This window comes from Helianthus annuus, chromosome 16 (assembly GCF_002127325.2).
Source record: "Helianthus annuus cultivar XRQ/B chromosome 16, HanXRQr2.0-SUNRISE, whole genome shotgun sequence".
Lineage (NCBI taxonomy): Eukaryota > Viridiplantae > Streptophyta > Magnoliopsida > Asterales > Asteraceae > Helianthus > Helianthus annuus.
This window is the reverse complement of record NC_035448.2, coordinates 125,240,803-125,312,891: the sequence shown is the minus strand read 5'-3', so window position 1 is coordinate 125,312,891 and position 72,089 is coordinate 125,240,803.

Genomic DNA, 72,089 nt, shown 5'->3' with positions numbered 1-72,089 from the left:
GTTAGTATGAGGATCCTTAGGATGATCCGTGATCCTGATCCTGAAGCTCCTCTGAGGATCACTATCTGTCAAGGAAACAAGGATCACTTGTTAGGATAACATGTAAGGATCATAGGTCATAAAAATCCAGCCCTAACACCTATGATGGTCCGTGATCCTGATCCTGGAACTCTGCTGAGGATCACTATCTGCCAAAGAAACAAGGATCACTGGTTAGGATCACACGTGAGGATCATGTATTGTAAAAATCCAGCCCTAACAATTGCCCCCAAAATATAAGGAGTGATTTTGTAAATAAATGAGTTATATTTTGCTTTGATCTTATCTGCAACGAACACTTCGGATAACTAGCCGTTAATCTCGAACTAGCCGTTGCAACCTTTACGTCATTGAGGTGACATCCCTGCAAATCATGATTATAAATAGGAGATAGGGTTAGGATCAATCTTCATTTAAATTCAAGATATTCTCCCTTTATAATCTCTACCGAAGATCAATTAGGTATTCTCTTCTCTTTCTTCCCTCTCTTGCTCTGTTTTTCTGCTTTTATCCTGCCAAGAGTATGTTGCTCCGAAATTCCCCTCACAAGGATCACAAGAAGATCAGTCCCTTGAAAAGCCAAGGGATCGTCAAAGACTCTCTTACGGAGAGGTGCTGCTTTACTGATGCTCATGTTGATAGGATCCGTCACTGTTTTCCGGCGGATACCGTCTTCAAGTCTTTTACTCCCACCGCTCTGAGTGATTTCGTTTCCGACGCCTGGGTGGCCATTCCTGCAACTCCGTTTACCATAGGATATTCATATCCTTTTCCAGCCTTCACCCAATCCTTCTTTTCTCTGACCGGTATGTCCTATATCCAGGCCATGCCGATGATCTGAAGGGTTCTGTGAACCCTTGAGAGGATCATCGAGCAGGAGGGGATTGACTTAGGGATGCCGGAGCTGGCCGAGTTATATGATCTTACCACATTCGGTTCCTGTCGATACTTGTTGAAACGGAAAGCTGGAGAGGATCACCCTGTTTTTAAGGTCACAAAAAATGATACCAACTGGAAGCGACGATTCTTCTTTGTTAGGAGAGATACCATCCCTAACGGGGAGGATCTGCCCAAGGAGTGGGCTACTCATGGTAGGATAGAGGATCCTGGAAGGATCACCATCAGACTCGTCTCTTATGATGAGGATCACTAATGTCTTTTTTGTCTTTTGTGTTTTTTCAGCTATATCCGTTACTCATCTCGAGTTAACTCCTGCTGCAAGAGAGAGAGTTTTAGCTTTCAAGAAGCTTGATCCTGAGACCAGAAGTTTTCAAGTCACCATCCAAGATTCACAAGAAGTATCCTCCGCATCTGCCACAATGTCAAGTAAGTATCCTTACCAAAAAGTAAGTTCTATGCAAAAATATTAAATTAGTTAGGAGACTTATCTTGTTTTGATCGTGTAGGTGCTGGGAAATCTGCCAAGTCCGCCAAGTCTGCCTCCTTGTTTGGGATTGATGATCTTGCCAACGTCAAGTCTTCGAGGAAGAAGACTCCTGCTGCCAGTCCCTCTGCTTCAGCCCCTAAATTACCCATTAGGGGTAAGGGAAAGAAGAGGAAGGCTCCGGAGGATCTTCAAGGATTTCCTCTGCTCCGCCAGCAGTTTCTCGATTATGTCAATGAGGTAAGGATCATTGCCCCTGTTGGTTATCCTGATGGTTTTGAGGATCACCTGTGTCTGACGTCATATCCTGTTTTTCTTGCAGAGATTTACCGAAATAGAGACTTATGTTAATCACATTGAAGATCAAGACCGCCAGATTGCCGACCTTCAACAGATGGGTGTGCTGAAGGATCTCAAGATAGCTGATCTTGAGAAGGAGCTCCGGGCTACCAAGGATAAAGTTGTCAAAGCACTGATCAGCTTTGACTACGAGAAACGTGACATCACCCAGGATGCTAAGGTCTCTGCTGCGATAACCATGTACAAGATCCAGCTGCAGATGGCTGCGGAGGCTCAGGATCCTTCCTTTGACAAAGGCACATGGGATGTGGAAGGCTGGAAGGCAAGGCTGGCGGAATTGGAGGACGATGATGAAGCTGAGGATATCCCTATGCTTGAAGGTGGTGATGCTGGCATGGATCAGGGTGGAGAAGCTGGTGGTGATGGAGCAGCAAAGGTGTGAGCTGCTGGATTGGGCGATGATGGATATTTCGAGACTAGGCCGGAGCCCAATTTTTTAAGTTTGGTAGTGGTTTTTGTGGTTGTTGGTGTTTTCAAACAATGATGGTCTGTACTTAAACAATAGTTTTTAGGGTTAAGGATCCTGGATCCTTTGGACAATAGGTAGGATCGCAAACGGTGGAGGGATCCTCTGTTTGGGGGATGAAGCCTTTGTGATCCTGCCGCCTTTAATTTCCTGCACCTGCTAAGACCGCATAGACAATGGACACCCTTTGCCAACCCATGTGGACGGGCCACGTTTTGCTGGTAGAAATGTGGGTTGGAAATTTTGACAACTTTTTGAAAGGGTTTAAGATCCTTTTGTTAATAATATAACTTTAATCTTTCTGGCTTATCTCGTGTTGTTATCCTTTATTTATCTTCTTATTTTCCAGTTTGTTTTAGAAACATATTTGTTAGAGTAACAAGAGTTGAGCAAACCATGTTTAATAAATTTAGGATATGATCCTAGATCAAATATCCTGACACTGAAAATTCTTGAAGCAATCAATTTGAAGGATCATAGGTTTAGTTGTCAAAGTGTAAGGGTTGTTTAGTATAGTCAAAATAGTCAAGGATCATACCTGAAGATCCAAGTTAGGATCCTAACCTTTAATCAAGATAACCATAAGTGAAATTTTAACGGATAATAAGGATTAAGGATCCTTATTTGTTTAACTTCGAGAACCTGAAAAATGGAACATAACTTGGGACTAAGCCAATGTAAAAGATAAATTAGTAGCTGGGGACATGCCCAAAGGATAACTGGGGATGATCCCAAAGGATCACTGGGGACAAGCCCAAAAGATAACTGGGGACAAGCCCAAAGGATAACTGGGGACAAGCCCAAAGGATCGTATGTAAACTGGAGTATGGCCCTTGCTGGCGACTATCCAAACTTAGTGACATGAAAATGTCAAAACCTTAGCTAACGTGAAAACGTTAGAAACCTTATGAACGAATGTATGGTACGTCTACCATTATACGTAGGATCCTGGGTATAGCCAGTACGATGAGGTTGTCAGCCCCGGAAGTGGGTACTGGTCCCAAAGACGTGAACTATATCAGGATCATCGTGCGCTGCTGGCGGAAACTGGGGATAATCCCAAGGATAACTGGGGTTGGACCCTAGGATCTGCGTTGCTTTTGAAGATCTTTGACGATATGTTGTAGATACCTGAACTATCATAACTCAAATGGTTCGTGAGAAGATGATGAAGGATACAGGATCCTTATCCTTTGGTAAAAAGTAAGGAAATGTAATAGTTTTAAGATAAGGACATTACCAGAGTAAGGATCACTGACATCACCGGGATCCTTCGAGGATACTTCAATGTAAGGATCACATGCTTGAAGGATCATATTCACATAAAGTATTTCTTTAAGTGAACAGCATTCCAGGCTCTTGGTAACAAGTTTCCTTCCATGGTTAGCAATCTGTATGCCCCCTTTCCTGCTTCAGCTTCAATCAAGTAAGGGCCTTCCCACTTTGGTGCTAACTTCCCGTCAGCAGGATTAATAGTGTTTTGGAATGTTTTTCTCAACACCATATCTCCGACTTGGAACTTCCTTATCCTAACATTTTTGTTGTAAGCACCAGCCATTCTTTGTTGGTAGCTTGCCATCCTTATCCTAGCCAGATCCCTGATTTCCTCAATAGTATCCAAATCCTGAGCCAGGATTGTAGCATTCTCTTCAGGATCACGAGCACTTGTTCTAGCAGTTGGGATCACCATCTCTGTTGGGATCACTGCTTCTGCCCCAAATACTAAAGAAAAAGGTGTTTGACCAGTGGCATTCTTGGGAGTTGTTCTATCAGCCCATAGCACATAAGGTAACTCCTCTGCCCATTTTCCCTTCTTGGATCCTAGCTTCTTCTTCAGATTGTTGATGATGATCTTGTTGGATGATTCTGTTTGGCCATTGGCTTGTGGATGAACTGGTGTTGATGTTATCATCTTAATTCCCCAACTGTCACAAAAGTTAGTGGTTCTACTTCCAATGAATTGGGAACCATTATCACATACAATTTCAGAGGGGAATGCCAAATCTAGTTATAATGTTTCTTTTGATAAAGGATATAACTTCTTTTTCTCTGACTTGAGCAAAAGCTTCAGCTTCTATCCACTTAGAGAAGTAGTCAGTCATGGCAAGCATAAATACTTTTCCACCAGGTGCTTTAGGGAGCTTGCCAACTATATCCATCCCCCATCTCATGAATGGCCAAGAGGATGGTATGGGGTGTAGCAATTCAGCTGGTTGATGAAGGATATTGCTGTGTCTTTGACAAGGATCACATTTCCTAGCATATTCTACAGCATCCCTTTTCATGGTTGGCCAGTAGTATCCTGTTCTAAGGATCCTTGAGAACAATGCCCTGCCCCCAGTGTGGTTTCCACAATCTCCTTCATGGAAGTCTCTCAACACTTCTTCAATTTCAGGATCCTCGATACATCTTAAATATGGTCCTGCAAGAGATCGTTTATATAGCACATTATTTAAGATTGTAAATTGAGATACCTTAATCCTGAAAGCTCTAGGATTTTCTCCCATCGGAATCTCCCCGTATTGCAAGTATCTCAAGATTGGTGAGATCCATGATCCTGCATAAGATTGAGCTTCTTCACTAGGGATTACTGCAGTATCCTCTTCTATTTCCATGACCACCTGATTTTCAATAGCAGGAGCCAGGATATGGATGATAGGGATACTTATATCTTCTGGAATCTTTAAGGATGATCCTAAGTTGGCCAATGCATCAGCTTCCGTGTTATCCTCCCTTGGTACCTGTGTTAAGCTGAAAGAGACAAAAGAGAGTGCCAATTCCTTGACTATCTCTAAATATTTGGTTAGTTTTTCACCTTTAACAGCATAGGATCCATTAAAGTGATTGGTGATCAATAATGAGTCTACATATACTTTAAGATATTTCACCCCCATATCCTTAGCAATTTGCAAGCCAGCAATTAAGGCCTCATATTCAGCCTCATTGTTAGTTGCTTGGAACTCACAGGCTATGGAGTGGGGTATTATGTCCCCCTGTGGCGATTTTAGTAGTATCCCGAGCCCTGTGCCCTTGACATTTGAGGATCCATCAGTGTGTAGTATCCAAGGATCCTTGGTCTCATCCAGCTGCTGGACCTCCAATTCTGCTTCTTTTTGTAGATCACTACTGAAATCAGCCACAAAGTCAGCTAGTGCTTGGGATTTAATGGCTGTTCTTGGCTCATATCTTATATCATGGGCACTAAGCTTTACTGCCCACTTAGCTATTCTTCCTGACATCTCTGGTTTCCTGAGGACATTCTTGATTGGAAAATTAGTTCTAACAACAATAGTATGAGTTTCAAAATAATGCCTTAACTTAGTTGATGCCATAATTAATGCAAGAATAAGTTTTTCGAGGTGTGAGTACCTGGATTCGGCATCAAGTAAACTCTTACTTACATAGTAGATAGGATATTGTGTACCTTCATGATCCTTAACAAGGACAACACTTACAGCGGTTGAGGATACCGCCAAATATAAGGATAACACATCTCCTTTTTCGGGCTTTGTTAATGCTGGTGCTGAGGACATATATTCTTTAAGGGCTTGTAAAGCATTCTCGTGTTTCTCAGTCCATTCGAATTTCTTGTTCTTCCTTAAGATATCGTAAAATTCTTTACATTTTTCTGAGGATTTTGATATGAACCTGTTCAGAGCTGCTATCCTGCCTGTTAGCCTTTGCACATCCTTAGCATTGGCAGGGGACTTGATGTTCACTAGTGCTTTAATTTGCTCCGGACTTGCTTCAATGCCTCTCTGAGTTACCATATATCCTAGGAACTTTCCTGCCTTAACACCAAAGTGGCATTTTGAAGGATTAAGCTTCATGTTATATTTATCAAGGATATCAAATGCTTCTTCCAAATCCCTTAGGTGATCCTCAGCTTTCTTTGATTTGACTACCATATCATCTATGTATACTTCCATAGTTTGTCCAATTTGATCTTTGAACATCATATTCACCAGCCTTTGATATGTTGCACCTGCATTTCTTAATCCAAAGGGCATGGCAATATAACAATACAAACCTGTTGGGGTCATAAAGGCTGTATCCTCTTGGTCAGATGGTTCCATTTGAATTTGTTGGAATCCAGATGATGCATCCATAAAGGTCAACAGTTCATGCCCCGCTGTTGCATCCACCATGGAGTCAATGTGGGGTAGTGGGAAAGGATCCTTGGGACATGCCTTATTCAGATCAGTGAAATCGACACATACCCTCCACTTTCCGTTTTTCTTTTGGACAACGACCACATTGGCTAACCATTTTGGATATTTTACCTCTCTGATCATACCTGCTCGAAGTAGTCTCTCTACTTCTTCTTGGATAATGGCATTCCTTTCTGGTGCAAACTTCCTCCTTTTTTGATGGATTGGTTTGATAGACCTGTCAATGCCAAGTTTATGAGTTATGATATCCTTAGATATACCTGTCATATCTTCGTGCTTCCATGCAAAGGTAGACTTTCTTCTTTTGAGGAAGGATATCATGTCTTCTTTCATCTTGCCAAGGATCCCTGATCCGATATAAATTTTTGATTCAGGATCACTAGGATCCAAGAGGATTTCATCCACATCTTGTTCCCTCGCCTCCAGGACATTCCTCGGAGGATACTGTAATTGCTATTGCTCCCTTGGCTTCGAGGTTGGCTTCATGGATGATGTATAACAATCCTTAGCCTCCTGCTGATCACTGTCGATCTTGATTATCCCCCATGGGCTAGGGAGTTTCACACATTGATGATAGGTGGATGGGACTGCTTTCATATCATGTATCCAGGGCCTGCCAAGGATAACATTGCAACAAGATAAACAGTCAATAACACAAAAATTTTGATAATTATGTAATCCTTCCACGTAGATTGGGAGTTTGATGTCCCCCAGAGTTTTCTTCGTTTCTCCACTGAATCCTACAAGCACGGAGGATCTTGGTGTGATGTCTGATTCTAGAATACCCATTTTCTTCAGAACATCAAGCTGGATAATGTTCACTGAGCTTCCTCCATCGATAAGGATCCTGCGAACAAAATGGTTAGAGATAAAGAGAGTAATAACTAAACTGTCATGATGAGGATCCTGAATGTTAATGCGATCATCCTCATCAAACGTTATCATCTTCCCTTCTGAGACACTTGATGTTCTAATAGGTCTTTCTCCATTATCCATTTTTGACTCCTTTGCATGCCTTTTGGCCGCCGAGAAGGATGTACCACAGATGTCTGATCCTCCAGAAATAAAGTTGATCACTTGTGCATTTTCCGGAGGTGCTGGAGCCTTTTCAGGGATCCTTTCAGGATCCTGAGTCTTTTGCTTTTTTCTTCCCAACAATTCTTTTAGGTGCCCCTTGCTTAACAGATATCCAATCTCTTTTCTTAAAGCTATGCATTCTTCAGTTAGATGCCCGAAATCCTCATGGTATGCACACCATTTTGACTTATCTTTAGTCCCGGATGGTTTATCATTCTTCCTGGGCCACCTAGCTTTTTCTCCTAGATTCTGCATTGCAAGGATTAGCTCATGATTATCAACGGAGAAACAATATTCTGAGATTGGAGGATAATCTTCATCATCCTCTTCTTGGTCAACAGCATGCACATTCTGGTTGTCGTTTCTATGTTTTGAGGATCCTACTTGTCTCTCCTGGATCCTTTTGTCATCCTCTAGCCGGATGAACCTGAGCGCCCGAGTTCTTACTTCATCTAGATTCCTGCATGGTGTCATAACAAGATCATCATAGAACAATGAATCCTTAAGCAGTCCCATTTTGAAGGCTTCAACAGCCGTAGCCATATCCAAGTTGGGAATGTCCAAGGATTCTTTACTAAATTTAGTTATATAATCCCTTAATGATTCATTATGATTTTGAGTTATCCTGTACAAATCACTAGTTAATCTTTCAAATTTTCTACTACAAGAGAATTGGTTATTGAACAAATTAACTAAATTAGCAAATGAGGTAATAGAGTAAGGGGGAAGACTTAGCAGCCATTTAAGAGCTGATCCAGTAAGAGTGGATCCAAATCCTTTACATAGGCATGCTTCCTTTAGCATTTCCGGGATTGGATTGATCTCCATCCTTTCCCTGTATTGTGCTATGTGCTCCTCAGGATCCGTTGTACCATCATACAGCTTCATAGTAGGGATATGGAACCTTTTGGGTACCTCTGCATCACAAATTGGTGGTGCAAAGCGAGATACCTTATGGCTTCCATCTGCAATCTCTGGGATAGGCTTGACTACCCCTGGAACACTTGAGATCATATCTTTTAGCTTCTGCAACTCCCTGGCCATAGCATGATTGATACCTGTATCCTGCATGAATCCATGGTTAGTGGTAAGATAATTATTTAAAGTGTTACCTCCCATTGGGTTCAAGTTAGTGAATCCATATTGCTGGGATTCTGGAATAACGGAGGGACCAGTGGAAGCAATGGTCTGCATTGGAATGAAGTCCCCTTGATGGACATCTAGACTTCTTGTTTGCAAACTTTTTAGGGATCCCGGCATCTGGGAGGATCCTGGTATCTGGAAGGATCCTGGTATCTGGGATGATCCTGGAACGAAGGAGGATCCTTGAACCTGGGATGATCCTGGAACAAAGTAGGATCCTTGAAACTGCTGCGCTCCCGGATAGGCTCCTGATTTCATGAAGGATCCCATATGCTGGGGATAGGATCCTGCCGGCTGAAAGTGTGAGCCTGATGTCTGAGTCATTGCTGTTGATCTGAGGTGCAATCCTCTTGATTCTCCCATAATTTGCACGTCTGGAATTTCCGATGGCTGAGAATGATCCTCTGCCGTTCTCCTTTGTCTTTTGAGATCTCCAATTTCCCTGAGGATCCTTTCATTAGTTTCATCCTGCCGCTGCATACGATCCTTCATCTGCAAAATCAAAGTAAATACATCACTAGTACTGGGAATATAAGAATTCATAGCAGAAGAAGATGGAGGTTTAGAGTTAGTAGGAGTTTATCTCTTCTCAGCATTCTTCTGGGATCCTGCCGGTGGAGGAGGCAGAGTGTTCTGAGACGAGGTGACTGCAGACATCGTCGTGGACATGTTTTTCAATGATGAAGCCATGTAATTCTTTGAAATGATTTCGAACAGAAAGATTTCTTATGAATGAAGCACCAATTGCCCCACGGTGGGCGCCAAACTGTTTTGGTCAAAAATCACACAAGGATAATGCAACCAAACTCTAAGTAAATGGGGAATGATGCTTGGTTTATTGAAAAAGTAAAGGATCACTTCAGTATGAAATATGCAAAGACACAATGATTTATACGAGGAAAAAGCCCTTGATCAATGTATGATCTCCGGCATAAAAAACCTCGGGTGATGGCAACTACCAATCACCAAACTTCAATATATCAAAATATGGTTACAACTTTGGATGATAATGAGCTGAGTACAAGGATCACTATAGTTTCGAGTGTCTAAGCGTGTGAGAATTGTGTTGTGTGTTCTTCCGAATGAGGAAGAGTGTTATATATACAAGTGTAGGTGACCTATTTTAGGTAAAAAGACTAATAATCAGCTCATTACCCCTTTAGAAATAAAAGTAAATCTAGTCTAAATTATCGCCCTTAATTCATGCCAAGTTTCCATATCCTTCACAACGTCCATCTCCGATTAAGCACATGCTATAGTTGTAAAGACGTGTCCTTTAATTGTGATGCTTAAGAGCGGATCCTGCTAGATGTCCTGCAAAACAACATTAATTCAACGAAAGCAACTGTTAGCATGAGGATCCTATGATGGTCCGTGATCCTGATCCTGGAACTCTGCTGAGGATCACTATCTGCCAAAGAAACAAGGATCACTGGTTAGGATCACACGTGAGGATCATGTATTGTAAAAATCCAGCCCTAACAGGTAGACTTTCTTATTTTGAGGAAGGATACAAGGTCCTTTTTCATCTTGCCAAGTATCCCTGATCCGATACAGATTTTGGATTCAGGATCATCAGGATCCATGAGGATTTCGACCACATCCTGCTCTCTTGCCTCCAAGACGTTCCTTGGAGGATACTTTAATTGCTATTGCTCCCTTGATTTCGAGGCTGGTTTCATTGATGAGGTGTAACAATCCTTAGCCTCATGCTGATCACTATCGATCTTGACTATTCCCCAAGGGCTAGGGAGCTTCACACATTGATGGTAGGTGGACGGGACTGCCTTCATATCGTGTATCCAGGGCCTGCCAAGGATAACATTACAACAAGATAAACAGTCAATAACACAAAATTTTTGATAATTATGTAATCCTTCCACATAAATTGGTAGTTTGATGTCCCCCAGGGTTCTCTTAGTTTCGCCACTAAATCCCACAAGCACGGAGGATCTTGGTGTGATATCTGATTCAGGGATACCCATTTTCTTCAGAACATCTAGCTGGATAATGTTTACTGAGCTCCCTCCGTCAATAAGGATCCTGCGGACAAAATGGTTAGAAATAAAAAGAGTAAAAACTAAACTATCATGATGAGGATCCTGGATGTCAACACGATCATTCTCATCAAAGGTTATGACTTTTCCTTCCGAAACACTCGATGTTCGAATAGGTCTTTCTCCATTATCCATTTTAGCCTCCTTGGCATGCCTTTTAGCTGCTGAGAAGGATGTACCACAGATGTCTGATCCTCCAGAAATAAAGTTTATCACTTGTGCATCTGCCGGAGGGGCTGGAGCTTTTTCAGGGATCCTTTCAGGATCCTGAGTCCTTGGCTTTTTTCTTCCCAGCAACTCCTTTAAGTGCCCCTTGCTCAGAAGATATCCAATTTCCTTTCTCAATGCGTTGCATTCCTCTGTTAAATGCCCAAAATCCTCATGGTATGCACACCACTTTGATTTGTCTTTTGTTGCGGCCGGTTTGTCATTTTCTCTGGGCCATCTGGCTTTTTCTCCTAGATTCTGCATCGCAAGGATTAGTTCATGGTTATCAACAGAAAAACAATATTCAGAAATTGGAGGATAATCCTCATCATCATCTTCTTGGTCAACAGCATGCACGTTCTGGTTGTCAGTTCTTGTTAGGGCTGGATTTTTATGACCTATGATCCTTACATGTGATCCTTATATGTGATCCTAACCAGTGATCCTTGTTTCTCTGGCAGATAGTGATCCTCAGAAGAATTCCAGGATCAGGATCACGGAGTATCCTAGGGATCCTCATACTAACGATTGTTCTCTTTGGATTTAATGTTGTCTTACAGGAATTTTGAGTAGGATCCGCTCTTAGCAACGTAAACAAGGAACTCGTCTTGACAACTTTGGCATAAGCACAATCAAAGATGGACGTTGTGGACGATATGGAAACTCAGCATAATTTAAGGGCGATAATTTAGGCTAGATTTACTTCTATTCCTAAAGGGGTAACAAGCTAATAGTTAGGTTATTTACCTAAAATACGACCACTCACACTTGTATAAATAGCACTCTTCCACATTCGGAAGACACAACACATTTCTCACACGCTTTGACACACGATACTATAGTGATCCTTGTACTTAGCTCGTTACCATCCGAAGTTGTAACCTTTATTTGTGATATTGAAGTTTGGTGATCGGTAGTTTCCATCACCCGAGGTTTTTTATGCCGGAGATCATTCATTGAGCAAGGGCTTTTTCCTCGTATAAATCCTTGTGTCACTTGTGCATTTTACGTTTAAGTGATCCTTCACTTTGTTCATCATACCAAGCATCATTCCCCGTTTACATAAAGTTTGGTTGCATTATCTTTAAGTGATTTTTGACCAAAACAGTTTGGCGCCCACCGTGGGGCAATTGGTGCTTCATTCATAAAAAAGTTTTTCTGTTGGTGATCATTCCGGAGTGTTGCATGGCTTCGTCGTTGAAGAATACCTCCACAGCGATGTCGGCAGTCAATTCGTCTACTGGCATTCCACCTTTGCCTCCACCACTAGCTGGATCTCAGAAAAATGCTGAGAAGAGACCAACTTATATCTCCTCTAAACCATCATCTTCTGCTCTAACTTCTTCTGTTCCCAGTACTAGTGATATATTTACTTTGATTTTGCAGATGAGGGATCGTATGCAGCAGCAGGATGAAACTAATGACAGGATCCTCAGAGAAATCGGAGATCTCAAAAGGCAAAAGAAAACGGCAGAGGATCATTCCCCACTGATGCCCAAATCTTTGAATTTTGATACTCCAATGATTACTTCTCAGCCATCAGAGGTCCCAGACATTCAAAATATGGGTGGATCAAGAGGAGTGCATTTCGGCCCAGCAACAATGACTCAGGCATCGGGATCATATTTCCAACCGGCGGGATCCTACACCCATCATTTGGGATCCTTCATGAGCTTAGGATCCTCCTTTGTTCCAGGATCATCCCAGGTTCAAGGATCCTCCTTCGTTCCAGGATCATCCCAGGTTCAAGGATCCTCCTTTGTTCCAGGATCATCCCAGGTTCAAGGATCCCCCTTCGTTCCAGGATCATCCCAGGTTCAAGGATCCCTACAGATACCAGGATCCTTGAAGAATTTGCAAACAGGAAGTTTAGATGTCCATCAAGGAGATTTTATTCCAATGCAGACCATTGCTTCCACTGGTCCATCCATTATCCCAGAATCCCAGCAATATGGATTCACACCCAATGTTCCTAACTTGAACCCGATGGGAGGTAACACTTTTAATAATTCTCTTACCACTAACCATGGATTCATACAGGATACAGGTATCAATCATGCTATGGCCAGAGAACTACAAAACCTATCCCGGAGATTGCAGATGGGAGCCATAAGGTATCTCGTTTTGCACCACCAATTTGTGATGCTGAGATACCTAAAAGGTTCCATATCCCTACTATGAAGCTGTATGATGGTACAACGGATCCTGAGGAACACATAGCTCAATACAGGGAGAGGATGGAGATCAATCCAATTCCAGAAAAGTTAAAGGAAGCATGCTTATGCAAAGGATTTGGATCCACTCTTACTGGATCAGCTCTTAAATGGCTGCTAAGTCTTCCCCCTTACTCTATTACTTCATTTGCTAATTTAGTTAATTTATTCAATAATCAATTCTCTTGTAGTAGAAAATTTGAAAGATTGACTAGTGATTTATATAGGGTAACTCAGGGTCATAATGAATCATTAAGGGATTACATAACCAAGTTTAGTAAAGAATCCTTGGACATTCCTAACTTGGATATGGCCACAGCTGTTGAGGCCTTCAAGATGGGATTGCTTAAGGATTCATTGTTCTATGATGATCTTGTTATGACACCATGCAGGAACCTAGATGAAGTAAGAACTCGAGCACTCAGGTTCATCCGGCTAGAGGATGACAAGAGGATCCAGGAGAGACAAGCAGGATCCTCAAAACAAGAAAAGCAAGGATCCTCTTTCAAAAGCAACAGATTCAAATCCTACAATAGGAATGACAACCAGAACGTGCATGCCGTTGACCAAGAAGAGGATGATGAGGATTATCCTTCGATTTCTGAATATTGTTTTTCCGTTGATAATCATGAACTAATCCTTGCAATATAGAATCTAGGAGAAAAAGCCAGATGGCCCAGAAAAAACGACAAACCAACTGGAACTAAAGACAAATCGAAGTGGTGTGCATACCACGAGGATTTTGGGCACTTAACCGAAGAATGCATCACGTTAAGAAAGGAAATTGGATATCTGCTAAGCAAGGGGCATCTAAAAGAATTGTTGGGAAGAAAAAAGCAAAGGACTCAGGATCCTGAGAGGATCCCTGAGAAAGCTCCAGCTCCTCCGGCAGATGCACAAGTAATCAACTTTATTTCTGGAGGATCAGACATATGTGGTACATCCTTCTCGGCAGCTAAAAGGCATGCAAAGGAAGCTAAAATGGATAACGGAGAAAGACCTATTCGAACATCAAGTGTCTCGGAAGGAAAAGTTATAACCTTCGATGAGGATGATAGAATTCACATCCAGGTTCCTCATCATGATAGTCTAGTCATCACTCTCTTTATCTCTAACCATTTTGTCCGCAGGATCCTTATTGATGGAGGAAGCTCAGTAAATATTATCCAGCTTGATGTTCTGAAGAAGATGGGTATCCCTGAATCAGATATCACACCAAGATCCTCCGTACTTGTGGGATTCAGTGGCGAAACTAAGAAAACCCTGGGGGACATCAAACTCCCAATTTATGTGGAAGGATTACATAATTATCAAAAATTTTGTGTTATTGACTGTTTGTCTTGTTGTAATGTTATCCTTGGCAGACCCTGGATACATGATATGAAGGCAGTCCCATCCACCTACCATCAATGTGTGAAGCTCCCTAGCCCATGGGGAATAATCAAGATCGACAGTGATCAGCAGGAGGCTAAGGATTGTTACACCTTGTCAATGAAACCAGCCTCGAAGCCAAGGGAGCAATAGCAATTACAGTATCCTCCAAGGAATGTCTTGGAGGCGAGAGAACAGGATGTGGACGAAATCCTTTTGGATCCTAATGATCCTGAATCAAAAATCTATATAGGATCAGGGATCCTTGGCAAGATGAAAGAAGACCTAGTATCCTTCCTCAAAAGAAGAAAGTCTACCTTTGCATGGAAACATGAGGATATGACAGGTATATCTAAGGATATTATAACTCATAAACTTGGCATTGACAGGTCAATCAAACCAATCCATCAAAAAAGGAGGAAGTTTGCACCGGAAAGAAATGCCATTATCCAGGAAGAAGTAGAAAGATTAATTCGAGCAGGTATGATTAGAGAGGTAAAGTATCCAAAATGGCTAGCCAATGTGGTCGTTGTTCAAAAGAAAAACGGAAAGTGGAGGGTATGTGTCGATTTCACTGATTTGAATAAGGCATGTCCCAAGGATCCTTTCCCATTACCCCACATTGAATCCATGGTGGATGCAACGGCGAGGCATGAACTGTTAACCTTTATGGATGCATCATCTGGATTCCAACAAATTCAGATGGAGCCATCTGACCAAGAGGATACGGCTTTTATGACCCCAACCGGTTTATATTGTTATATTGCTATGCCTTTTGGATTAAGAAATGCAGGTGCAACATATCAAAGGCTGGTGAATATGATGTTCAAAGATCAAATTGGACAAACTATGGAAGTATACATAGACGATATGGTCGTAAAATCAAAGAAAGCTAAGGATCACCTAAGGGACTTGGAGGAAGCATTCGATATCCTTGATAATTATAACATGAAGCTTAATCCTTCAAAATGTCACTTTGGTGTTAAAGCAGGCAAATTTTTAGGATATATGGTAACCCAGAGGGGCATTGAAGCAAGCCCGGAACAAGTCAAAGCATTGGTGAATATCAAATCTACCACCAACGCTAAGGATGTGCAAAGGCTAACAGGCAGGATAGCTGCTCTAAACAGATTCATATCCAAATCCTCAGAAAGATGTAAGGAATTCTATGATATCCTAAGAAAGAATAAAAAATTCGAGTGGACTGAAAAGCATGAGAATGCTTTACAAGCCCTAAAAGAATAGATGTCCTCGGCACCAGCATTGATGAAACCAGAAAAAGGAGATGTGTTATCCTTATACCTTGCGGTATCCTCAAAAGCAGTAAGTGCAGTCCTTGTTAAGGATCATGAAGGTACACAATATCCTGTCTATTATGTAAGTAAGAGTTTACTTGATGCTGAATCCAGGTATTCACACCTTGAAAAACTTATTCTTGCACTAATTATGGCATCTACTAAACTAAGACATTATTTTGAAACACATGTTATTGTTGTTAGAACTAATTTCCCAATTAAGAATGTCCTCAGGAAACCAGAGATGTCCGGAAGAATGGCTAAGTGGGCAGTAAAGCTTAGTGCCCATGATATAAGATATGAGCCCAGAACAGCCATCAAATCCCAAGCATTAGCAGACTTTGTGGCTGATTTCAGTAGTGATCTACAAGAGGAAGCCGAATTGGAGGTCCAGCAGCTGGATGAGACCAAGGATCCTTGGGTACTACATACTGATGGATCCTCAAATGTCAAAGGCACAGGGCTTGGTATACTACTAAAATCGCCACAGGGGGACATAATACCACATTCCATAGCTTGTGAATTCCAAGCCACTAATAATGAGGCTGAATATGAAGCCTTAATCGCTGGCTTACAAATTGCTAAGCATATGCGGATCAGGTATCTTGAGGTATACGTGGATTCATTGTTAATCACTAATCACTTTAATGGATCCTATGCTGTGAAAGGTGAAAAACTAACCAAATATCTAGAGATAGTCAAAGAATTGGCACTCTCCTTTGTTTCTTTCAGTTTGTCACAGGTACCAAGGGAGGAAAATACAGAAGCTGATGCATTGGCCAATCTAGGATCATCTTTTAAGATCCCAGAGGATATAAGTATCCCCATCATCCATATCCTGGCTCCTGCTATTGAAAAACAGGTGGCCATGGAAATAGAAGAGGATACTGCAATGATCCCTAGCGAGGATACTCAATCTTATTCAGGATCATGGATCTCACCAATCATGAGATACTTACAACACGGGGAGATTCCTATGGGAGAAAATCCTAGGGCTTTCAGGATTAAGGTATCTCAATTCACAATCTTAAATAATGTGCTATATAAGCGATCTCTTGCAGGACCATATTTAAGATGTATTGAGGATCCTGAAATTCAAGAAGTGTTAAAAGACTTCCATGAAGGAGATTGTGGAAACCACACTGGGGGCAGGGCATTGTTCTCAAGGATCCTTAGGACAGGATACTACTGGCCAACTATGAAGAGGGATGATGTGGAGTATGCTAAGAAGTGTGATCCTTGTCAAAGACACAGCAATATCCTTCATCAGCCGGCTGAATTTCTACATCCTATACCATCCTCTTGGCCATTCATGAGATGGGGGATGGATATAGTTGGCAAGCTCCCTAAGGCACCTGGTGGAAAAGTATTCATGCTTGCCATGACTGACTACTTCTCTAAGTGGATAGAGGCCGAAGCCTTTGCCCAAGTCAGAGAAAAGGAAGTGATATCCTTTATTAAAAGACACATTATAACTAGATTTGGCATTCCTTCTGAAATTGTATGTGATAATGGTTCCCAATTTATTGGGAGCAGGACTACTAACTTTTGTGACAGTTGGGGGATTAAGATGATAACATCAACACCAGTCCACCCACAAGCCAATGGCCAAGCAGAATCATCCAACAAGATCATCATCAACAATCTGAAGAAGAAACTTGGATCCAAGAAGGGGAAATGGGCAGAGGAATTGCCTTATGTGCTTTGGGCTGACAGGACAACTCCCAAGAATGCTACTGGTCAAACACCCTTCTCTTTGGTGTTTGGGGCAGAAGCAGTGATCCCAACAGAAATGGTGGTTCCAACTGCTAGAACAAGTACTCGTGATCCTGAAGAGAATGCTGCAAACTTGGCTCAGGATTTGGATACTATTGAAGAAATCAGGGATCTGGCTAGGATAAGGATGGCTAGCTACCAACAAAGAATGGCTGGTGCTTACAACAAAAATGTCAGAATAAGGAAATTCCAAGTGGGGGATATGGTATTGAGAAAAGCATTCCAAAATACCATCAATCCTGCTGACGGGAAATTAGCACCAAAGTGGGAAGGCCCTTACTTGATTGAAGCTGAAACAGGAAAGGGGGCATATAGATTGCTAACCATGGAAGGAAATTTGTTACCTAGAGCCTGGAATGCTGTTCACTTAAAGAAATATTTCATGTGAACAGGATCCTCCTGGCACATATGATCCTTACATTGAAAGCATCCTCGAAGGACCCCGATGATGTCAATGATCCTTACTCTGGTAATATCCTAATCCTAAACTATTCCATTTTCTTATTTTTACCAAAGGATAAGGATCATGTATCCTTCATCCTCCTCTCACGAGAGTTTGAGTTCTGATAGTCCAGGTATCCTCAGCATATTATTGATAGTCTTCAAAAGCATCTCAGATCCTTGGGTTCAACCCCAGTTATCCTTGGGCTTGTCCCCAGTTTTCGCCTGTAGCGCACGATGATCCTGGTATAGTTCATGTCTTTGGGACCAGTACCCACTCCAGGGGCTGATAACCTCATCGTACTGGCTATGCCTAGGATCCTACGTATAATGGTAGACGTACCATACATCCGTTCCTAAGGTTCCTAACGTTTTCACGTTAGCTAAGGTTTTGGCATTTTCATGTCACTAAGTATGGATAGTCGCCAGTAAGGGCCATACTCCAGTTTACATACGATCCTTGGGCTTGTCCCCAGTTATCCTTCGGGCTTCCCCAGTTATCCTTGGGCTTGTCCCCAGTTATCCTTTGGGCTTGTCCCCAGTTACTAACTTATCTTTTATATCGGCTTAGTCCCAAGTTATATTCCATTTTTTCAGGTTCTCGAAGTTAAACAATTAAGGATCCTTAATCCTTATTATCCATTAAAGTTTTACTTATGGTTATCCTGATTAAAGGTTAGGATCCTAATTTGGATCCTCAGGTATGATCCTTAACTATTTTTAATTTCATTCATTATTCATTTGAATAACCCTTAAACGTTGACAACTGAACCTATGATCCTTAAAATCAACTACTTTGAAAATTTTCGATTATAGGATATTTGATCCAGGATCATATCCTAAATTTCTTAAACATAATTTGCTTAACTTTTCTTACTCAAACAAACATGTATCAAAACAATTGGAAATAAAAAGGATAATAACACAAGATAAGCGACAAAAGTTTAAGAATTTATTTATTAACAAAAGGATTAACCCTTCAAAGGTTGTCAAAATTACCTACCCCAAGCATCTACCAGCAATACGTGGCCCGTCCGCTGGGGTAGGTAAAGGGTGTCCATGATAATAGGTTCAAAAGTAATGCAGGGATATACAGGCGGCAGGATCACAATGGCTTCATCCCCCAAACAGAGGATCCCTCCACCATTTGCAATCCTACCTATTGTCTAAAGGATCCTGGATCCTTAATCCTAAAACTATTGTTCAAAGTTACAGACCGTCATCGTTTAAAAACATCACAACCACCAAACAAAAAAAATTGGGCTCCGGCTATGTCTAGAAGTTTCCTTCATCGCCCAATCCTGCAGCTTAATCCTTGGCTGCACCATCACCACCAGCTCCACTAGCCTCCCCAGCATGATCCTTGCCTTCAAGCATCGGTATCTCCCCAGCCTCCTCATCATCCTCCAACTCTGCCAGCCTCGCCTTCCAGCCCTCCACGTCCCATGTGCTCTTGTCGAAGGAAGGATCCTGAGCCTCCGCAGCCATCTGCAGCTGGATCTTATACATGGTTATCGCAGCAGAGACCTTGGCATCCTGGGTGATATCATGCTTCTCATAATCAAAGTTGATCAACATTTTGGCAGCTTCATCCTTGGTAGCCCGAAGCTCCTTCTCAAGATCAGCAATCTTGAGATCCTTCAGCACACCCATCTGTTGGAGGTCAGCAATTTGGCGATCTTGATCCTCGACGTGGCCAACATAAGTCTCTATTTCAGCAAATTTCTGCAAGGAAAGCAAGGCATAACGTCAGAAACAAGTGATCCTCAAAACTGTCAGGATAACAAACAGGGGCAGTGATCCTTCCTCGTTGAAGTAGTCCAGAAACTGTTGGCGGAGCAGGGGCAGGCCTTGTAGATCCTCAGATACCTTTCTCTTCTTTCCTTTACCCCTAATAGGTGCTTTAGGGGCTGAAGCAGTTGGGCTGACAGCAGGAGTCTTCTTCCTTGCAGATTTGACATTAGCAAGATCATCAATGCCAAACTTTGAGGCAGACTTAGAAGATTTTCCAGCACCTACACAACCGAAATAAGATAAGTTTTCTAATTAAACTTGAAAATCCTACATAGAATTACTTTCTAAATAAGGATACTTACTTGACATTGTGACAGAGGCAGAGGATACTTCTTGGGAATCCTGGGTAGCAACCTGGAAAGTTCTTGTCTCCGGATCAAGCTTCTTGAAGGCCAAAAGTCTCTCCTTTGCAGCAGGTGTCAACCTCAGACGAGAGATGGAGATAGCTGCACAATAAACAAGAAAATATTAGTGATCCTCATCCTAAGGAACAAATCTTATGGTGATCCTTCCAGGATCCTCTATCCTACCATGAGTAGCCCACTCTTTGGGCAAATCCTTCCCATCAGGGATGGTATCTCTCCTAACAAAAAAGAACCGACGCTTCCAGTTTGTGTCGTTCTTGGTGACCTTGAAGACAGGATGATCCTCTCCAGCTTTTCGCTTAAACAGATAACGATGGGGTCCGAAAGTGGTAAGATCATACATCTCAGCCAGCTCCGCCATACCGAGGTCAATCCCTTCTTGTTCAATGATCCTCTCAAGGGTATACAACACCCTCCAGACCATGGGCATAGCCTGGATATAGCAGATGCCGGTGAGAGAGAAGAAGGATTGAGTGAACTATGGAAAAGGATACGAATATCCTATCAAGAACGGAGTAACAGGAAAGGCTACCCAAGAATCAGAGATAAAATCACTCAAAGCGGTAGAAGTAAAAGACTTGAAGATGGTGTTCGCCGGAAAACAATGACGGATTTTGTCGACCTGAGGATCGGTAAAACAGCACCTCTTGGCGGGAGAATCTTTGATGATCCATTGACCCTTCAAGGGACTGTTCTTCTCAGGATCCTTATGCGGGGAGTTCCGGAGCAACATCTTTGCAAAATGATGGAAAGAGAATAGAAAAACAGAGTAAGAGAAGGAAGAAAGAGGAAAAGAGATACCTGATTGATCTTCGGACGAGAATATAAAGGGAGTCTCTCTTGAATTTAAATGCAAATTGATCCTATCTCTAACTCCTATTTATAATGATGATTTGCAGGGCTGTCACTTTTGTGACGTAAGGGTCTGCAACGGCTAGTCCGTCTCTAACGGCTAGTTATCCGTTAACTTGTTGCGGATAAGATCAAACAAAATACAACTCGTTTATTTACAAATATTACTCCTTATATTTTGGGGGCAATTGTTAGGGCTGGATTTTTATGACCTATGATCCTTACATGTGATCCTTATATGTGATCCTAACCAGTGATCCTTGTTTCTCTGGCAGATAGTGATCCTTAGAAGAATTCCAGGATCAGGATCACGGAGTATCCTAGGGATCCTCATACTAACGATTGTTCTCTTTGGATTTAATGTTGTCTTGCAGGAATTTTGAGTAGGATCCGCTCTTAGCAACGTAAACAAGGAACTCGTCTTTACAACTTTGGCATAAGCACAATCAAAGATGGACGTTGTGGACGATATGGAAACTCAGCATAATTTAAGGGCGGTAATTTAGGCTAGATTTACTTCTATTCCTAAAGGGGTAACGAGCTAATAGTTAGGTTATTTACCTAAAATACGACCACTCACACTTGTATAAATAGCACTCTTCCACATTCGGAAGACACAACACATTTCTCACACGCTTTGACACACGATACTATAGTGATCCTTGTACTTAGCTCGTTACCATCCGAAGTTGTAACCTTTATTTGTGATATTGAAGTTTGGTGATCGGTAGTTTCCATCACCCGAGGTTTTTTATGCCAGAGATCATTCATTGATCAAGGGCTTTTTCCTCGTATAAATCCTTGTGTCACTTGTGCATTTTACGTTTAAGTGATCCTTCACTTTGTTCATCTACCAAGCATCATTCCCCGTTTACATAAAGTTTGGTTGCATTATCTTTAAGTGATTTTTGACCAAAACAGTTCTGTTATAGGATTTGAATTTGTTGTTCTTGAACGAGGATCCTTGCTTTTCTTGTTTTGAGGATCCTATTAGTCTTTCCTGCATGGTGTCATAACAAGATCATCATAGAATAATGAATCCTTAAGCAATCCCATCTTGAAGGCCTCAACAGCCGTGGCTATATCCAAGTTGGGAATGTCAAAGGATTCTTTACTAAATTTGGTTATATAATCCCTTAATGATTCATTATGACCTTGTGTTATCCTATATAAATCACTAGTTAATTGTTCAAATTTTCTACTACAAGAAAATTGATTATTGAATAAGTTAACTAGATTGGCAAATGAAGTAATAGAGTAAGGGGGAAGACTTAGCAGCCATTTGAGAGCTGATCCAGTAAGAGTGGATCCAAATCCCTTGCATAGGCAAGCTTCCTTTAACCTTTCTGGAATCGGATTTATCCCCATCCTCTCCCTGTATTGTGCTATGTGTTCCTCAGGATCCGTTGAACCATCATACAGCTTCATAGTTGGAATATGGAATCTTTTGGGTATCTCAGCATCACAAATTGGTGGTGCAAAACGAGATATCTTATGGCTTCCATCTGCAATCTCCGGGATAGGTTTGACCACCCCTGGAACACTTGATATCATATCCTTTAGTTTTTGCAGCTCTTTGGCCATAGCATGGTTGATACCTGCATCCTGCATGAATCCATGGTTAGTGGTAAGAGAATTATTCAAAGTGTTACCTCCCATTGGGTTCAAGTTAGGAACACTGAATGTGAATCCATATTGCTGGGACTCTGGGATGATGGAGGGACCAGTGGAAGCAATGGTCTGCATTGGAATAAAATCTCCCTGATGGACATCTGAACTTCCTGTTTGCAAACTCTTCAAGGATCCTGGCATCTGGAAGGATCCTTGAAACTGGGATGACCCTGGAGCAAAGGAGGATCCTTGAACCTGGGATGATCCTGGAACAAAGGAGGATCCTTGAACCTGGGATGATCCTGGAACAAAGGAGGATCCTTGAACCTGCTGTGCTCCTGAGTAGGCTCCTGAATTCATGGAGGATCCTATATGCTGAGGGTAGGATCCTGCTGGCTGGAAGTATAAACCTGATGCCTGAGTCACTATTGCTGAACTGAAGTGCACTCCTCTTGGTCCACCCATATGTTGAGTATCTGGAACCTCTGATAGCTGAGAAGTAACCACCGGAGTATCAAAATTCAAAGATTTGGGCACCAGTGGAGAACGATCCTCTGCCGCTTTCTTTTGTTTCTTGAGATCTCCGATTTCTTTGAGAATCCTGTCATTGGTCTTGTCCTGTTGCTGTATATGATCTCTCATCTGCAAAATCAAAGTAAATATGTCACTAGTAGTGGGAGTATAGGAAGTAGAAGAAGTTGGAGGTTTAGAGAAAATAGGAGTTGGTTTCTTCTCAGCATTTTTCTGAGATCCAGCTGGTGGTGGAGGCAAAGGTGGAATGCCCTGAGATGAATTAACCGCAGACATCGCAGTAGAGGTATTCTTCACTGATGAAGCCATGTATTCGTATGCAACGATCCGGAATGATCACCAACAGAAAACTTTCTTATGAATGAAGCACCAATTGCCCCACGGTGGGTGCCAAACTGTTTTGGTCAAAAATCACACAAGGATAATGCAACCAAACTCTCTGTAATGGGGAATGATGCTTGAAATGATGAATAAAGATAAGGATCACTCAAATGTAAATTGCACAAGTGACACAAAGATTTATACGAGGAAAAAGCCCTTGATCAATGAATGATCTCCGACATAAAAAACCTCGGGTGATGGAAACTACCGATCACCAAGTTCCAATATAACAAATAATGTTTACAATTTCAGATAGTAACGAGCTAGGTACAAGGATCACTATGGTGTAGTATGCTAGAGCGTGTAAGAAATGTGTCCTCCTCTCCAAATGCTTGAGAGTGCCGTTTATATAAGTGTGTGTGGTTGAATTTAGGCAAGTCACCTAACTACTAGCTCGTTACCCCTTTTAGAAATAGAAGTAAATTTAGCCTAACAAATTATCCGTAATTTGTGCTAAGTTTCCATATTCTCCACAACGTCTATTTCTGGTTATGCATGTGCGAAATTAGCGTGGAAGATTCCTTAATAACGTTTGCCAAGACCAGGTCCAACTCGTAATTCCTGCAAAACAACATGAAATTCAAAGAGAACAATCGTTAATATGAGGATCCAAGATGATCCATGATCCTGATCCTGAAGCTCTTCTGAGGATCACTATCTGCCACGGAAACAAGGATCACTGTTAGGATATCATGTAAGGATCATAGGTCATTAAAAATCCTGCCCTAACACACGTTCTGGTTATCGGATTTGTTATAGGATTTGAATTTGTTGTTCTTGAACGAGGATCCTTGCTTCTCTTGCTTCGAGGATCCTGCTAATCTCTCCTGGATCCTCTTGTCATCCTCTAGCCGGATAAACCTGAGTGCCCGGGTTCTTACCTCATCTAAGTTCCTGCATGGAGTCATAACAAGATCATCATAGAACAATGAATCCCTAAGCAATCCCATTTTGAAGGCCTCAACAGCCGTGGTTATATCCAAATTGGGAATGTCTAAGGATTCTTTACTAAATTTGGTAATGTAATCCCTTAATGATTCATTATGACCCTGGGTTATCCTATATAGATCACTAGTTAATCGTTCAAATTTTCTACTACAAGAAAACTAATTATTAAATAGGTTAACTAGATTAGTAAATGAGATAATAGAGTAGGGAGGAAGACTTAGCAGCCATTTAAGAGCAGATCCTGTGAGAGTGGATCCGAATCCTTTGCATAGGCATGCTACCTTTAACCTTTCTGGGATTGGATTGATCTCCATCCTCTCCCTGTATTGTGCTATGTGTTCTTCAGGATCCGTCGAACCATCATACAGCTTCATGGTTGGCACATGGAACCTTTTGGGTATCTCAGCATCATAGATCGGTGGTGCAAAACGAGATATCTTATGGCTTCCATCTGCAATCTCTGGGATAGGTTTGACCACTCCTGGAACACTTGATATCATATCCTTCAACTTTTGCAATTCCCTGGCCATGGCGTGATTGATACCTGTATCCTGCATGAATCCATGGTTAGTGGTAAGAGAATTATTAAAAGTGTTACCTCCCATCGGGTTCGAATTAGGAACACTAAATGTGAACCCATATTGTTGAGGCTCTGGAATGACCGAAGGGCCAATAGAAGCAATGGTCTGCATCGGAATAACATCTCCCTGATGGACATCTGTTTGCAAACTCCTCAAGGATCCTGGCATCTGGAAGGATCCCTGGAACTGGGACGATCCTGGAACAAAGGAGGATCCTTGAACCTGGGATGATCCTGGAACAAAGGAGGATCCTTGAACCTGGGATGATCCTGGAACAAAGGAGGATCCTTGAACCTGGGATGATCATGGAACGAAGGAGGATCCTTGAACCTGGGATGATCCTGGAACAAAGGAGGATCCTTGAACCTGGGATGATCCTGGAACAAAGGAGGATCCTTGAACCAGGGATGATCCTGGAACAAAGGAGGATCCTTGAACCTGGGATGATCCTGGAACAAAGGAGGATCCTTGAATCTGCTGCACTCCTGAGTATCCTCCCGAATTCATGAAGGATCCCATATGCTGAGGGTAGGATCCTGCTGGCTGGAAATATGAGCCTGATGGCTGAGTCACCATTGTTGATCCACAGTGCACTCCTTTTGATCTACCCACATATTGAACATCTGGAACCACCGATGGCTGAGAAGTAATCACCGGAGTATCAAAATTCAAAGATCTGGGCACAAGTGGGGAATGATCCTCTGCCGCTTTCTTTTGTTTCTTGAGATCTCCAATTTCTTTGAGAATACTTTCATTGGTCTTATCCTGTTGCTGTATATGATCCTTCATCTGCAAAATCAAAGTAAACATGTCACTAGTAGTGGGAGTGTAAGAAGCAGAAGAAGTTGGAGGTTTGGAGAAAATGGGAGTTGGTTTCTTCTCAGCATTTTTCTGAGATCCAGCAGGTGGTGGAGGCAAAGGTGGAATGCCCTGAGACGAATTGACCACAGACATTGCAGTAGAGGTATTCTTCAATGATGAAGCTATGTACTTGTATGCAACGAACCAGAATGATCACCAACAGAAACACTTCTTAGGAATGAAGCACCAATTGCCCCACGATGGGCGCCAAACTGTTTTAGTCAAAAATCTAATGAGGATAATGCAACCAAACTCATAGTTATGGGGAATGATGCTTGAAATGAAGAACAATAATAAGGATCACTTCGATGTAAATTGCACAAACAACACAAGGATTTATACGAGGAAAAAGCCCTTGATCAATGAATGATCTCTGGCATAAAAAACCTCGGGTGATGGAAACTACCGATCACCAAGCTCAAATAAATCAATAATTGTTTACAACTTCGGATAGTGACGAGCTAGGTACAAGGATCACTATGGTTAACTGTGTAAAAGTGTGTGAAAACTGTTAAGTGTTTGCTGAAAGCTTCGAGAGTGTAGTAGTATGAGAGTGTATGTAGCTGAAAATGGCTAAGTGTTCTAAAAATAGCTCGTCACCCCTTTAAAAAAAAGCTAACTAAGCTAACAAACTATCCGACTTTTGTGCCATGCTCCCACGTTCTCCACAACGTCCATTTCCATTCAAACGTGTGCGAAATACCCGTGGAATATTCCATAGTAACGTTGCCAAGACCAAGTCAAGCCTATTACTCCTGCACAACAATACGAAACATGAACAAACAATCGTTAGTATGAGGATCCTTAGGGTGATCCATGATCCTGATCCTGAAGGTCTTCTGAGGATCACTATCTGTCACAGAAGTAAGGATCACTATTAGGATAACAAGTAAGGATCACTGATTGTTAGAAAATCCTCCCCTAACAACGATTATTGTTTAATTTGAGTTGGTGATTGGTAGTTTCCATCACCCGAGGTTTTTTATGCCGGAGATCATTCATTGATCAAGGGCTTTTTCCTCGTATAAATCTTTGTGTCACTTGTGCAATTCATTTCTGAGTGATCCTCATTGTTGTTTATCAATTCAAGCATCATTCCTCACAACAGAAAGTTTGGTTACATTGTCTTAGCTTGATTTTTTACCAAAACAGTAGGAAAGTTGCCAAAAGCTCCAGGAGGAAAAGTTTTTATGCTGGCAATGACCGACTATTTTTCTAAATGGGTTGAAGCTGAAGCATTTGTCCAAGTTAGAGACCAAGAAGTAGTATCTTTCATAAAGAGAAATATCCTGACCAGGTTTGGAGTACCAGCCGAGATAATCTGTGACAATGGTTCTCAGTTCATAAGCAAGAGGACTACTAACTTTTGCAAGAGTTGGGGAATCAAAATGATCACATCTACTCCGGTACATCCTCAAGCAAATGGGCAAGTAGAATCCTCAAACAAGATAATAGTCAACAACCTGAAAAAGAGACTAGGAGCTAAAAGAGGAAGATGGGCAGAAGAACTACCCTTTGTTTTGTGGGCTGTAGAACAACAATAAAGAGTGGAACTGGCCAAACCACTTTCTCCTTAGTATTTGGAGCAGAAGCGGTGATCCCAACAGAAATGGTGATACCTACGGCAAGATCCAATCTCCGGGATCCTGAGCAGAATCCTGAAGCTATGTGCCAGGAATTAGATACTGTGGATGAAACAAGAGACGCAGCAAAGCTAAGGATGGCAGCATATCAATAGAGGATATCCAGAGCAAACAACAAGAATATAAGGACTAGGAGGTTTCAATTCGGGGATTGGGTGTTAAGAAAAGCTTTTCAGAATACTACTAATCCTGCCGATGGAAAATTAGCTCCAAAGTGGGAAGGACCCTATGAGATCGAATCAGAGGCAGGAAAAGGAGCATATCGACTCAAGAATATGGAAGGGGATGTGCTACCAAGATCCTGGAATGCTATACATCTAAAGCTTTATTTAAAGTGCCTTTAGAATTTAATTTCTAACTCATAATGGTATGAATTCTATCTCTTTTCAATATATTTGAGTTTATATATTCTTTCGCACCCAATACTGACTTAAGCATCGGAGGGGTGTTAGCCAAGCTAACACCCACCTTAGTTTAAGGATGTTTTGCAGAATATGCTCCAGGATATACGCTCAGAATAACTCGAAAGATTAGAGGATTGGCCCCCTCTATCACGTTTAAGGGATCCTGATCCCTTCACAGGTTTATAGGTATTCACCTTTCTCTCGAATTGGGTTTAAACGCCCCGCCTGGAGTGCAAGTTATCTAGGGATAGTTCAAGGTAGCGGGACCAGTTAATGTAAAAGTGGCTGACAATTTCGTTACTATTGGCTATATCCTGGATCCTAAAGGTATATGAGGATTGATCACCCTCTCTCACGAAAGGGTATTTTCATACTCTCTAAGGTTTAAAGGTTTTCGCCTTTCTAAGTCTTGGAGTTTGTACACTCTCGCCTGTAGCGCATAAAAATTAGGGTTTATCCCCAGTATATTAAGGGTTTATCCCAGGATATTCAGGATTTATTTTGTAAAGCTAAAAGTACGACTGTGTTTGCGTTCCTAAGTCTTCAAATCTATTGAACACAGGGGACATATGTTATACAACTTAAAGGATGGATTCAAACATAAAAGTCTGCACTGGGGACATTCCTATAATTAAAGATTGGAAGTGACTCTTTAGGAATCTCTGGTATGATCTCTTCTTTTTATTTGGATAACTTGGGTTTAATAAGTTATGCGTCAGTATCCTGAGCAGGATATCTCTCAGGATACCCTTACAATGTGCTCCCAAGAATGTTCAAATAAAAACTGTTTTCATAAATAAAATTCATGCAGTAAAGGTATAACAACAGGGATAAAGCCAAAAGAAAGTTATATTATTAACATACAAAAAGTTGTGCTTTCGGTTTCACCTCTAACCAAGGTCCATCCACCAAAAGCACGGTTAATTCCTTACCATATTTACTTAACAGTTGAAGGTTTTGTCTCAAACCGAGACCCATCCACCTCAAACTGTTATATTGTCTAAAAGTAAAGCATACTAATGTTGATGACCAAGGGCTTCGTCCTGAAACTCAGGATCCCTCCACCTTTGGCCATCATATTGTTCAAGTGCAGGAAAAGTAAAGTACAAAAAAAGTAAATTGTTTTGGGGTTACAAACCAACATTCAAATTTAAAAAAAGTGGGCTCCGGCCTAGGCATCAATATCCATCATTGCCCACTTGAATGCCCTCACACAGCGGCATCTTCTCCAGCTTTCTCCGTCTTCTCAGCCCCAGCATCCTGACCAGCATCCGTCCCAGCATCCTGTTCCTCTCCAGCCTTGTCCACCACCTCTGCTGACTTAGAAGATTCACCAGCTTCAGCAGGATATGGCACAGCCTTGCCTCCAAGCTCCTTTAGCTTTGCCACCCAGGATTCAACCGGCCAGGCTGGGCACTCAAGCCCTGTCTCCTTGGCCTCATAAGCCATCTTGATGCGAGCTTGTAGCAGAGAGACAATGGCAGAAGCTTTGATCCCTTCCCAGAAAGAAACCATGGCCTGTTCATGCTCCATTTGGACAGTAGCCAGCTTGACCTCAACATCCTGGGTGACTTTCTTCAGTTTGTCCTCATAATGCCGAGTCTTCGCTTTGGTAATAACACCTTGGTCAGCAATGGTAGTCTCAAGCTGTTTGATCCTGGCCTCGTCGAGTGCAGCAGTACCACAGGCATCGCTGTAAAGGTGGAGCAGATGCTGGAGGCCGTGTAAGTCAAAATTCAGGTATAAGTCAATATTTACTAACGTGGATATCCTGTCAGGATATTCTATTAGGATATTGTGTAGGATATAGTACCTGGATATTACCTTGTTAAGGAAGGATGTCATCAGTTCCAAGGAATCGGTGAAGCTGAGCTCATCATAAGAGAACCCTTCGGGGCCTGGGGTACTAACTTCAGAGCCCTTCCTCTTCTTTGCGGTGGAAGCACGAGCCCTTGTAGTGGGCTTGGGGGCCAGAAGCGGTTTTGAGCTGGTAGTAGCAGGGGCCTCTTTCTTGACAACGGGTGGAGTAGGATAACTGTCAAGCTCGTCAAGATCGAGGAAAACTGGAACTTTGCTGGAATCTGCATACAGGGAGTAAAACTCTTTCCTAAACACTTCAAATAAAAACATGTATGCAGGATATCGTGCAGGATCCTTACCAGACATGTTTGCACTAGAGAGTGGACTTGGAGATGCTGGAGACGGGTTGAAACTTCTTTCAACCTCTAGGAGGAGTCTGATGACGTCGATTCTTTTCTGTGAGTCAGCTAGGGGAGGTGCGAGTTTCCTGAAATCAGCTGTGTACAATGTTTTGGTCAAAAATCACACAAGGATAATGCAACCAAACTCTTATGTAAACGGGGAATGATGCTTGGTATGTTGAACAAAGTAAAGGATCACTTTGATGTAAAATACGCAAATGACACAAGGATTTATACGAGGAAAAAGCCCTTGATCAATGAATGATCTCCGGCATAAAAAACCTCGGGTGATGGAAACTACCAATCACCAAACTTCAATATAACAAACAATATTTTTACAACTTCGGATGGCAACGAGCTAAGTACAAGGATCACTATAGTATCGTGTGTCAAAGCGTGTGAGAAATGTGTTGTGTCTTTCGAATGTTGAAGAGAGCTACTTATACAAGTGTGTGTGGTCGTATTTTAGGTAAATAACCTAACTATTAGCTCGTTACCCCTTCAAGAATAGAAGTAAATTTAGCCTAAATTATCGCCCTTTAATTGTGCTGAGTTTCCATATTGTCCATAACGTCCATCTTTGATTATGCATATGCCAAAGTAGCGTGACAGGTTCCTTGTTTATGTTGCTAAGAGCAGATCCTACTCGAAATTCCTGCAAGATAACATTAAATCCAAAGAGAACAATCGTTAGTATGAGGATCCCTAGGATGGTCCGTGATCCTGTCCCTGGATCTCTTCTGAGGATCACTATCTGCCAAAGAAACAAGGATCACTGATTAGGATCACATGTAAGGATCACAAGTTATAAAAATCCAGCCCTAACAATTGCCCCCAAAATATAAGGAGTATTTATGTAATATAAACGAGTTATATTTTGCCGAATCTTATCTATAACTAACTCAACGGATATATAGCCGTTAAGAAGGAACTATCCGTTGCGATCTGACGTCATGGACATGACAGCCCTGCACAAATCATCATTATAAATAGAAATAGGGATAGGATCGTTTGCATTTAAATTCGAGAACTCTTCCCTTTATAACCGCGATCAGAGAATTGAACAGGTATTCCCCTTCTCCTTCTACCTTGCTTGCTCTGCTTTTCTTTTTCTTTCTATCGTCTTGAAAAGATGTTGCTCCGGAATTCCCCGCACAAGGATCCTAAGAAGAACAGTCCCTTGAAGGGTCAAGGGATCATCAAGGATTCTTCCACTGAGAGGTGTTGTTTTACCGATTCTCAGATCGACAAAATCCGTCATTGCTTTCCGGCGAACACTCTTTTCAAATCTTTTAGCCCTACTGCCTTGAGTGATTTTATTTCTGATACTTGGGTAGCTTTCCCGGTTACTCCGTTCTTGATAGGATATTCGTATCCTTTCCCACAGTTCACTCAATCCTTTTTCTCTCTTACCGGCATCTGCTATATCCAGGCTATGCCCATGATCTGGAGGGTGTTATACACCCTTGAGAGGATCATTGATCAAGAGGGGATTGACCTTGGTATGGCGGAGCTGGCTGAGATGTATGATCTTACCACTTTCGGATCCCATCGCTATTTGTTTAAGCGAAAAGCTGGGGAGGATCACCCTATCTTCAAAGTTACCAAGAACGACACGAACTGGAAGCGACGGTTCTTTTTTGTTAGGAGAGACACCATCCCTGATGGGAAGGATCTGCCCAAAGAGTGGACTACTCATGGTAGGATAGAGGATCCTGGAAGGATCACCATAAAACCTGTTCCTTAGGATGAGGATCACTGATATTTTCTTGTTTATTGTGCAGCTATATCCATTTCTCGTCTTAGGTTGACCCCTGCTGCAAAAGAGAGACTTTTGGCTTTTAAGAAGCTTGATCCGGAGACAAGAACTTTCCAGGTTGCTACCCAAGATTCCCAAGAAGTATCCTCTGCCTCTGTCATAATGTCAAGTAAGTATCCTTATTTAAAAAGTAATTCTAGGTAGGATTTTCAAGTCTAATTAGAATACTTATCTTATTTTGGTTGTGTAGGTGCTGGAAAATCTTCTAAGTCTGCCTCAAAGTTTGGCATCGATGATCTGACCAACGTGAAATCCTCAAGGAAGAAGAATCCTGCTAGCCCAAGCGCTTCAGCCCCTAAAGCACCTATTAGGGGTAAAGGAAAGAAGAGAAAGGCCTCTGAGGATTTACAAGGTCTGCCCCTGCTCCGCCAACAATTTCTGGACTACTTCAACGAGGTAAGGATCACTGCCCCTGTTTGTTATCCTGACAGTTTTGAGGATCACTTGTTTCTGACGTTATGCCTTGTTTTCCTTGTAGAAATTTGCTGAAATAGAGACTTATGTTGGCCACGTCGAGGATCAAGATCGCCAAATTGCTGACCTCCAACAGATGGGTGTGCTGAAGGATCTCAAGATTGCTGATCTTGAGAAGGAGCTCCGGGCTACCAAGGATGAAGCTGCCAAAATGCTGATCAACTTTAATTATGAGAAGCATGATATCACCCAGGACGCCAAGGTCTCTGCTGCGATAGCCATGTATAAGATCCAGCTGCAGATGGCTGCGGAAGCTCAGGATCCTGCCTTCGACAAAAGCACATGGGACGTGGAGGGCTGGAAGGCGAGGCTGGCAGAGTTGGAGGATGATGAGGAGGCTGAGGAGATCCTGATGCTTGAAGGTGGTGATGCTGGCAAGGATCAGGGTGGAGAGGCAAGTGGAGCTGGTGGTGATGGTGCAGCGAAGGCTTGAGCTGCAGGATTGGGCAATGATGGAAACTTCGAGACTTAGCCGGAGCCCAATTTTCCTTGTGGTTGTTGATGTTTTTTAGAAACAATTATGGTCTGTAACTTTGAACAATAGTTTTAGGATTGAGGATCTAGGATCCTGTGAACAATAGGTAGGATTACATATGGTGGAGGGATCCTCTGTTTGGGGGATGAAGCCATTGTGATCCTGCCGCCTTTTATTTACCTGCATGCTATGACCGCACAAACAATGGACACCCTTTGCCAACCCATGTGGACGGGCCACGTTTTGCTGGTAGAAACGTGGGTTGGCAATTTTGACAACTTTGAAGGGTTTTATACCTTTGTTAATAAAATAACTCTAATCTTTTTGGCTTATCTCGTATTGTTATCCTTTTAATTTCCAATTGTTTTGATACATGTTTGTTTGAGTAAGAAAAGTTAAGCAAACTATGTTTAAGAAATTTAGGATATGATCCTGGATCAAATATCCTATAATCGAAAATTTTCAAAGTAGTTTATTTTAAGGATCATAGGTTCAGTTGTCAAGGTCTAAGGGTTATTCAAATGAATAATGAATGAAATTAAAAATAGTTAAGGATCATACCTGAGGGTCCAGGTTAGGATCCTAACCTTTAATCAGGATAACCATAAGTAAAACTTTAATGGATAATAAAGATTAAGGATCCTTAACTGTTTAACTTCAAAAACCTGAAAAATGGAATATAACTTGGGACTAAGCCAATATAGAAGATAAGTTAGTAACTAGGGACAAGCCCAAAGGATAACTGGGGACAAGCCCAAAGGATCACTGGGGACAAGCCCAAAGGATAACTGGGGACAAGCCCAAAGGATAACTGGGGACAAGCCCAAGGATCGTATGTAAACTGGAGTATGGCCCTCACTGGCGACTATCCAAACTTAGTGACATGAAAATGCCAAAACCTTAGCTAACGTGAAAACGTTAGAAACCTTAGGAACGGATGTATGGTACGTCTACCATTATACGTAGGATCCTAGGTATAGCCAGTACGATGAGGTTATCAGCCCCTAAAGCGAGTACTGGTCCCAAAGACGTGAACTATACCAGGATCATCGTGCGCTACAGGCGAAAACTGGGGACAAGCCCAAGGATAACTGGGGTTGAACCCAAGGATCTGAGATGCTTTTGAAGACTATCAATAACATGCTGAGGATACCTGGACTATCATAACTCAAATTCTCGTGAGAGGAGGATGTAGGATACATGATCCTTATCCTTAGGTAAAAATAAGAAAATGGAATAGCTTAGGATTAGGACTTTACCAGAGTAAGGATCATTGACATCACTGGGATCCTTCGAGGATGCTTTTAATGTAAGGATCATATGTGCCAGGAGGATCCTGTTCACATGAAATATTTCTTTAAGTGAACAGCATTCCAGGCTCTTGGTAACAAGTTTCCTTCCATGGTTAGCAATCTGTATGCTCCCTTTCCTGCTTCGGCTTCAATCAAGTAAGGGCCTTCCCACTTTGGTGCCAATTTTCCATCAGCAGGATTGATGGTATTCTGGAATGCTTTCCTCAACACCATATCCCCAACTTGGAATTTCCTTATTCTGACATTTTTGTTGTAAGCACCAGCCATTCTTTGTTGGTAGCTAGCCATCCTTATCCTAGCCAGGTCCCTAATTTCTTCAATAGTATCCAAGTCTTGAGCCAGGTTTGCATCATTCTCCTCAGGATCACGGGTACTTGTTCTAGCAGTTGGAACCACCATTTTTGTTGGGATCACTGCTTCTGCCCCAAACACCAAAGAGAAGGGTGTTTGACCAGTAGCATTCTTGGGGGTTGTCCTATCAGCCCAAAGCACATAAGGCAATTCCTCAGCCCATTTCCCTTTCTTGGATCCAAGTTTCTTCTTTAGATTGTTGATGATGATCTTGTTGGATGATTCTGCTTGACCATTAGCTTGTGGGTGGACTGGTGTTGATGTTATCATCTTAATCCCCCAGCTGTCACAAAAGTTAGTAGTCCTGCTCTCAATAAATTGGGAACCATTATCACATACAATTTCAGAAGGAATGCCAAATCTAGTTATGATGTTTCTTTTAATAAAGGATATAACTTCCTTTTCTCTGACTTGGGCAAAAGCTTCAGCCTCTATCCATTTGGAGAAGTAGTCAGTCATAGCAAGTGTTTTGGTCAAAAATCACACAAGGATAATGCAACCAAACTTTATGTAAACGGGGTATGATGCTTGGTTTATTGAAAAAGTAAAGGATCACTTCAGTATGAAATATGCAAAGACACAATGATTTACACGAGGAAAAAGCCCTTGATCAATGTATGATCTCCGGCATAAAAAACCTCGGGTGATGGCAACTACCGATCACCAAACTTCAATATAAGAAAAATATGGTTACAACTTCGGATGATAATGAGCTGAGTACAAGGATCACTATCGTAATGTGTGTCTAAGCGTGTGAGAATTGTGTTGTGTCCCTTCCGAATGGGGAAGAGTGTTATATATACAAGTGTAGGTGACCTATTTTAGGTAAAAAGACTAATAATCAGCTCATTACCCCTTTAGAAATAAAAGTAAATCTAGCCTAAATTGTCGCCCTTAAATCATGCCAAGTTTCCATATCCTTTGCAACGTCCATCTCCGATTAAGCACATGCTATAATTGTAAAGACGCGTCCTTTGATCGTGATGCTAAGAGCGGATCCTGCTAGACATTCCTGCAAAATGACATTAAGTTCAACGAAAGCAACTGTTAGCATGAGGATCCTATGATGGTCCGTGATCCTGATCCTGGAACTCTGCTGAGGATCACTATCTGCCAAAGAAACAAGGATCACTGGTTAGGATCACATGTAAGGATCATGTATTATAAAAATCCAGCCCTAACAATTGCCCCCAAAATATAAGGAGTGATTTTGTAAATAAATGAGTTATATTTTGCTTTGATCTTATCTGCAACGAACGACTCGGATAACTAGTCGTTAATCTCGAACTAGCCGTTGCAACCCTTACGTCATAGATGTGACAATCCTGCAGATCATTATTATAAATAGGAGATATAGTTAGGATCAATTTGCATTTAAATTTAAGAGCTACTCCCTTTATAGTCTCGTCCGAAAGATCGATCAGGTATTCTTCTTCTTTTCTTTCCCTCTCTTACTCTGTTTTCCTTTCTCTTTCTATTCTTCCGCGAATATGTTGCTCCGGAACTCTCCTCACAAGGATCACCAGAGGAACAGCCCCTTGAAAGGTCAAGGGATTATTAAAGACTCTCCTACCGAGAGATGCTGCTTCACCGATGCTCATGTTGATAGGATCCGTCACTGTTTTCCGGCGGATGCTATCTTCAAGTCATTCACTTCCACCGCTTTAAGCGATTTTGTTTCCGACACCTGGGTGGCCTTTCCTGCAACTCCGTTTACTATAGGATATTCGTATCCTTTTCCAGCCTTCACCCAATCCTTCTTTTCCTTGACCGGCATATCTTATATCCAAGCCATGCCGATGATCTGGAGGGTTCTGTATACCTTCGAGAGGATCATCGAGCAGGAGGGGATTGACTTAGGGATGGCAGAGCTGGCTGATCTTTATGATCTTACCACGTTTGGTTCCTATCGATATTTGCTGAAACGGAAAGCTGGAGAGGATCACCCTGTTTTTAAGGTCACCAAAAATGATACCAACTGGAAGCGACGATTCTTCTTTGTTAGGAGGGATACCATCCCTAACGGGGAGGATCTGCCCAAGGAGTGGGCTACTCATGGTAGGATAGAGGATCCTGGAAGGATCACCATCAGACTTGTTTCTTATGATGAAGATCACTAATGTTTCCTTTGTCTTTTGTGTTTTTTCAGCTATATCCGTTGCTCATCTCAAGTTAACCCCTGCTGCAAGAGAGAGAGTTTTAGCTTTCAAAAAGCTTGATCCTGAGACCAGAAGTTTTCAAGTCACCATCCAAGATTCACAAGAAGTATCCTCCGCATCTGCCACAATGTCAAGTAAGTATCCTTACCAAAAAGTAAGTTCTATGCAAGACTGTTAAATTAGTTAGGAAACTTATCTTGTTTTGATTGTGTAGGCGCTGGGAAATCTGCTAAGTCTGCCAAGTCTGCCTCCAAGTTCGGGATTGATGAACTTGCCAATGTCAAGTCTTCAAGAAAGAAGACTTCTGTTGCCAGTCCCTCTGCTTCAGCCCCTAAAGCACCTGTTAGGGGTAAGGGGAAGAAGAGAAAGACTTCTGAGGATCTCCAAGGATTGCCCCTGCTCCGCCAGCAGTTTCTTGATTATGTTAATTAAGTAAGGATCATTGCCCCTGTTTGCTATCCTACTTGAGTATCCTGTCTGTATATTCTGTTTCTTCAAGGATCACCTGGTCCTGATCTTACCTTTTTCCCTTTTTGCAGAAACTTGCTGAAGTAGAGACCTACCTAGGCCATGTCGAGGATCAGGAAAGCCAAATCGCCGTCCTTTAACAAATGGGCGTGTTGAAGGATCTTAAGATAGCTGATCTTGAGAAGGAGCTCCGGGCTACAAAGGATGAGGCTGCTCAAATGCTGATCAACATGGATGGCGAAAAGCAGGAGATCACCCAGGATGCCAAGGTCTCTGCCGCAATTGCTATGTATAAGATACAATTGCAGATGGCTGCGGAGGCTCAGGATCCTGTCTTCGACAAGAGCTCATGGGATGTGGAGGGTTGGAAGGCAAGGCTGGCGGAATTGGAGGAGGATGATGAAGCTGAGGATAACCCTATGCTTGAAGGTGGTGATGCTGGCAAGGATCAGAGGGAAGCAAGTGGAGCTGGTGGTGAAAGTGCGGCGAAGGTTTGAGCTGCAGGATTGGGCAATGATAGATATTTCGAGACTAGGCCGGAGCCCAATTTTTTAGGTTTGGTAGTGGTTTTCATGGTTGTTGATGTTTGAAACAATTGATGGTCTGTATTTAAACAATAGTTTTTAGGGTTAAGGATCCTGGATCCTTTGGACAATAGGTAGGATCGCAAATGGTGGAGGGATCCTCTGTTTGGGGGATGAAGCCTTTGTGATCCTGCCGCCTTTAATTTCCTGCACCTGCTAAGACCGCATAGACAATGGACACCCTTTGCCAACCCATGTGGACGGGCCACGTTTTGCTGGTAGAAATGTGGGTTGGCAATTTTGACAACTTTTTGAAAGGGTTTAAGATCCTTTTGTTAATAATATAACTTTAATCTTTCTGGCTTATCTCGTGTTGTTATCCTTTATTTGTCTTCTTATTTTTCCAGTTTGTTTTAGAAACATATTTGTTAGAGTAACAAGAGTTGAGCAAACCATGTTTAATAAATTTAGGATATGATCCTAGATCAAATATCCTGATACTGAAAATTTTTGAAGCATTCAATTTCAAGGATCATAGGTTTAGTTGTCAAACTGTAAGGGTTGTTTAGTATAATCAAAATAGTCAAGGATCATACCTGAGGATCCAAGTTAGGATCCTAACCTTTAATCAAGATAACCAAAAGTGAAATTTTAACGGATAATAAGGATTAAGGATCCTTATTTGTTTAACTTCGAGAACCTGAAAAACGGAACATAACTTGGGACTAAGCCAATGTAAAAGATAAATTAATAACTGGGGACATGCCCAAAGGATAACTGGGGACGATCCCAAAGGATCACTGGGGACAAGCCCAAAGGATAACTGGGGACAAGCCCAAAGGATAACTGGGGACAAGCCCAAAGGATCGTATGTAAACTGGAGTATGGCCCTTACTGGCGACTATCCAAACTTAGTGACATGAAAATGTCAAAACCTTAGCTAACGTGAAAACGTTAGAAACCTTAGGAACGGATGTATGGTACGTCTACCATTATACGTAGGATCCTGGGTATAGCCAGTACGATGAGGTTGTCAGCCCCGGAAGTGGGTACTGGTCCCAAAGACGTGAACTATATCAGGATCATCGTGCGCTGCTGGCGGAAACTGGGGATAATCCCAAGGATAACTGGGGTTGAACCCAAGGATCTGCGTTGCTTTTGAAGATCTTTGACGATATGTTGTAGATACCTGAACTATCATAACTCAAATGGTTCGTGAGAAGAGGATGAAGGATACAGGATCCTTATCCTTTGGTAAAAAGTAAGGAAATGTAATAGTTTTAAGATAAGGACATTACCAGAGTAAGGATCACTGACATTACCGGGATCCTTCGAGGATACTTCAATGTAAGGATCACAGGCTTGAAGGATCATGTTCACATAAAGTACTTCTTTAAGTGAACAGCATTCCAGGCTCTTGGTAACAAATTTCCTTCCATGGTTAGCAATCTGTATGCTCCCTTTCCTGCTTCAGCTTCAATCAAGTAAGGACCTTCCCACTTTGGTGCTAACTTCCCGTCAACAGGATTGATAGTGTTTTGGAATGCTTTTCTCAACACCATATCTCCGACTTGGAACTTCCTTATCCTAACATTTTTGTTGTAAGCACCAGCCATTCTTTGTTGGTAGCTTGCCATCCTTATCCTAGCCAGATCCCTGATTTCCTCAATAGTATCCAAATCCTGAGCCAGGATTGTAGCATTCTCTTCAGGATCACGAGCACTTGTTCTAGCAGTTGGGATCACCATCTTTGTTGGGATCACTGCTTCTGCCCCAAATACTAAAGAGAAAGGTGTTTGACCAGTGGCATTCTTGGGAGTTGTCCTATCAGCCCATAGCACATAAGGTAACTCCTCTGCCCATTTCCCCTTCTTGGATCCTAGCTTCTTCTTCAGATTGTTGATGATGATCTTGTTGGATGATTCTGCTTGACCATTGGCTTGTGGAAGAACTGGTGTTGATGTTATCATCTTAATTCCCCAACTGTCACAAAAGTTAGTAGTTCTGCTTCCAATGAATTGGGAACCATTATCACATACAATTTCAGAGGGAATGCCAAATCTAGTTATAATGTTTCTTTTGATAAAGGATATAACTTCTTTTTCTCTGACTTAAGCAAAAGCTTCAGCTTCTATCCACTTAGAGAAGTAGTCAGTCATGGCAAGCATAAATACTTTTCCACCAGGTGCTTTAGGGAGCTTGCCAACTATATCCATCCCCCATCTCATGAATGGCCAAGAGGATGGTATAGGATGTAGCAATTCGGCTGGCTGATGGAGGATATTGCTGTGTCTTTGACAAGGATCACACTTTTTAGCATATTCTACAGCATCCCTTTTCATAGTTGGCCAGTAGTATCCTGTTCTAAGGATCCTTGAGAATAATGCTCTGCCCCCAGTGTGGTTTCCACAATCTCCTTCATGGAAGTCTCTCAACACTTCTTCAATTTCAGGATCCTCGATACATCTTAAATATGGTCCTGCAAGAGATCGCTTATATAAGACATTTTTCAAAATTGTGAATTGAGATACCTTGATCCTGAAAGCTCTAGGATTTTCTCCCATCGGAATCTCCCCGTATTGCAAGTATCTCATGATTGGTGAGATCCATGATCCAGAATAAGATTGAGCTTCTTCACTTGGGATCACTGCAGTATCCTCTTCTATTTCCATGGCCACCTGATTTTCAATAGCAGGAGCCAGGATATGGATGATAGGGATACTTATATCTTCTGGAATCTTTAAGGATGATCCTAGGTTGGCCAATGCATCAGCTTCCGTGTTATCCTCCCTTGGTACCTGTGTTAAGCTGAAAGAGACAAAAGAGAGTGCCAATTCCTTGACTATCTCTAAATATTTGGTTAGTTTTTCTCCTTTAACAGCATAGGATCCATTAAAGTGATTGGTGATCAATAATGAGTCCACATATACTTTAAGATATTTCACCCCCATATCCTTAGCAATTTGCAAGCCAGCAATTAAGGCTTCATATTCAGCCTCATTGTTAGTTGCTTGGAAAGTCAGCTAGTGCTTGGGATCCTTGGTCTCATCCAGCTGCTGGACTTCCAATTCTGCTTCCTTTTGTAGATCACTACTGAAATCAGCCACAAAGTCAGCTAGTGCTTGGGATTTGATGGCTGTTCTAGGCTCATATCTTATATCATGGGCACTAAGCTTTACTGCCCACTTAGCCATTCTTCCTGACATCTCTGGTTTCCTGAGGACATTCTTAATTGGAAAATTAGTTCTAACAACAATAGTATGGGTTTCAAAATAATGCCTTAACTTAGTTGATGCCATGATTAATGCAAGAATAAGTTTTTCGAGGTGTGAGTACCTGGATTCGGCATCAAGTAAACTCTTACTTACATAGTAGATAGGATATTGTGTACCTTCGTGATCCTTAACAAGGACAGCACTTACAGCGGTTGAGGATACCGCCAGGTATAAGGATAACACATCTCCTTTTTCGGGTTTTGATAATGCTGGTGCTGAGGACCAAATGCTTCTTCCAAATCCCTTAGGTGATCCTCAGCTTTCTTTGATTTGACTACCATATCATCTATGTATACTTCCATAGTTTGTCCAATTTGATCCTTGAACATCATATTCACCAGCCTTTGATATGTTGCACCTGCATTTCTTAATCCAAAAGGCATGGCAATATAACAATACAAACCGGTTGGGGTCATAAAGGCTGTATCCTCTTGGTCAGATGGTTCCATCTGAATTTGTTGGAATCCAGATGATGCATCCATAAAGGTCAACAGTTCATGCCCCGCTGTTGCATCCACCATGGAGTCAGTGTGGGGTAATGGGAAAGGATCCTTGGGACATGCCTTATTCAGATCAGTGAAATCGACACATACCCTCCACTTTCCGTTTTTCTTTTGGACAACGACCACATTGGCTAACCATTTTGGATATTTTACCTCTCTGATCATACCTGCTCGAAGTAGTTTCTCTACTTCTTCTTGGATAATGGCATTCCTTTCTGGTGCAAACTTCCTCCTTTTTTGATGGATTGGTTTGATAGACCTGTCAATGCCAAGTTTATGAGTTATGATATCCTTAGATATACCTGTCATATCTTCGTGCTTCCATGCAAAGGTAGACTTTCTTCTTTTGAGGAAGGATATCATGTCTTCTTTCATCTTGCCAAGGATCCCTGATCCGATATAGATTTTTGATTCAGGATCACTAGGATCCAAGAGGATTTCGTCCACATCTTGTTCCCTTGCCTCCAAGACATTCCTCGGAGGATACTGTAATTGCTATTGCTCCCTTGGCTTCGAGGTTGGCTTCATGGATGAGGTATAACAATCCTTAGCCTCCTGCTGATCACTGTCGATCTTGATTATCCCCTATGGGCTAGGGAGTTTCACACATTGATGATAGGTGGATGGGACTGCTTTCATATCGTGTATCCAGGGCCTAAACTATCATGATGAGGATCCTGGATGTTAATGCGATCATCCTCATCAAACGTTATCGTCTTTCCTTCTGAGACACTTGATGTTCGAATAGGTCTCTCTCCATTATCCATTTTTGCTTCCTTTGCATGCCTTTTGGCCGCCGAGAAGGATGTACCACAGATGTCTGATCCTCCGGAAATAAAGTTGATCACTTGTGCATTCGCCGGAGGGGCTGGAGCCTTTTCAGGGATCCTTTCAGGATCCTGAGTCCTTTGCTTTTTTCTTCCCAACAATTCTTTTAGATGCCCCTTGCTTAACAGATATCCAATTTCTTTTCTTAAAGCTATGCATTCTTCAGTTAGATGCCCGAAATCCTCATGGTATGCACACCATTTTGACTTGTCTTTAGTCCCGGATGGTTTATCATTCTTCCTGGGCCACCTAGCTTTTTCTCCTAGATTCTGCATTGCAAGAATTAGTTCATGATTATCAACGGAAAAACAATATTCGGAGATTGCAGGATAATCTTCATCATCCTCTTCTTGGTCAACAGCATGCACATTCTGGTTGTCATTTCTATGGTAGGATTTGAATTTATTGTTCTTGAAGGAGGATCCTTGCTTTTCCTGTTTTGAGGATCCTACTTGTCTCTCCTGGATCCTCTTGTCATCCTCTAGCCGGATGAACCTGAGTGCCCGAGTTCTTACTTCATCTAGATTCATGCATGGTGTCATAACAAGATCATCATAGAATAATGAATCCTTAAGCAGACCCATTTTGAAGGCTTCAACAGCTGTAGCCATATCCAAGTTGGGAATGTCCAAGGATTCTCTACTAAATTTAGTTATATAATCCCTTAATGATTCATTATGACTTTGAGTTACCCTATATAAATCACTAGTTAATCTTTCAAATTTTCTACTACAAGAGAATTGGTTATTGAATAAATTAACTAAATTAGCAAATGAAGTAATAGAGTAAGGGGGAAGACTTAGCAGCCATTTAAGAGCTGATCCAGTAAGAGTGGATCCAAATCCTTTACATAGGCATGCTTCCTTTAACTTTTCTGGGATTGGATTGATCTCCATCCTCTCCCTGTATTGTGCTATGTGCTCCTCAGGATCCGTTGTACCATCATACAGCTTCATAGTAGGGATATGGAACCTTTTGGGTACCTCTGCATCACAAATCGGTGGTGCAAAACGAGACACCTTATGGCTTCCATCTGCAATCTCCGGGATAGGCTTGACTACCCCTGGAACACTTGAGATCATATCTTTTAGCTTCTGCAACTCCCTGGCCATAGCATGATTGACACCTGTATCCTGCATGAATCCATGGTTAGTGGTAAGATAATTATTTAAAGTGTTACCTCCCATTGAGTTCAAGTTAGGAACATTAGGTGTGAATCCATATTGCTGGGATTCTGGGATAATGGAGGGACCAGTGGAAGCAATGGTCTGCATTGGAATGAAGTCCCCTTGATGGACATCTAGACTTCCTGTTTGCAAACTTTTTAGGGATCCTGGCATCTGGAAGGATCCTGGTATCTGGGATGATCCTGGAACGAAGGAGGATTCTTGAACCTGGGACGATCCTGGGACAAAGAAGGATCCTTGACCCTGGGATGATCCTGGAACAAAGGAGGATCCTTGAACCTGGGACGATCCTGGAACAAAGTAGGATCCTTGAAACTGCTGTGCTCCCGGATAGGCTCCTGAATTCATGAAGGATCCCATATGCTGGGGATAGGATCATGCCGGCTGAAAGTGTGAGCCTGATGCCTGAGTCATTGCTGCCGATCCGAGGTGCAATCCTCTTGATTCTCCCATAAGTTGCACGTCTGGGACTCCCGATGGCTGAGAAGTGATCATTGGAGTATCAAAGCTCAAGGATTTGGGCATCAGTGGGGAATGATCCTCTGCCGCTTTTTTTTGTCTTTTGAGATCTCCAATTTCCCTGAGGATCCTTTCATTAGTTTCATCCTGCCGCTGCATACGATCCTTCATCTGCAAAATCAAAGTAAATACGTCACTAGTACTGGGAGTATAAGAATTCATAGCAGAAGAAGATGGAGGTTTAGAGTTAGTAGGAGTTGGTCTCTTCTCAGCATTCTTCTGGGATCCTGCCGGTGGAGGAGGCAGAGTGTTCTGAGACGAGGTGACTGCAGACATCGCCGTGGACGTGTTTTTCAATGATAAAGCCATGTAATTCTTCCAGAATGATCACCAACAGAAAAAATTTTCTTATGAATGAAGCACCAATTGCCCCACGGTGGGCGCCAAACTATTTTGGTCAAAAATCACACAAGGATAATGCAACCAAACTTTATGTAAACGGGGTATGATGCTTGGTTTATTGAAAAAGTAAAGGATCACTTCAGTATGAAATATGCAAAGACACAATGATTTACACGAGGAAAAAGCCCTTGATCAATGTATGATCTCCGGCATAAAAAACCTCGGGTGATGGCAACTACCGATCACCAAACTTCAATATAAGAAAAATATGGTTACAACTTCGGATGATAATGAGCTGAGTACAAGGATCACTATCGTAATGTGTGTCTAAGCGTGTGAGAATTGTGTTGTGTCCCCTTCCGAATGGGGAAGAGTGTTATATATACAAGTGTAGGTGACCTATTTTAGGTAAAAAGACTAATAATCAGCTCATTACCCCTTTAGAAATAAAAGTAAATCTAGCCTAAATTGTCGCCCTTAAATCATGCCAAGTTTCCATATCCTTTGCAACGTCCATCTCCGATTAAGCACATGCTATAATTGTAAAGACGCGTCCTTTGATGGTGATGCTAAGAGCGGATCCTGCTAGACATTCCTGCAAAATGACATTAAGTTCAACGAAAGCAACTGTTAGCATGAGGATCCTATGATGGTCCGTGATCCTGATCCTGGAACTCTGCTGAGGATCACTATCTGCCAAAGAAACAAGGATCACTGGTTAGGATCACATGTAAGGATCATGTATTATAAAAATCCAGCCCTAACAGCAAGCATGAATACTTTTCCACCAGGTGCTTTAGGGAGCTTGCCAACTATATCCATTCCCCATCTCATGAATGACCAAGAGGATGGTATAGGATGTAGAAATTCTACCGGCTGGTGAAGGATATTGCTGTGTCTTTGACAAGGATCACACTTCTTAGCATACTCTACAGCATCCTTTTTCATAGTTGGCCAGTAGTATCCTGTCCTTAAGATCCTTGAGAATAATGCCCTGCCCCCAGTGTGGTTGCCACAGTCTCCTTCATGGAAGTCTTTTAAAACTTCTTGAACTTCAGGATCCTCGATACATCTTAAATATGGTCCTGCAAGAGATCGCTTATATAGCACATTATTTAAGATTGTGAATTGAGATACCTTAATCCTGAAAGCCCTAGGATTTTCTCCCATAGGAATCTCCCCGTGTTGTAAGTATCTCATGATTGGTGAGATCCATGATCCTGAATAAGATTGAGTATCCTCACTAGGGATCATTGCAGAATCCTCTTCTATTTCCATGACCACCTGATTTTCAATAGCAGGAGCCAGGATATGGATGATGGGGATACTTATATCCTCTGGGATCTTCAAAGATGATCCTAGGTTGGCCAATGCATCAGCTTATGTATTTTCTTCCCTTGGTACCTGTGTTAAACTGAAAGAAACAAAGGAGAGTGCCAATTCTTTGACTATCTCTAAATATTTGGTTAGTTTTTCACCTTTAACAGCATATGATCCATTAAAGTGATTAGTGATTAACAATGAGTCCACGTATACCTCAAGATACCTGATCCCCATATGTTTAGCAATTTGCAAACCAGCGATTAAGGCTTCATATTCAGCCTCATTATTAGTGGCTTGGAATTCACAAGCTATGGAATGGGGTATTATGTCCCCCTGTGGCGATTTTAGTAGTATGCCGAGCCCTATGCCTTTGACATTTGAGGATCCATCAGTATGTAGTATCCAAGGATCCTTGGTCTCATCTAGCTGTTGGACCTCCAATTCGGCTTCCTTTTGTAGATCACTACTGAAATCAGCCACAAAGTCTGCTAATGCTTGAGATTTGATGGCTGTTCTGGGCTCATATCTTATATCATGGGCACTAAGCTTTACTGCCCACTTAGCCATTCTTCCGGACATCTCTGGTTTTCCTGAGGACATTCTTAATTGGAAAATTAGTTCTAACAACAATAACATGGGTTTCAAAATAATGTCTTAGTTTAGTAGATGCCATAATTAATGCAAGGATAAGTTTTTCAAGGTGTGAATACCTGGATTCAGCATCAAGTAAACTCTTACTTACATAATAGACAGGATATTGTGTACCTTCATGATCCTTAACAAGGACTGCACTTACTGCTTTTGAGGATACCGCAAGGTATAAGGATAACACATCTCTTTTTTCTGGTTTCAACAATGCTAGAGCTGAGGACATGTATGCTTTGAGGGCTTGTAAAGCATTCTCATGCTTTTCAGTCCACTCAAATTTCTTGTTCTTCCTTAGGATATCATAGAATTCCTTACACCTTTCTGAGGATTTGGATATGAATCTGTTTAGAGCTGCTATCCTGCCTGTTAGCCTTTGCACATCCTTAGCGTTGGCAGGGGATTTGATATTCACCAATGCTTTGATTTGTTCCGGGCTTGCTTCAATGCCCCTCTGAGTTACCATATATCCTAAGAATTTGCCTGCTTTAACACCGAAGTGACATTTTGAAGGATTAGGCTTCATGTTATAATTATCAAGGATATCAAATGCTTCCTCCAAGTCCCTTAGGTGATCCTCAGCTTTCTTGGATTTTACGACCATATCGTCTATGTATACTTCCATAGTCTGTCCAATCTGATCTTTGAACATCATGTTTACCAGTCTTTGATATGTTGCACCTGCATTCCTTAATCCAAATGGCATAGCAATATAACAATATAAACCGGTTGGGGTCATAAAAGCCGTATCCTCTTGGTCAGATGGTTCCATCTGAATTTGTTGGAATCCAGATGATGCATCCATAAAGGTTAACAGTTCATGACCCGCTGTTGCATCCACCATGGAGTCAATGTGGGGTAATGGGAAAAGATCCTTGGGACATGCCTTATTCAAATCAGTGAAATCGACACATACCCTCCACTTTTCGTTTTTCTTTTGAACAACGACCACATTGGCTAGCCATTTTGGATACTTTACCTCTCTAATCATACCTGCTCGAAGTAATCTTTCTACTTCTTCCTGGATAATGGCATTTCTTTCCGGTGCAAACTTCCTCCTTTTTTGATGGATTGGTTTGATTGACCTGTCAATGCCAAGTTTATGAGTGATAATATCCTTAGATATACCTGTCATATCCTCGTGTTTCCATGCAAAGGTAGACTTTCTTCTTTTGAGGAAGGATACTATGTCTTCTTTCATCTTGCCAAGTGTTTTGGTCAAAAATCACACAAGGATAATGCAACCAAACTCTAAGTAAATGGGGAATGATGCTTGGTTTATTGAAAAAGTAAAGGATCACTTCAGTATGAAATATGCAAAGACACAATGATTTATACGAGGAAAAAGCCCTTGATCAATGTATGATCTCCGGCATAAAAAACCTCGGGTGATGGCAACTACGGATCACCAACTTCAATATATCAAAATATGGTTACAATTTCGGATGATAATGAGCTGAGTACAAGGATCACTATCGTAATGTGTGTCTAAGCGTGTGAGAATTGTGTTGTGTGTCTTCCGAATGGGGAAGAGTATTTATATATACAAGTGTAGGTGGCCTATTTTAGGTAAAAAGACTAATAATCAGCTCATTACCCCTTTAGAAATAAAAGTAAATCTAGCCTAAATTGTCGCCCTTAAATCATGCCAAGTTTCCATATCCTTTGCAACGTTCATCTCTGATTGAGCGTGTGCCAAAATTGTAAAGACGCGTCCCTTGATTATGATGCTAAGAGCGGATCCTGCTAGTCATTCCTGCAAAACAACATTAAAGTTAATGAAAGCAACTGTTAGCATGAGGATCCTATGATGGTCCGTGATCCTGATCCTGGAACTCTGCTGAGGATCACTATCTGCCAAAGAAACAAGGATCACTGGTTAGGATCACATGTAAGGATCATGTATTATAAAAATCCAGCCCTAACAATTGCCCCCAAAATATAAGGAGTTTATTGTAAATTAACGAGTTATATTTTGCTTTGATCTTATCTGCAACGGGCGACTCGGATAACTAGCCGTTATAATCGGACTAGCCGTTGCAACCCTTACGTCATTGAAGTGACAACCCTGCAGATCATGATTATAAATAGGAGATAGAGTTAGGATCAATTTGCATTTAAATTCAAGATATACTCCCTTTATAATCTCGTCCGAAGATCGATCAGGTATTCTCCTCTTTTCTTTCTTCCTTCTTTTACTCTGTTTTTCTGCTCCTCTGTTTACATTCTTCTGTTAGTATGTTGCTCCGAAATTCCCCTCACAAGGATCACAAGAAGAGCAGCCCCCCGAAAAGCCAAGGGATCATTAAAGACTCTCCTACTGAGAGATGCTGCTTCACCGATGCTCACGTCGATAGGATCCGTCACTGTTTTCCGGCGGATGCTATCTTCAAGTCATTCACTTCCACCGCTTTAAGTGATTTTATCTCTGACACATGGGTGGCCTTTCCTGTAACTCCGTTCACCATAGGATATTCATATCCTTTTCCAACTTTCACCCAATCTTTCTTTTCTCTGACCGGCATGTCTTATATTCAAGCCATGCCAATGATCTGGAGGGTTTTGTATACCCTGGAAAGGATCATTGAGCAAGAAGGGATTGATTTAGGAATGGCGGAGCTGGCTGAGATGTATGATCTCACAACGTTTGGATCCTGTCGATATTTGTTGAAACGGAAAGCTGGGGAGGATCACCCTGTTCTTAAGGTTACCAAAAATGATACGAACTGGAAGCGGCGATTCTTCTTTGTTAGGAGGGATACCATCCCTAATGGGGAGGATCTGCCCAAGGAGTGGGCTACTCATGGTAGGATAGAGGATCCTGGAAGGATCACTATCAGACTTGTTCCTTAAGGCGAGGATTACTAATATTCTGTTTTTTGTGCAGCCATATCTATTGCTCATCTCAAGTTAACTCCTGCTGCAAGAGAGAGAGTTCTAGCCTTCAAAAAGCTTGATCCTGAGACCAGAAGTTTTCAAGTTGCTACCCAGGATTCACAGGAAATATCCTCCGCATCTGCCACTATGTCAAGTAAGTATCTTTATTTAAAAAGCAGTTTTATGTAAGATTTTAAATTAGTTAGGGTACTTATCTTGTTTTGATTGTGTAGGCGCTGGGAAATCTGTCAAGTCTGCCTCCAAGTTTGGTATTGACGAGCTTGCCAATGTCAAATCCACAAGGAAGAAGACCCTTGCTGCTAGTCCCTCTGCTTCAGCCCCTAAAGCTCCTATTAGGGGTAAGGGAAAAAAGAGAAAGGCTTCTGAGGATCTTCAAGGATTTCCCCTGCTCCGCCAGCAGTTTCTTGATTATGTTAATGAAATAAGGATCATTGCCCCTGTCGGTTATCCTGCTTGAATATCCTGCTTTAATATCCTGCCTGTATATCCTGCTTCTTTGAGGATCACCTGGTCCTGAACTTACCTTTTTCCCTTTCTGCAGAAACTTGCTGAAATAGAAACCTACCTTGGCCACGTCGAGGATCAGGATCGCCAAATCGCCGACCTCCAACAAATGGGCGTGTTGAAGGATCTCAAGATAGCTGATCTTGAGAAGGAACTCCGGGCTACAAAGGATGAAGCTGCTCAAATGCTGGTCAACATGGATGGTGAGAAGCAGGGGATCACCCAGGATGCCAAGGTTTCTGCCGCAATAGCTATGTATAAGATACAACTGCAGATGGCTGCGGAGGCTCAGGATCCTGCCTTTGATAAAAGCTCATGGGACGTGGAGGGTTGGAAGGCAAGATTGGCAGAGCTGGAGGACGAGGATGAAGCTGAGGAGATCCCAATGCTGGAAGGTGGTGAGGCTGGCAAGGATCAGGGTGGAGATGGAGCAGCAAAGGTTTGAGCTGCAGGATTGGGCGATGATGGATATTTCGAGACTAGGCCGGAGCCCATTTTTTTAAGTTTGGTAGTGGTTTTTGTGGTTGTTGATGTTTTGAAACAATTTATGGTCTGTAACTTAAACAATAGTTTTTAGGGTTAAGGATCATGGATCCTTTGAACAATAGGTAGGATCGCAAATGGTGGAGGGATCCTCTGTTTGGGGGATGAAGCCTTTGTGATCCTGCCGCTTTTAATTACCTGCACCTGCTATGACCGCATAGACAATGGACACCCTTTGCCAACCCATGTGGACGGGCCACGTTTTGCTGGTAGAAACGTGGGTTGGCAATTTTGACAACTTTTTTGAAAGGGATTAAGATCCTTTGTTAATAAAATAACTTTAATCTTTCTGGCTTACCTTGTTTCGTTATCCTTTATTTATCCTCTTGTTGTCCAATTACTTTGGAAATATATTTGTTAGAATAACAGAAGTTGAGCAAATCATGTTTCATAAATTTAGGATATGATCCTAGATCAAATATCCTATCATTGAAAATTTTCAAGGCAGTTTATTTCAAGGATCATAGGTTTAGCTGTCAAAGTGCAAGGGTTGTTCAGAATAATGAGTATAATCAAAATAGTCAAGGATCATACCTGAGGATCCAAGTTAGGATCCTAACCTTTAATCAAGATAACCGTTGATGAGATTTTAATAGATAATAAGGATTAAGGATCCTTATTTGTTTAACTTCGAAAACCTGAAAAATGGAACATAACTTGAGACTAAGCCAATGTAAAGGATAAATTAGTAGCTGGGGACATGCCCGAAGGATAACTGGGGACAAGCCCAAAGGATAACTGGGGACAAGCCCAAGGATCGTATGTAAACTGGAGTATGGCCCTTACTGGCGACTATCCAAGCTTGGTGACATGAAAATGTCAAAACCTTAGCTAACGTGAAAACGTTAGAAACCTTAGGAACGGATGTATGGTACGTCTACCATTATACGTAGGATCCTAGGTATAGCCAGTACGATGAGGTTGTCAGCCCCGAAAGTGGGTACTGGTCCCAAAGACGTGAACTATACCAGGATCATCGTGCGCTACTGGCGAAAACTGGGGACAAGCCCAAGGATAGCTGGGGTTGAACCCAAGGATCTGTGGTGCTTTTGAAGATCTTTAACGATATGCTGAAGACTCCTGGACTATCATAACTCAAATTCTCGTGAGAGAAGGATGAAGGATACGTGATCCTTATCCTTAGGTAAAAATAAGAAAATGGAAAAGTTTTGAGATAAGGATTTTACCAGAGTAAAGGATCACTGATGTCGCCTTGGATCCTTCGAGGATGCTTCCAATGTAAGGATCATATGCTTGGAGGATCCTGTTCGCATGAAATATTTCTTTAGGTGAACAGCATTCCAGGCTCTAGGTAACAAATTTCCTTCCATGGTTAGCAATCTATATGCCCTTTTTCCTGCTTCAGCTTCAATCAAGTGAGGGCCTTCCCATTTTGGTGCTAATTTTCCGTCAGCAGGATTGATAGTGTTTTGGAATGCTTTTCTCAACACCATATCCCCGACTTGGAACTTCCTTATCCTGACATTTTTATTGTAAGCACCAGCCATTCTTTGTTGGTAGCTTGCCATCCTTATCCTAGCCAAATCCCTGATTTCCTCAATAGTATCCAAGTCTTGAGCTAAGATTGCAGCATTCTCTTCAGGATCACGAGTACTTGTTCTAGCAGTTGGAACCACCATTTCTGTTGGGATCACTGCTTCTGCCCCAAATACTAAAGAGAAGGGTGTTTGACCAGTGGCATTCTTGGGAGTTGTTCTATCAGCCCATAGCACATAAGGCAATTCCTCTGCCCATTTCCCCTTCTTGGATCCTAGCTTCTTCTTCAGATTGTTGATGATGATCTTGTTGGATGATTCTGCTTGACCATTGGCTTGTGGATGGACTGGTGTTGATGTTATCATCTTAATTCCCCAACTGTCACAAAAGTTAGTGGTTCTGCTCCCAATGAATTGGGAACCATTATCACATACAATTTCAGAGGGAATGCCAAATCTGGTTATAATGTTTCTCTTAATAAAGGATATAACTTCCTTTTCTCTGACTTGAGCAAAAGCTTCAGCTTCTATCCACTTGGAGAAGTAGTCGGTCATGGCAAGCATAAATACTTTTCCACCAGGTGCTTTAGGGAGCTTGCCAACAGTATCCATCCCCCATCTCATGAATGGCCAAGAGGATGGTATTGGATGCAAAAATTCAGCTGGCTGATGAAGGATATTGCTGTGTCTTTGACAAGGATCACACCTCTTAGCATATTCTACAGCATCCCGTTTCATAGTTGGCCAGTAGTATCCTGTTCTAAGGATCCTTGAGAACAATGCCCTGCCCCCAGTGTGGTTTCCACAATCTCCTTCATGGAAGTCTCTCAATACTTCTTGAATTTCAGGATCCTCGATACATCTTAAATATGGTCCTGCAAGAGATCGTTTATATAGCATATTATTTAAGATTGTGAATTGAGATACCTTAATCCTGAAAGCTTTAGGATTTTCTCCCATAGGAATCTCCCCATGTTGCAAGTATCTCATGACTGGTGAGATCCATGATCCTGAATAAGATTGAGCTTCTTCACTAGGGATCACTGCAGTATCCTCTTCTATTTCCATGGCCACCTGATTTTCAATAGCAGGAGCTAGGATATGGATGATGGGGATACTTATATCCTCTGGGATCTTCAAGGATGATCCTAGGTTGGCCAATGCATCAGCTTCTGTGTTTTCCTCCCTTGGTACCTGTGTTAAGCTGAAAGAGACAAAAGAGAGTGCCAATTCTTTGACTATCTCTAAATATTTGGTTAGTTTTTCTCCTTTAACAGCATAGGATCCATTAAAGTGATTGGTGATCAATAATGAGTCTACATATACTTTAAGATATTTCACTCCCATATCCTTAGCAATTTGCAAGCCAGCAATTAAGGCTTCATATTCAGCCTCATTGTTAGTTGCTTGGAACTCACAGGCTATGGAGTGGGGTATTATGTCCCCCTGTGGCGATTTTAGTAGTATCCCGAGCCCTGTGCCCTTGACATTTGAGGATCCATCAGTGTGTAGTATCCAAGGATCCTTGGTCTCATCCAGCTGCTGGACTTCCAATTCTGCTTCCTTTTGTAGATCACTACTGAAATCAGCCACAAAGTCAGCTAGTGCTTGGGATTTGATGGCTGTTCTAGGCTCATATCTTATATCATGGGCACTAAGCTTTACTGCCCACTTAGCCATTCTTCCGGACATCTCTGGTTTCCTGAGGACATTCTTGATTGGAAAATTAGTTCTAACAACAATAGTGTGGGTTTCAAAATAATGTCTTAACTTAGTTGATGCCATAATTAATGCGAGAATAAGTTTCTCAAGGTGTGAGTACCTGGATTCTGCATCAAGTAAACTCTTACTTACATAATAAATAGGATGTTGTGTACCTTCGTGATCCTTAACAAGGACAGCACTTACAACGGTTGAGGATACCGCTAGGTATAAGGATAACACATCTCCTTTTCCGGGTTTCATTAATGCTGGTGCTGAGGACATATATTCTTTAAGGGCTTGTAAAGCATTCTCATGCTTTTCAGTCCATTCAAATTTCTTGTTTTTCCTTAGGATATCATAAAATTCTTTACATCTTTCTGAGGATTTTGATATGAACCTGTTTAAAGCTGCTATCCTGCCTGTTAGCCTTTGCACATCCTTAGCATTGGCAGGGGATTTGATATTCACCAATGCTTTAATTTGTTCTGGGCTTGCTTCAATGCCCCTCTGAGTTACCATATATCCTAGAAATTTACCTGCTTTAACACCAAAGTGACATTTCGAAGGATTAAGCTTCATGTTATAATTATCAAGGATATCAAATGCTTCCTCCAAGTCCCTTAGGTGATCCTCAGCTTTCTTTGACTTGACTACCATATCATCTATGTATACTTCCATAGTTTGTCCTATTTGATCTTTGAACATCATATTCACCAGCCTTTGATATGTTGCACCTGCATTTCTTAGTCCAAAAGGCATGGCAATATAACAATATAAACCGGTTGGGGTCATAAAGGCTATATCCTCTTGGTCCGATGGTTCCATCTGAATTTGTTGGAATCCAGATGATGCATCCATAAAGGTCAACAGTTCATGCCCCGCCGTTGCATCCACCATGGAGTCAATGTGGGGTAGTGGGAAAGGATCCTTGGGACATGCCTTATTCAGATCAGTGAAATCGACACATACCCTCCACTTTCCGTTTTTCTTTTGGACAACAACCACATTGGCTAACCATTTTGGATATTTTACCTCTCTGATCATACCTGCTCGAAGTAGTCTCTCTACTTCTTCTTGGATAATGGCATTCCTTTCTGGTGCAAACTTCCTTCTTTTTTGATGGATTGGTTTGATAGACCTGTCAATGCCAAGTTTATGAGTGATAATATCCTTAGATATACCTGTCATATCTTCATGTTTCCATGCAAAGGTAGATTTTCTTCTTTTGAGGAAGGATATTATGTCTTCTTTCAACTCGCCAAGGATCCCTGATCCGATATAGATTTTTGATTCAGGATCACTAGGATCCAAAAGGATTTCGTCCACATCCTGTTCCCTTGCCTCCAAGACACTCCTTGGAGGATACTGTAATTGCTATTGCTCCCTTGGCTTCGAGGTTGGTTTCATGGATGAGGTATAGCAATCCTTAGCCTCTTGCTGGTCACTGTCGATCTTGATTATCCCCCATGGGCTAGGGAGTTTCACACATTGATGGTAGGTAGATGGGACTGCTTTCATATCATGTATCCAGGGCCTGCCAAGGATAACATTACAACAAGATAAACAGTCAATGACACAAAATTTTTGATAATTATGTAATCCTTCCACGTAGATTGGGAGTTTAATGTCCCCCAGAGTTTTCTTCGTTTCTCCACTGAATCCCACAAGCACGGAGGATCTTGGTGTGATGTCTGATTCTGGGATACCCATTTTCTTTAGAACATCAAGCTGGATAATGTTTACTGAGCTTCCTCCGTCGATAAGGATCCTGCGGACAAAATGGTTAGAAATAAAGAGAGTAATAACTAAACTATCATGATGAGGATCCTGGATGTTAATGCGATCATCCTCATCAAACGTTATCGTCTTTCCTTCCGAGACACTTGATGTTCGAATAGGTCTTTCTCCATTATCCATTTTTGCTTCCTTTGCATGCCTTTTGGCTGCCGAGAAGGATGTACCACAAATATCTGATCCTCCGGAAATAAAGTTGATCACTTGTGCATTCGCCGGAGGGGCTGGAGCCTTTTCAGGGATCCTCTCAGGATCCTGAGTCCTTTGCTTTTTTCTTCCCAACAATTCTTTCAAATGTCCCTTGCTTAGCAGATATCCAATTTCTTTTCTTAATGCTATGCATTCTTCAGTTAGATGCCCGAAATCCTCGTGGTATGCACACCACTTTGACTTGTCTTTAGTCCCGGATGGTTTGTCATTCTTTCTGGGCCATCTGGCTTTTTCTCCTAGATTCTGCATTGCAAGGATTAGTTCGTGATTGTCAACAGAAAAACAATATTCAGAAATCGGAGGATAATCCTCATCATCCTCATCCTGGTTAACAGCATGCACGTTCTGGTTGTCATTTCTATGGTAGGATTTGAACTTATTGTTCTTGAAAGAGGATCCTTGTTTTTCCTGTTTTGAGGATCCTACTTGCCTCTCCTGGATCCTCTTGTCATCCTCTAGCCGGATGAACCTGAGTGCCCGAGTTCTTACTTCATCTAGGTTCCTGCATGGTGTCATAACAAGATCATCATAGAACAATGAATCCTTAAGCAGTCCCATTTTGAAGGCCTCAACAGCCGTGGCCATATCCAAGTTGGGAATGTCCAAGGATTCTTTACTGAATTTAGTTATATAATCCCTTAATGATTCATTATGACTTTGAGTTATCCTATATAAATCACTAGTTAATCTTTCAAATTTTCTACTACAAGAGAATTGGTTATTGAATAAGTTAACTAAATTAACAAATGAAGTGATAGAGTAAGGGGGGAGACTTAGCAGCCATTTAAGAGCTGATCCAGTAAGGGTGGATCCAAATCCTTTAAATAGGCATGCTTCTTTTAACTTCTCTGGGATTGGATTGATCTCCATCATCTCCCTGTATTGTGCTATGTGCTCCTCAGGATCCGTTGTACCATCATACAGCTTCATAGTAGGGATATGGAACCTTTTGGGTACCTCTGCATCACAAATTGGTGGTGCAAAACAAGATACCTTATGGCTTCCATCTGCAATCTCCGGGATAGGCTTGACTACCCCTGGAACACTTGAGATCATATCCTTCAGCTTCTATAACTCCCTGGCCATAGCATGATTGATACCTGTATCCTGCACGAATCCATGGTTAGTGGTAAGATAATTATTTAAGGTGTTACCTCCCATCGGGTTCAAGTTAGGAACATTGGGTGTGAATCCATATTGCTGGGATTCTGGGATAATGGATGGACCAGTGGAAGCAATGGTCTGCATTGGAATAAAATCTCCTTGATGGACATCTAGGCTTCCTGTTTGCAAATTCTTTAGGGATCCTGGCATCTGGAAGGATCCTGGTATTTGAGACGATCCTGGAACGAAGGAGGATCCTTGAACCTGGGATGATCCTGGAACAAAGGAGGATCCTTGAACCTGGGATGATCCTGGAACAGAGGAGGATCCTTGAACCTGGGATGATCCTGGGACAAAGGAGGATCCTAAGCTCATGAAGGATCCCAAATGCTGGGCGTAGGATCCCGCCGGTTGGAAATATGATCCTGATGCCTGTGTCATTGTTGCTGGGCTGAAATGCACTCCTCTTGATCCACCCATATATTGTATGTCTGGGACCTCTGTTGGCTGAGAAGTAATCATTGGAGTATCAAAATTCAAAGATTTGGGCATTAGTGGGGAATGATCCTCTGCCGTTTTCTTTTGCCTTTTGAGATCTCCGATTTCTCTGAGGATCCTGTCATTAGTTTCATCCTGCTGCTGCATACGATCCCTCATCTGCAAAATCAAAGTAAATATATCACTAGTACTGGGAACAGAAGAAGTTAGAGCAGAAGATGATGGTTTAGAGGAGATAGAAGTTGGTCTCTTCTCAGCATTTTTCTGAGATCCAGCTGGTGGTGGAGGCAAAGGTGGAATGCCAGTAGATGAATTGACTGCCGACATCGCTGTGGATGTATTCTTCAATGATGAAGCCATGTAACTCTTTGAAATGATTTCGAACAGAAAGTTTTCTTATGAATGAAGCACCAATTGCCCCACGGTGGGCGCCAAACTGTTTTGGTCAAAAATCACACAAGGATAATGCAACCAAACTCTAAGTAAATGGGGAATGATGCTTGGTTTATTGAAAAAGTAAAGGATCACTTCAGTATGAAATATGCAAAGACACAATGATTTATACGAGGAAAAAGCCCTTGATCAATGTATGATCTCCGGCATAAAAAACCTCGGGTGATGGCAACTACCGATCACCAACTTCAATATATCAAAATATGGTTACAATTTCGGATGATAATGAGCTGAGTACAAGGATCACTATCGTAATGTGTGTCTAAGCGTGTGAGAATTGTGTTGTGTGTCTTCCGAATGGGGAAGAGTATTTATATATACAAGTGGAGGTGGCCTATTTTAGGTAAAAAGACTAATAATCAGCTCATTACCCCTTTAGAAATAAAAGTAAATCTAGCCTAAATTGTCGCCCTTAAATCATGCCAAGTTTCCATATCCTTTGCAACGTTCATCTCTGATTGAGCGTGTGCCAAAATTGTAAAGACGCGTCCCTTGATTGTGATGCTAAGAGCGGATCCTGCTAGTCATTCCTGCAAAACAACATTAAAGTTAATGAAAGCAACTGTTAGCATGAGGATCCTATGATGGTCCGTGATCCTGATCCTGGAACTCTGCTGAGGATCACTATCTGCCAAAGAAACAAGGATCACTGGTTAGGATCACATGTAAGGATCATGTATTATAAAAATCCAGCCCTAACACCAAGGATCCCTGATCCGATATAGATTTTTGATTCAGGATCATTAGGATCCAAAAGGATTTCGTCCACATCCTGCTCTCTCGCCTCCAAGACATTCCTTGGAGGATACTGTAATTGCTATTGCTCCCTTGGCTTCGAGGCTGGTTTCATTGACGAGGTGTAACAATCCTTAGCCTCCTGCTGATCACTGTCGATTTTGATTATTCCCCATGGGCTAGGGAGCTTTACACATTGATGGTAGGTGGATGGGACTGCCTTCATGTCATGTATCCAGGGCCTGCCAAGGATAACATTACAACAAGACAAACAGTCAATAACACAAAATTTTTGATAATTATGTAATCCTTCCACATAAATTGGGAGTTTGATGTCCCCCAGGGTTTTCTTAGTTTCGCCACTAAATCCCACAAGCACAGAGGATCTTGGAGTGATATCTGATTCGGGGATACCCATCTTCTTTAGAACATCGAGTTGGATAATATTCACTGAGCTTCCTCCGTCAATAAGGATCCTGCGGACAAAATGGTTAGAGATAAAGAGAGTGATGACTAGACTATCATGATGAGGATCCTGAATGTTAATGCGATCATCCTCATCAAAGGTTATCGCTTTTCCTTCCGAGACACTTGATGTTCGAATAGGCCTTTCTCCGTTATCCATTTTAGCTTCCTTTGCATGCCTTTTAGCTGCTGAGAAGGATGTACCACAGATGTCTGATCCTCCAGAAATAAAGTTGATCACTTGTGCATTTGCCGGAGGGGCTGGAGCTTTTTCGGGGATCCTTTCAGGATCCTGAGTCCTTTGCTTTTTTCTCCCCAACAACTCTTTTAAATGTCCCTTGCTTAGCAGATATCCAATTTCCTTTCTCAACGTGATGCATTCTTTAGTTAAATGCCCGAAATCCTCGTGGTATGCACACCATTTTGATTTGTCTTTAGTTCCGGCTGGTTTGTCATTTTTTCTGGGCCATCTGGCTTTTTCTCCTAGATTCTGCATTGCAAGGATTAGTTCATGGTTATCAACGGAAAAACAATATTCAGAAATCGGAGGATAATCCTTATCATCCTCTTCTTCGTCAACAGTATGCACGTTCTGGTTGTCAGTTCTATTGTAGGATTTGAATTTATTGCTCTTGAAAGAGGATCCTTGCTTTTCTTGTTTTGAGGATCCTACTTGTCTCCCCTGGATCCTTTTGTCATCCTCTAGCCGGATGAACCTGAGTGCACGAGTTCTTACTTCATCTAGGTTCCTGCATGGTGTCATAACAAGATCATCATAGAACAATGAATCCCTAAGCAATCCCATTTTGAAGGCCTCAACAGCTGTGGCCATATCCAAGTTGGGAATGTCCAAGGATTCTTTACTGAATTTGATTATTGACGACCCAGAGACAAGATACTCCATCATGGAGAAGTTTGTACTTGCACTAGTGCATGCATCAAGACGGTTACGACGTTACTTTGCAAATCACGTCATCACTGTGTTAACCAACTACAGGATCGGGCCGATCCTATCAAAACCCGACATCTCTGGGAGAATAGCGAAATGGGCCATCGAACTGGGCGCACACACACTGATCTATAAACCGCGCCCCGCTATCAAAGGCTAAGTTCTAGCTGATTTCGTTGCCGAAGTACCAGCGAATCGCATCCAGGAATGCGAAGAAGAACAAAACCCAACACCACCACCATCCTCCTCAGAGACCTGGGCACTATATACAGATGGTGCATCCAACGAGGATGGTGTAGGTGCGGGTCTGCGACTCGTCAGCCCAGATGGCCAAGAGCTCACCTATGCAATCCGCCTCGATTTGAAAAGCACAAATAACGAGGCAGAGTATGAGGCTCTATTGGCAGGGCTGCGTCTGGCAGTCAAACTCGGCGTCTAACATTTGGAAGCACACATCGACTCACTATTAGTTGCAGGGCAAGTACGCGGTGACTATGCCGCAAAAGGGGATATCATGATCCTCTACCTCGAGCAAGCCCTGCAACTTAAATCAAAGTTCACGTCCTTCAATATTCGCCATTCAACAGGAGTGAAAATAAACCTGCGGATGCGCTTTCAAAACTCGCATCCACTAGCTTCCAACATCTGGCAAAGGAGATATGCATTGAGATTTTACAGAATCCCTCAGTACCCCTGCGCCAAGTCCACGTCATCCAGTACGGTACAATATCCTGTATGACACCAATCATTGCATACTTGCAATCAGGTGTTACTCCCGAAAGTAAAGCAGAGGCACGCAAACTGCAGTATAAAGCGTGCCATTATCAGATGGGAGACTGTATTTTATACCGTAAGTCATACTTGGGGCCACTCCTACGATGCGTCAACCCCCAAGATGCCACATACCTAATCAGAGAGATACACGAAGGGATATGTGGCATACACGTAGGCCCACGCATGGTAGTGGCCAAAATTATGAATGTCATGTACTATTGGCCCGGTATGCACCTGGACGCGGTCAAAGTCTTGCGCAAGTGTTTTAATTGTCAGCGGCATGCTCCCAATACCTTGCGCCCCAAGAACAACCTGATCCCGGTCACCACCGCATGGCCATTTCAAAAATGGGCAATCGATATGGTGGGACCATTTCCAGACGCACCAGGTGCGGTTAAGTTTATCATAGTAGCTGTCGACTATTTCACAAAATGGGTAGAGGCAAAACCGCTCGCCTCCACTACCGCTATGATAACAAGGAAATTCATCTGGGAACATATCATCTGTCGTTTTGGCCTACCGATGTGCATCGTTATCGACAACAGCACCAACTTCGCCGCTGACGACTTCCAAAAATGGCTAGAAGAGCTAAACATTGAACACATATTCTCATCAGTGGCTCATCCGCAAGGAAATGGCCAGGTCGAGAGTTGTTAGGATCTGAGTTTGGATTGATTGTGTTTTACGTTTGAATTAAGATGAAGATGAATGAGAAATGCAATGGAAGATAAATGACAACAAACTTTGCACACAATCAAACAGGAGAATTGCTTTCAACACACAAGTTTATCATTGAATCGAATGCTTGAATTTATTACAAGATTCAATTACAATTGCAAGTATGCTTACAAACTCCTCCTCAGCCTGAGCTCACAGTGATTTGTTCGTGCAGGAGAAAGATGGTGAAGAGCTAATAGAATAGTACAGAGCACTGTTCTATTTATAGGCACGAGACAAACCACTGAGCATCTTTGCTGATGTCACCATGAAAGTGACATCTAACCTCCTAACAAACTCTAACATCTGACCTACACAAACTCTGCTTATGCTAATAACTGTTATTACAATACAATTCATAAAGTAAACTAAACTACTGATGCATCCTTCTACTGATGTGAATCCAGCAGTACTTTACATATTCAGCAGAGCTTGACTCAAAGCAGTAGATTGAACAGCAGAGCTTAGTCTTCCATCAGTCTTTATCTTGGGCAGCAGCTGTTGGTCAGCAGTTTGTAAAGATCAGTAGATTGGAGGTCAGCAGATGTTGAAACCATTTTCAAGGGGAGATATTTGAAGCATAACATCTGCTTATTCTGGATCCACTGCCCTGATCCAGTTTTGGCTTTAATTATCTGTTCCTCTGAAAGGGTTCAATTCCAACAATCTCCCCCTAGAACAGATAATGCCAAAACTCTTCATTATTGATAGATCTTTATTGCCTCATCAGCAGTTCTGTAAAATCCGTTAGGATCCTTCAATGATATCAAACACTAGTTTGTGAGAGTGCAGAAAACAATCACAAACCGATTCAAGAACTAAAAGATAAACAAAACAATAATGATCAAACACAAACCAGAATATCTTGCATTCAAAGTTGAACTATGACTGATACAAGACTTCTTGAGAATTTCGGCTAGCCCTTCAAGTCGCAACAACTGATCCACCTCAACCAAATGGTTGAGGTTTGTTTAAATACTAAACATATGGACTCTAAACCTAGGCCCACTCGAAACCGGTTATACTAGCCCAACCCACACAAGTCGACCCAAATGTAAACTAAGAAAAAACAAAAACAACCCTTTAACTATGCTAACCTACATGTATAAACCTTCAGGTTCCAACAATCTCCCCCTAGGTTTATGCATGCAGGTTCTTGAGGCTTCAACTATCACGATCACCACCCAAACGATCTTTAAGTACACCAAAACCTTTTGTGCAAATATGAATGGCTGAAGCAACAGCTGCAGTCCATCCTTTAGCAATTTCTTCATACTTCTCAGTAGCTCTAATTTGATTCTAAGCCAACACCTCCAGATCCTCAAGAGCAAGATTTAGCAAGTCCACTTGATCCACCAAGCGAAAACTTACATCACCATCACAAACAAACACAGCCTGACCAAGACGCTCATCATAAGCCCAGAAATATAAAGACTTCAAAGCACCTTTTGGAATCTTTTTCACCAACGGAATCATCTTTTCTTTGTCAGTTACAGGCCAGTGCACAATTTTCATACGCTTCTTTGTAAATGGATCTCTAATTCCTTTAGCTGGTTTAATAAAAGACTCTGTTGTACGCATCGACGGAAAGTTATGAAGAACTTCCATCTTCAATCTCTCGAAAAACACATATCCAGGACCTCCAGGCTTGTCATCTACATAAGGTGCACTAGACAACTCTGTCAGATCAACCTTAGTAAAAGACTGAAACTGGCCTGGGTGTTTGTACCACTCGACAGGACCCACTTTTCTTTTTATCCACCATCTCTTTTGATCATGATCAAAACCCCAGCTAACCACACCAGAACGATTTCCAACTTGATTGTAGAGAGTTTCACAAACATCCATTAAATGGTGAGTTGCATGAGCATCATCATCATCTGGATTTAGATTCTTGTTCTTCAAAATTACCAACTCCCTTTTCTTTTTAATTCTTTCAGCCTTCTCTTTGTCTGCCACTGGATCAGTAACTCTTTTGAAGTATTGTTCCATAGCAGCACTTTTCTCAGCATTATCCTTTTCGAAGGCTTTTCTTCTGTTTTCAACGTCAGTCGGATCAGAAAACTCTTGCCCAAATTTCTTCTCCAACTTTCCATGTAGATCATAAACCATAGTAAACAGCAAACTGACATCTCCTTGAAGTTGTTCAATTTGTTGATTCTTTTGCACTATAATATCTTCAAGTTGGATGATCTTGGCTTCCTTATCAATTGAATCTTGCTCAACCACAATTAATCTTTTCTTCATTTCTCTCATACTAATGAAATCATCATCGCTTGAATCATCATCAATTGGCATTCTAATCGGTTCTTCAGGTCTTTTACCACTAGAACTGCTAGGCACATCAAGAACGACTCTAGAAGGACCTGCAGATTCAGAAACACCAAGTGGCATTGTCTCACCAACAGTATCAACATTAACATTAACATTTGTAACCTGAAAATCTGCAGCGGTGATCTCCAAAACATTTCTTTGAGAGTCAGTGTTGAACTCAAAGATATCTTCAGTAGTGGTGGTGGTGTCAGTAACATTCTTCTCAAAATCGAAATCATATAATCCATCATCATCTTCAGCCTCACACACAGATTGATCTTTGTTTTGCTCAATATACATTCCGACTCGAGGATCCCGCCTTTTTCGCTTCAACGGCAATGAATCAGAATCATTTGGGTTTTCTTCAGGCTCTTCATTCGATACTGTAAGATTGGAAGGAGGATTTCCCATCTTATCAGTCACTGATTTTAACAGCAAAGCCAAATTTCCAGCAGAGATCATAGGAGGAACAGTAGAAACAGCAGTGTCAGCTTCAGCTTCAGGAGGAAGCTCTTCATCTTCCCCAAAATCACACATAATCTCAATGCCTTCATCGTCAGAGTCGATTGTTAAAAACTCTGTCTCAGGCTCATCTTCAATACCCCTTTGAATATCATGTTCTTCAGCAACAATAGCATTTGCAGGCGCATCATTCACTGGAACAGGTTGCACTATTACTGGATTAGCAACGACATCTTCAGTCTCTGCAAATTGACCAAATTTCTCTAACGGAATCAATCCTTCAAATTTCTTCTCAGTACCCTTCTTTGGAGTGAGAGCACCAAAACAAGCTGGACCCATGGGCTTCAATTCCAATGTGTTTCCAGATCTCTCCAACTCTGGATAACGAGCATTAAAGATCATTTGCAAAAACCTTGGATACATAAGAAACTTGTCCTTTCTGACTCCAATCACATTTCTCTTCATCGCTTCCAAAATATACTTTGAATAATTGAAAGGCTCGTTTGTTATCACACAGACAAGAGCAGCAGACTGAGTAATATTCAACTGATCAGTGCCTCCCCTGTTCTCTGTCATACACAAAAGAAACATGTGCAACAAAAGTCGCCAATAAGGATGCACAAACTTCTTAACCAGAGGTAGATACTTCCCTTCATAACTCAATCTTGGCAATATCGCTTCAACTGTGCCAGCAGGATCTTCAATTGAATCTGTTTCTTGGTCATTGAACTGTAAAACTTCTCGAATCATCTGCTCTGTCACAGTGACAACCTTCTTTTGAACTTCAGAAACAATAACTCCCTTTCCTTCAACAACTTCAATTTTTGCATTTTTCCAAAACTCTTGAATAAGATTTTCGTAGATAAATGGATTTTCTCGTAATGCGTGAACTATACGATAGCTGTTGAGACCTTTCATCAATGAAGTATACACCTTCTTGTGTTTCTCTGGAGGAGGTGCTAAGTATCCTGCTTGATTATGTGTCGAAATGAATTTCAAATCCATAATCTGCATAAAACAAAAGTGCATTACAAACATTGACATTAATATTTGAACAAAATTTCAAATTACAAGGTCAACATTTAGAACACACCAACAACACCATAACTCAGATTTTTAAATCTTGACTCGAGACTGTTGCTTTTGACTCGAGACCATGAGTCGAGACCATGAGTCGAGACCATAAGTTCTCGAGTAGAAATCATGATTAATTAAGTCGAGACCATGAGTCGAGACTTTGAGATCTCGAGTCGAGACCATGAGTCGAGACCTTGAGATCTCGAGTCAAGACCATGAGATTGTGACTCGTAACCACTGGTCTCGAGTCCTTATGTATTATCTGAGTCGAGACCCCAAAAACACTTCATCTTCTCAGCTTTTTGGATCAAAAACCCATAACACCCTATGATCCTTCATGAAGACCAAAATATATTTAAACTAGGGTTCTTGATCATCTTCAAATCTTCATCAAAGCATCATCAGATCTTTAAAACACCTGCAAAACTTCAACCAAAACATCAAAATACCTTCAAAAACTGATGAGTCGAGACCGGAAACTGAATATGATGAATCGAAACCGGAGAATCACGTCGGAAACTTTATCAACTTGCCGGAACTTTGAGAGAGAATATCAGATGGTCTCGAGTGAGAAATGAGGTCTCGACTCGAGACCTGTGTTTTATACCTCAAACCTCAGTGAACCGGGCGTTTGATTTTGGGCCGAGACCAACCATTTGGGCCTAACTGACTTAAAGATTTCTTTTGATAAAATACTTTATGACAAAAATCCTTTTAATAAGTCAGTTATAATAATCCACTAAACCTTCTAAGCATAATTTATAAAAGCAAAAACCTAAAACACAAAAATTAAATAACAAAAACTATTATTTACAAAAAAAATAAAATGGGAAATTTACAAAATTGCTCAGGGACCAAATCACGAGGTTTCGGGCTTAACTTCACTTATCAACACTGATCTACTACCGAATGATCTAGACGATTGCCAGTATATTTGTCCACCTAAACTCATCTCCCTAGACCTGTTCCATATAACTGCCTGTAACAAATTTATCATGTTTTGATTTCTTAACAATGAACACCCAAGCAAATACTAATCAAATCCCGGAAATATAAACAGCACACTCTATCATGCACGTAGCTTCCCTACCACATATTTAACAAGTCCAATCCAGATCTCTGAACGCTTAACTGGGAATAGATTAAGAAGAGAACAGAATAGATCTTTTGCAGAGATGATATAAGATACAGATCAAATGAGTTTTTCTTAATTTGATATAGGTTTCTTGGGGTTTCTTTTGGGCACTAGAGGGCCTCTTTCGGGTGTATTAGATCTACAGCGCGACAACGTACAGCTAGGTCAGCATGTATCTGGATGCAGCAGAAGTTGTCGTTGCCTAGCACCTCCAGGTCAGCATGTATCTGGATGCAGCAGAGGAGGTACACGACTTTTTCAGAGAAGATTTCAGAGTCAGAACAAAATTATGTGTATCGGGACAACGTACAGACATTCAAATAGACATGAGCTAATTACAAGTGATTTTCTTTCCTGGGGTCATGTACTATTTTAGTGCTGAACAGAAACAACCAATGTTTCCAGTCTAAAGAGTAGAGCCTACCAACACATCAATACTAGAGTCAAACTGTTTCGATACTGGTCTTACATGAGTCAGCCCTTGACCATAATGTGAAAATTCATTTCATTTCCCAGTCATGCAACGCCTCTTTTTGTATTTTTCTATTTTTTAAATGTTTTTGTATTTTTCATAATTTTCTCCCCCTAAATTTGAGCATAAATAAAAAACTACCTAAGAATAGAAAAATTTATGAACAAATTTACCTACGAAACAAAAACATGCTCAGTCAGTAAAGCGGATCATTTTCAGAAAATCAACAAGCACTTTGAATTTTGAGCTGCTGACAGGTTTGGTGAACAAATCGGCAGCATTTGCATCTGTGTCGATTTGCTCAAGTGTAATAAGACCTCTGTCAAAGCAGTCTCTAATGAAATGAACTTTTATGTCTATATGCTTGGTTTTGGAGTGAAAAACAGGATTTCTAACTATTTGTATTGTAGCATCATTATCGCAGTAAATAGTAGTATTGAGATAAGTCAAACCGTAGTCCTGCAATTGATGTTGCATCCACACCACTTGAGAGCAAGATGCAGAGGCGGCAACGTACTCAACTTCAGCTGTAGAAATTGCCACCGTTTGTTGTTTCTTGCATTGCCAAGAAATGAGCCTGTCACCTAGAAATTGACATCCAGCTGATGTAGATTTCCTGTCACTATCAGTACCTCCAAAATTGCTATCAGAAAATGCAAACAAGTCAAAGTTGGAATCCCTCAGATACCATAGACCAAACCGAGGGCGGCCTTTAAGGTACCGAAAGATTCGTTTGACAGCAGTAAGATGAGAAGTTTTAGGATTAGCTTGATATCTTGCACAGTTGCAGACAGCAAACATGATATCTGGACGGCTAGCTGTCAGATACATCAACGACCCGATCATAGACCTATACTGACGTTGATCAACAGGAGATCCTTCTTCATCTTCAGTCAATAACGGTCTATCTGCCATTGGTGTTTCAGGTGATTTTGCATCCGAAAACTTGAATTTTGCTAGCACATCATCCACATACTTCCCTTGATGAATAAGAATGCCTTGAGAGTTTTGTTTGACTTGTAGACCCAAACACAGTGTCATTTCCCCGAGAGCACTCATTTCAAACTTCTTTTTCATAACTCTCTCAAACTCCTTGCAAAGCTCCTCACTTGTAGATCCAAAGATAATATCATCGACATAAATTTGAACCAAGATCTGATCCTTGCCCACTTTCTTGATAAACAGAGTCTGGTCTATCGTGCCACGTATGTACCCATGAGCCAAAAGATGTTCAGTTAGTGTAGCATACCAAGCTCATGGTGCTTGGTGTAATCCATACAATGCCTTGTCTAGCTTGTAGGCATATTCTGGATGATCTGGATGCACAAAACCTAGTGGCTGCTCAACAAAGATTTCTTCCTTCACATCTCCATATAGAAACGCTGTCTTGACATCCATCTGATATACAGTGAACCCCATATATGACACGTAAGCTAAGAAGATCCGGATGGCTTCAAGTCGGGCAACCGGAGCATATACTTCATCATAATCCAGACCCTCTATTTATCGAAAACCCTGAACCACCAGCCTTGCTTTATTTCGAACAATAACTCCTGCAGAATCTTGCTTGTTTCGAAACACCCATCTAATTCCAAGTTTGCGCTTTCCCTTTGGCAACTTGACAAGTTTCCATACGCCAAGCTTCTCAAACTGGTTCAGCTCTTCATGCATAGCATCTACCCAGCCTGGTTCCTGCAAAGCTATATCAACAGTTTTAGGTTCGATTTGAGAAATGTAGCAAGAATATAAGCATGTATTGATGGTTCCTGATTGGCTCCTGGTTAAAACTCCTGCATTTACAGGACCAATCACATTCTCTATAGGGTGATATCGTTGGACACTTGTAGGTATTGCCAGGTCAGGTACGGTCTCGTCTTCAGTAGTGGTGTTGCTAGACTACCCCTCATTAGATGCTGCAGTATGATGAACGAATGGAGTGGTAACAATGCAATCTTCAGGAATGGATTCAGGAAATAGTGCAGATCCTGAATCATTAGATGCAGTACCACCAGTTGAAGCACCTTCAGGGGATTGATGGGACGTTTGCTGAGGCGTAGGATGCTGTGTGAACACCATTCCCGGCGGATCAATGGTATGATGTCTAACGCTTCCTTCTGTCTGTTCTTCTTCTTCAGTATCCTCAAAAGACAACGGTTGTTTTGGAATAGACACACCTGCACCTGAAAAATCACTTGATGAAATATTAAATGACTTAAACAATTCAGAATAGTCATATAACCAATCTGGTCCGACTCTAGCATCCGTAGCGTTTTCTTCAAGCCACTCAATGTTGCACGACTCGACGACCTTTTTAGTTACTTTGTTGTATACCCTATAGGCAGAGCCTTTAGCTTATCCAACAAAGAAACATTCATCCCCTTTGACCTCAAACTTTCCATTAGAGTCCATAAGTAATAATACACAAGGACATCCAAAGATACGGAAGTGTGAAACCGAAGGTTTACGTCCTTCCAGAATCTCATAAGGAGTTTTCATATGACGTTTATGTACTAAAGCATGATTCTGGACGTAACAAGCCGTGCTAACAGCTTCGGCCCAAACGAAACTAGGAAGCTTTGAGTCAGCCAGCATAGTTCGTGCAGCCTCGATAAGAGTACGATTTCTTCTTTCAGCTACTCCATTCTGTTGAGGAGTTCGTGGAGCACTATACTGACGATCAATTCCCTTTTCAGTGCAGAATGTGTCCGAAGTAACGTTCTTGAATTATGTCCCATAGTCAGATCGAATAACCTTCACCTTGGTACTCGCTTGATTTTTAGCCAGAGTGATGAATTGTTTCACTAAGACTGCAGTTTCATTCTTGTGACTGAGAAAATACACCCAGGTGTAACGAGAGTAATCATCAATGATTACAAGACAATAAGCTTTCTTGCCAATACTCAACATATTCACTGGACCAAAAAGATCCATGTGAAGTAATTCGAGTACGGCCTTCGTTGAGGGTGCATGTTTAGCCTTATGAGGTTTTCGATGAGCTTTTCCTTTCGCACAAGCAACACACTTTTCAACCAACATGAAATCTTTTATTGGAAGATCACGTACTAGTTGACCTTTAGCCAGTCGGTTCAAATTCTTCATGTTCACATGCCCAAGGCGACGATGCCACAGTAGACCATCATGTTCTGAAATCTTTGAGAATAGGCAAGTAATTTTTTCACACGGTTTCTTGTTCATATCAATCATATAAGCATTTCCTCGTCTCTCTGCTGACATTAAGAACCAATCTTCTGGAATGACAATCCCAGGTTTAAGTACATGACATCCTTTCTTTGTAAAGTGAACTGAATTTCCTCGATCACAAATCTGAGAAATGCTCAACAGATTGTGTTTCAGTTCTGGAACATAGTTAACATTCTCGAAGCTTAAAATGCTGTTTCTTACGGTTCCTTTCAATGTGATTCTTCCTGATTCTCCTCCCGCAAATGAGACATATCCACCATTAAATTCCTTGACATTTACCAGTTGGGATAAGTCTCCTGTCATGTGCCTGGAACAGCCACTATCCATGTACCATAGGCTCACGGTAGTCCTCCACAGCTGTTCCTGCACGATTAGCGGGATTAGTTAGATTTAGGAACCCAGCCCATAGTGGATCTGGGTTTTCCTTGTGCATCAAAGTAAGTCACTCTTTTCCACACTAAATTGTCTTTATTTAAAAACTTCAAAGTATTTCTAATGGCAAAATTTTGATAACATGCATGAGACGGATTGGATTGCGCGGCCTTAGCTTTAGGTTTCCAATGCTTGTTTGACCATTGAGAATTGTAGTTACCAAAAGCATTATATTGATTTCTTCGAAAATCATTTTGTTGATTTTGTTTTTTATGTTTGGCTGCATTCCAATCTTGATCAGAAGGTTTAGTCTTGCGACAGTTGTTTTTCATTGTCTTAGTCTTTTCAGTCATCATCGACTCCGAACAACGATATCGGTTAGACTTGACCTTCTGATTTCGTACCACCTTCTCCTTAAACTGAGCACTTGGGAGTTGAACACAGTTTCTGGCAATGTGTCTAGCAATTCCACAATTAAAACATGTTTGTCGTTTCATTTTATGAGTATATTGAAAATTTTGATACTTTAGAAACGAATCTTTGTTTGATTTTGAGTGATTGGACTTTTTGGTTTTCCTAGTATGCTTAGCTTGTGGCTGTTCTGAGCATTTTGATGTCTGTTGATTAGAAGTTACACATTCATGTGATGTTGATGAACAACTTGACACCCTTTCTTTACTAAGATCATCATTTGAAGCTGATGTCTTACTTTCAAAAACATTTTCCAGTGACTCGTTATTTAACTCAAATTCCTTTTCTTCTTTATCAAAATCAGTTTTAGTATTTGAACAAGCAGAAGTCTCATCAATATGTGTTTCATCAACACATTTATCATGTGAAACTAATTCAGGTTTAATTTCCACTACAGTTTCCAATGGGATCCCACTAGATTCAACATTAGGGATTCCCACTGAGACAAATTCAGAAGAAGAATCACGATACTCCTGATTTTCTTGTGAAGACGTTTCAGTGGTTTCACTGAATGTGTCCTGAGGGACCTCACCTGTAACACTTTCATCAACCAAAGGGTTAGAAACATCAGATTCACAATCATTAACTGAAGAAAATGAAAATTCATCATCAGACATATTGTTCAAAGGTTCAACACAATCATTAGCAGTTTTGCCCAAAACATCAGGCTCAGAAGACGAAACATAAGCAGAAAATGACGCAAATAAAGACCGACCAAAAGCAATATCAGACTCAGTTTTTTCAAAATAATTTTGAGAAATATTTGTATGAACAACTGGTTCACTCCCAAGAACATCTTCACATTTTACTTCAAATACTTTATCTGCACATGAAGACGAAGAGTTAGGATCGATGGAGCCTTTAGAAACGAAATTTGTTTGAATAGACCTTTTTTTCCCAATTTGTGACTCTTTAAGTGATGTCTTATTGTTTTTAGGACCATAAGTCATGTTGCTTTCATTTGTCATCTCCTCCTCAGTCAATGGTAAATAAGTATAATTATCATTGTAGGGAGGAGGAGTCTGATTATAACCCAAACCACGCCCTTTCTTTTCCTTGTACGCGAGCTGTTGATCACACAAGTTTTTGACTAATTTACTGGAAGAATCAAATTTCTTAATGTTAAGCTCATTTATTTGATATCTATCTCTGATATCTTCCAGTTCCTTAGTCACAGCACACAGTTTTTCCTGAACGTATAAGAGTTGAGATGATTTCACACTTACATCATCCTTGAGTTTGACGATGTCTTTTCGCTGAGCTTCAATCTTTTCTTTATAAAGTTTTTCGTTTTTTGATAAAGTAAAGTTTTTATTTTTTATATCTTGATAATCTTGAATTAGCTCAGCGTTGTGCATTCTATA